The sequence below is a fragment of the Hemiscyllium ocellatum genome, chromosome 3 (assembly GCF_020745735.1).
Source record: "Hemiscyllium ocellatum isolate sHemOce1 chromosome 3, sHemOce1.pat.X.cur, whole genome shotgun sequence".
Taxonomy (NCBI): Eukaryota; Metazoa; Chordata; class Chondrichthyes; order Orectolobiformes; family Hemiscylliidae; genus Hemiscyllium; species Hemiscyllium ocellatum.
The window spans coordinates 637,415-708,438 of NC_083403.1; the positions used below are offsets into that span (position 1 = coordinate 637,415).

Genomic DNA, 71,024 nt, shown 5'->3' on the forward strand with positions numbered 1-71,024 from the left:
TCACAACAAGCTTATAGTATGATAAGGGGAACTGGCTAAAATAACAGACAGGCTGTAACAGACAAGGACAAGGACAGCAGGGTAGTCAGATCAGGAAAATTAGAGAAAAACAAGTCAGGTAAATCGGCTTATGATAGGATGGGAAAAGGGAGGCGTGATTCCGCAACTTGCAAACTGAATAAGAATGCTTACATGCTTTGTATTGGCGCGCTTTCGCTAGCCTGATTGCTTGAGCAAAACGCCCGTTCTTGCAAGGCCGTAAAGAATAAAATGCTCTTGTTTCCAAGACTTTGTCTCAGGCTGAATTGTGAGTGAGTTTTGTTTCTCAGAGTTGCCGAAGGGCCTGTTGTTGCGCTGCTCTGTTCGACGTTCTAAAAATCTCAGCTGTTACCAATGTGAAAAATCCCTGCCTCCCCACAAGGCAAATGATTGGAGCAGGTTCGAATTCTGACCGAAAAATCTCACTGCCAGGAAATCTCGGCTCACCTTTACGAACAGAAACTCTTACAGACTAACAAATGTGAACTCCCATCCTCCAACCCACCTCGTGCAAATGAACAGCACGACGGGGGATGTGAAGATCAATTTACAGCAAATCAGCCTTTATTGGTTCGGCTCCCGCTCCAAACATTCCAATTCAGTCTGCTTCCTTAGAATTGCAAATCAAGATTCAAGAGTGCTAATTGCAGCGCTAACAGCAAGCTAATGGTTTGATAGCGGCCGGGCAATCAAAAAGCAAGGTCTAAAATGCAAAATAAAGCAAAACACCCAGTAAGCAAAACCTCAGCTTCTGTGGAGAGAAAGCAGAATTAACGCTTCGAGTCCAGTGACCCTTCTCCCGAAGGTTGCAGCGAGTTCTGTTTTCGTCCACACATTACAACCTGCAGCACCACGCGTGGAGTCAGTGATCAACTGCACCTTCACCCTATCGGTAGCCACTGAGCACCTACATCGATGCATGCATCAGGACGAGACGGAACCTGAACCAAACGGGCGGAGGCTCCGAAGCTCTCTCCCACCCTCTCACCTTCAATGCGCACTTGGATCCATCCGGCTGCTCCGCATCAGGAAGCATCAGCAGCGCGGCCTCAATCAACAGATGGGAATCAGAAAGCTTCCCCACACAGTCACACAGTACAGAAGAGGCCCTCTGGCCCTCCGAGTCCGCACTGACAAAGCTACTCTAAGTCTGTTCTAGTCCCACTTTCCAGCACTTGGTCCGTAGCCAGGAAAAGTTATGACATTTCCAGTGCTCATCCAAGTAGTTTTTCAAGGTTTTGAGGTTCCCCGCCTCGCTACCCTCCCAAGCAGTGCATTCCAGACCGCCGCCACCCTCTGGGAAACAACTGCTTTCTGTCATGACCGCAAGACCACGGAAGGTCTGACGGCCCGGGCCGTAAGACGTACGAGCAGAATCAGGCCATTCGGCCGTGGCTCACAGGTTTGTCAACCCCGATTCTCCTGCCCTCTCCCCATGACCCTTGATCCCCTTATAATCAAGAGCCTCTCTCTCTCTCTCTCTGTGAAGCGCTTCTGTGAAGCACTACTATTATAGGACAAGCCAAACAGAGAACAGCCAGGGAATTCCTAGAGGCATGGCACTCATCCACAGATTCAATCAATGAGCACATCGACCTGGACCCAATATACCGGCCACTGCAGCGGACGCTGTGTGGGCGGCACGGTGGAACAGTGGTTAGGACTGCTGCCTCACAGCGCCAGAGACCCGGGTTCAATTCCCAACTCAGGCGACAGACTGTGTGGAGTTTGCACATTCTCCCCGTGTCTGCGTGGGTTTCCTCCGGGTACTCCGGTTTCCTCCCACAGTCCAAAGATGTGCGGGTCAGGTGAATTGGCCATGCTAAATTGCCCGTAGTGTTGCGCTTCGGCGGGTCGGTGTGGACTTGTTGGGCCGAAGGGCCTGTTTCCACATGGTAAGTAATCTAATCTAAACAAACAACTGGAACTGATAACCGGAAGCGGCAGGGTCAAATCACTATAAACGCGGGAGGAAACATCACAGAAGCGCTTCACAGGAGGCTCCCAAGCACTGACGATGTCACCTAGACAGGGGACGAAACGTCTGCAACACAAATTCCCAGCTCGGCGAACAGAACCACAACAACGAGCACCCGAGCTATAAATCTTCTCCCAAACTTTGAACCTCTCCACCTCTGTCTTAAATGCAACCTCATCTCGGCCTGAAGGGGCGACCCTTCATCCTGAGGCTGTACTTCCAGGTCCTCGTCTCGCCTACTAGTGGGACCATCTTCTTCACAACCACTCTGACCAGGCCCCCCCCAGTAGCTTGTAAGGTTCAGTCAGATCCCGCCTTACCTTTCGAAACACCATCGGGTACAGACCCAGAGACCTCATGTGACAAACCCAGGGGGAAACCTTCTCTAGACTCCCTCCCAACACCAGCGCATCCCTTCCTTCGGTACACGGCACAAAACTGCTCCCAATATTCCACCTGTGGTCAGACCAGCGCCTGACGCAGCCTCGGCAGCACGTCCCTGCTCCTGTTTTCTCGCCCGCTTGAAATGAATGCCGACACTGCATTTGCCTTCCGAACCATCGGATGGACCTGCATGTTAATCTTGAAACAACCTGGAACTAGGACTCCCAAGACCCTCTGCGCTTCAGATTTGCAAAGCCTTTCCCTCGTTCAGAAAATCGTCTACCCGATTGTTCTCGCTACCAAAGTGCAATTACGCACACTTGGTCACTTCTTTCCCCACTCGCCCAACATGTCCACGCTCTTCTGCAGCCTGCCCATTTCCTCAAAACTACCTGTCCCTCTAGCTATCTTTGTGCCATCTGCAAACTCAGCAAAAGTGCCCTCCGTGGCCCCCATTATCGTGGACACCCCAATAAGGTCCCTGTCACAGCCCCGTCTACAAGGTATTTGCGGAATTTCACCACAGTTATACACGTGGCCGGAGACTTTGGCACTGTCGCACCGATAACACAGGGCCCAGCGAGCCTGTGCCGATTCCTACTCCTTGTTTGGGCGTGCTACTTGTTGCCCAGACGCGGTTTCAGTCCCGCCGTTCCGCCTCCCGTTCACGTGTCTAACAAGGTGAGCCTGAAACGTTCCTAACGTGCCTGCTTCCAGCGCTTCGACTGGCAACGCGTTCCAGGCACCCACCATCCTCTATGTGAAAAACTTTCTCCGCACTTCTCCCTTCTCACTTTCCACCTCTCACCGTGAACCTGTACCCACTGACTCGCCACCCTCTCGATGCCTCTCAGTACGCTGTCGACCTCTATCGGGTCGCCCCTCAGCTTCCGTCTTTGCAGTGACAACAATCCCAAGTTTATTCAACCTCTCCTCACAACAGAAGCACTCCAGGGCAGGCAACGTCCTGGTAAACCTTCTCTGCACCCTCTCCAAAGCATCCACGTCCTTCTGGCAGTGTGCCGAACAGCACTGCGCGTGGTATCCCGAATGTAGCCTAACTGGAGTTTTGTACAGCTGTTTATACAGATCATTTATTTACACGTCACAAACAACAAAGGCCCTAGCACCGAGCCCTGCGGGATACCACTAGTTACTGATCTCCTTTCCGAAAAATGCGCTTCCACCGCTACTCTCGGTCTTCTGTGACCGAGCCGGTTTTGTATCCAGCTAGCCGGCTCACCTCAGATCCCACGAGACGCTACCATTTGCAGCAGCCTGCCTTAAGATGTGAAACGATCCAGAAGAGATTACTGACGCAAAGGTGACTACGCTTAAATGAAAGTGCTGGGATTGGCAACCGTGACGGAACTCGCAGCCAAGGAAGGTCAACACCTCACAAAGTGGTGGCTGAGAGTTCACAAAATGGTGGCCCAGGGACAAGCACCAACGCAGACACAAAACTGCCACTGCTGTGGAAACACATGTCAGGCAGCAGCAAATTGCTGGTAGAAAGAAGCTGTGTGCAGAAACTGCAGCATTAAAAAAGAATATACTAAGTGGGTGCGCTCGGGGGTGAAAGTACCAATAACCTGCAGCGAAAGTACAGGATGAAATCCTAAATGGTACAAAAAGGGCAAGAAGACAAAAGCCCTGACGCACAAACTAATGAGGTGTTGTGGTTACAGATACTGGCGATACCTGCCGACGCCCCGGTCGCTCCCTTACTGAACGGCAAACCGGTAAGGATGGAGGTGGACACCGGTTTCGTTGATACGGCTGAGTCACGTTGCGCTGCAACCTTCAGAAACTGCGCGAGGAACACACAAAGGTGAAGTGGTGCTTTCACAGTGGGAACGTTCAGTTATACGGTGAGTCTGAAGACACAGCCTGCGTGTCATCAAAGGAAATCTTACAGCTTTATGGGCAAGAATGTGGTTGGACAGAATCAAACTCAACTGGGCCGAAGGCAATCACGTGTCAAAATTCTGAGAGTGACTGATCAAGAATTCTAAAGAGGCACGCTATTGTTTTCAATGGGGTAGACAAGCAGGACGCCGGGAGCCTTTGATAAGGTTCCACGTGGTAGGCTGTTGGAGAAAATGCAGAGGCATGGAATTGAGGGTGATTTAGCAGTTTGGCTTAGAAACTGGCTTTCTGAAAGGAGGCAGCGAGTGGTGGTTGATGGAAAATATTCAGCCTGGAGTCCGGTTACTAGTGGTGTGCCACAAGGGTCTGTTTTGGGACCACTGCTGTTTGTCATTTTTATAAATGACTTAGACGCAGGCATAACATAGGTGGATGGATTAGTAAATTCGCAGACGACGCTAAAGTCGGTGCAGTAGTGGTCAGTGTGGAAGAATGTTTACAGGTTGCAGGGGGACTTGGATAAACTGCAGAATCGGGCTGAGAGGTGGCAAATGGAGTTCAATGCAGCTAAATGTGAGGTGATGCACTTTGGGAAGAATAACAGGAAGGCAGAGTACTGGGTCGATGGAAAGATTATTGGTAGTGTGGATGTGCAGAGGGATCTTGGAGTCCCATGTACATAGATCCCTGAAAGTTGCCACCCAGGTGGATAGTGCTGTTAAGAAGGCTGTTGGGTTTCATTCGTAGAGGAATTGAGTTCCGGAGCCGCAATATCATGCTGCAACAGTTCACCTGCTGGTGTGTGCTAGGCGGTTTCCTTTCCCTTTGCTCAACGACCTATTTGCTGAACTAGCCGGAGGTCAGCTTTTCAGTAAAATTGAGCCCGGTAAACCCTACCTCCAGATGAGTGTAGATCCTGAGTTGAAATGAATGAGACACAATCTTATTGAAACATATTGGATTCTTACGTGGCTCGACAGGGTAAATGCTGAGAGGACATTTTCCCTCATGGGAGTGTCTAGAACTGAACAGAAATAAAGAGGCACCAATTTAAGAGTGAGATCAGGAGAAACGTCTTCTCTCAGAGGGTTGTGAGTCTTTGGAATTTGTTGTCACAGACAGCTGGCACACGCTGCTTGTGTGAGACTGACTTAGAATGCTGCCAGTTCTGGCTGAGGCAGCAAAGTAGTGCAAAAGAAGGCAAGGGGCTGTTGTGCCAGTCCCTGCGTACACAGCCCAGGTGCCGGATAATCTGCAGTGCTCCTACCTGCCTTATTATCTTTCCAGGCCAGTTCCGGTCAGCAAACATTGGCTTGTTTGTTCTACGTTTTCTCACGTGCTGTTGTCGAGTTAGTGCTGTCTCTTTGCTTTTCCCAGTGAGAATTAACTCTCTGAGTAACCTGCCTCTGACTCAGTCAGTCGTGATAGCACACACGATTCTGTCGCGGCTCAGTGAATCGGAAAGTGGCTGAAACTCACAGTCCTTTGCCTCGTTTTTCCGGTCAGTCACATACGTACCTATCGATTCCGCCTGCCCTTGCACTCTGATGAAAAGCATGTGCCTTAAATACGTCCCGATTATTTTTGTCCTAGCTCACAGTGTTCTCGAAATCTCTCTTGCAAGTCATCAAAATCAAAACGACTGAACCCCTAGATAGCTTCATCCCCAGCAGCATGCAGCAACGTAGCACAGTTGACCTTCTCTTGTTTTTCTGAAACGTCGCTCGCGAGTAGGAAAAGCTGGTGGGCAGCTACGGTTGCTGCAACTCCCAACTTCTGACACCATGTGGTGTGATCGGGGCCCGGCGTTGGCGGGACGGTGCAGCACGCAGCAGGGGTGAGGGGATGACATTGAGAGCAAGTGTCAAGATGCGCAAGAGACAGAGACGGCGAGAGAAGGATAGGGAGCGGCAGCTGAACAGCTACCTTAGAACAGACGAGTTTGAATCGACTCACGCCTGGCTGGATGTGAGGTGTGAGAAATGAAGCACCGAAAGCCTGCGCTATAAACATGAAGCTGTTTTTAGATTTATAGATGAGGGGTGCACCGTTCCCGGAGGTACTGCAATACCAGGTCGATGCGTGGAGTGGACGGAGCAAGCCCCTATTCCATCTCCCTGCTCCAAAAATCAATTTAATATATGGTCCCCAGATAAGGGACGTATCAGATATTAAACTGATAAGAACAGATACTACACTTGATCTTAGCCAAAAGGCCGAGAAGCGATAACTACAATACCGCGGACTGCCTCAAGTCCCATTTGTCCTCCATGTTTTCAGTCAGCTTGATTCTGTTCAAAGACTTGTAGATCACTGCTGACAGTTTCCCTGTCGCCGTAGTCCTCCCAGGATTTCTAACTAGAGCAGCAGATCCGTTTACAGCAGTTGCTTTTTTTCCCCTGTCAGTGAAGCACTGCCTCATGGTCATGTAGAGATTGTCAGTATCTCACCAATCAGGTGGGTCAGGGCTAAGCTGACGTGACTTGAGGAGGTGGTAACCAACTGCAGAACTGCACGCATTGAATGAGACATTCAGCCTGTCATGTCTGCATCAGCTCTCTGCACGAGCAACTTCCCCAGTCCCACTCGCCCTCTCTTCAGATAAGTATCCGACCCTGCGACCAAAGTCACCATTGAATCTGCCTCCAGCACCCTCTCTCTCAGGCAGTGCACTGCATATTCTAACCACTCGCTGAAGACGCTTGGGCCTAGGACACTAGCTCGATGAAATGTGACAGGTAGAGAAGAGAGCAGTAGATTCAGCCGAGCCCTCCATGTCTTTGATGTGTGTGTGTGTGTGGATGTGCCTGCAGTTAGAACATAGAACAGTACAGCACAGTACAGGCCCTTCGGCCCACCATGTTGTGCCGAGCAGTTTTCTTAATCTAAGATCAACCTAACCTACACAGCTCTCAATTTACTGCCGTCCAGCGTGTGCTCGTCCAGCAGTCGCTTAAATGTCCCTGACAGCTTGTGGGAGATTAGAAATGTAGTTTCTGCAGGTGGTGGTGGTGGTGGTTAGAGATGTTGCTTTTGCAGATGGGTGAGGGGGTGTTGTGGGGGGAGGGGAAGGGGAACATTACACAAACAGTCGCGGGATTCTTGCAGCATACTTAAGGCTAAGATTTTAACCAATATAGAGGTTTTTGTTTAAGAAATAGTTTTAAACTAAGAAATAACTTTAAAGTGTTGTGGCTGACCACAAAAGAAGCAGTAGGGACATCTCACAACAAGCTTATAGTATGATAAGGGGAACTGGCTAAAATAACAGACAGGCTGTAACAGACAAGGACAAGGACAGCAGGGTAGTCAGATCAGGAAAATTAGAGAAAAACAAGTCAGGTAAATCGGCTTATGATAGGATGGGAAAAGGGAGGCGTGATTCCGCAACTTGCAAACTGAATAAGAATGCTTACATGCTTTGTATTGGCGCGCTTTCGCTAGCCTGATTGCTTGAGCAAAACGCCCGTTCTTGCAAGGCCGTAAAGAATAAAATGCTCTTGTTTCCAAGACTTTGTCTCAGGCTGAATTGTGAGTGAGTTTTGTTTCTCAGAGTTGCCGAAGGGCCTGTTGTTGCGCTGCTCTGTTCGACGTTCTAAAAATCTCAGCTGTTACCAATGTGAAAAATCCCTGCCTCCCCACAAGGCAAATGATTGGAGCAGGTTCGAATTCTGACCGAAAAATCTCACTGCCAGGAAATCTCGGCTCACCTTTACGAACAGAAACTCTTACAGACTAACAAATGTGAACTCCCATCCTCCAACCCACCTCGTGCAAATGAACAGCACGACGGGGGATGTGAAGATCAATTTACAGCAAATCAGCCTTTATTGGTTCGGCTCCCGCTCCAAACATTCCAATTCAGTCTGCTTCCTTAGAATTGCAAATCAAGATTCAAGAGTGCTAATTGCAGCGCTAACAGCAAGCTAATGGTTTGATAGCGGCCGGGCAATCAAAAAGCAAGGTCTAAAATGCAAAATAAAGCAAAACACCCAGTAAGCAAAACCTCAGCTTCTGTGGAGAGAAAGCAGAATTAACGCTTCGAGTCCAGTGACCCTTCTCCCGAAGGTTGCAGCGAGTTCTGTTTTCGTCCACACATTACAACCTGCAGCACCACGCGTGGAGTCAGTGATCAACTGCACCTTCACCCTATCGGTAGCCACTGAGCACCTACATCGATGCATGCATCAGGACGAGACGGAACCTGAACCAAACGGGCGGAGGCTCCGAAGCTCTCTCCCACCCTCTCACCTTCAATGCGCACTTGGATCCATCCGGCTGCTCCGCATCAGGAAGCATCAGCAGCGCGGCCTCAATCAACAGATGGGAATCAGAAAGCTTCCCCACACAGTCACACAGTACAGAAGAGGCCCTCTGGCCCTCCGAGTCCGCACTGACAAAGCTACTCTAAGTCTGTTCTAGTCCCACTTTCCAGCACTTGGTCCGTAGCCAGGAAAAGTTATGACATTTCCAGTGCTCATCCAAGTAGTTTTTCAAGGTTTTGAGGTTCCCCGCCTCGCTACCCTCCCAAGCAGTGCATTCCAGACCGCCGCCACCCTCTGGGAAACAACTGCTTTCTGTCATGACCGCAAGACCACGGAAGGTCTGACGGCCCGGGCCGTAAGACGTACGAGCAGAATCAGGCCGTTCGGCCGTGGCTCACAGGTTTGTCAACCCCGATTCTCCTGCCCTCTCCCCACGACCCTTGATCCCCTTATAATCAAGAGCCTCTCTCTCTCTCTGTGAAGCGCTTCTGTGAAGCACTACTATTATAGGACAAGCCAAACAGAGAACAGCCAGGGAATTCCTAGAGGCATGGCACTCATCCACAGATTCAATCAATGAGCACATCGACCTGGACCCAATATACCGGCCACTGCAGCGGGCGCTGTGTGGGCGGCACGGTGGAACAGTGGTTAGGACTGCTGCCTCACAGCGCCAGAGACCCGGGTTCAATTCCCAACTCAGGCGACAGACTGTGTGGAGTTTGCACATTCTCCCCGTGTCTGCGTGGGTTTCCTCCGGGTACTCCGGTTTCCTCCCACAGTCCAAAGATGTGCGGGTCAGGTGAATTGGCCATGCTAAATTGCCCGTAGTGTTGCGCTTCGGCGGGTCGGTGTGGACTTGTTGGGCCGAAGGGCCTGTTTCCACATGGTAAGTAATCTAATCTAAACAAACAACTGGAACTGATAACCGGAAGCGGCAGGGTCAAATCACTATAAACGCGGGAGGAAACATCACAGAAGCGCTTCACAGGAGGCTCCCAAGCACTGACGATGTCACCTAGACAGGGGACGAAACGTCTGCAACACAAATTCCCAGCTCGGCGAACAGAACCACAACAACGAGCACCCGAGCTATAAATCTTCTCCCAAACTTTGAACCTCTCCACCTCTGTCTTAAATGCAACCTCATCTCGGCCTGAAGGGGCGACCCTTCATCCTGAGGCTGTACTTCCAGGTCCTCGTCTCGCCTACTAGTGGGACCATCTTCTTCACAACCACTCTGACCAGGCCCCCCCCAGTAGCTTGTAAGGTTCAGTCAGATCCCGCCTTACCTTTCGAAACACCATCGGGTACAGACCCAGAGACCTCATGTGACAAACCCAGGGGGAAACCTTCTCTAGACTCCCTCCCAACACCAGCGCATCCCTTCCTTCGGTACACGGCACAAAACTGCTCCCAATATTCCACCTGTGGTCAGACCAGCGCCTGACGCAGCCTCGGCAGCACGTCCCTGCTCCTGTTTTCTCGCCCGCTTGACATGAATGCCGACACTGCATTTGCCTTCCGAACCATCGGATGGACCTGCATGTTAATCTTGAAACAACCTGGAACTAGGACTCCCAAGAGCCTCTGCGCTTCAGATTTGCAAAGCCTTTCCCTCGTTCAGAAAATCGTCTACCCGATTGTTCTCGCTACCAAAGTGCAATTACGCACACTTGGTCACTTCTTTCCCCACTCGCCCAACATGTCCACGCTCTTCTGCAGCCTGCCCATTTCCTCAAAACTACCTGTCCCTCTAGCTATCTTTGTGCCAACTGCAAACTCAGCAAAAGTGCCCTCCGTGGCCCCCATTATCGTGGACACCCCAATAAGGTCCCTGTCACAGCCCCGTCTACAAGGTATTTGCGGAATTTCACCACAGTTATACACGTGGCCGGAGACTTTGGCACTGTCGCACCGATAACACAGGGCCCAGCGAGCCTGTGCCGATTCCTACTCCTTGTTTGGGCGTGCTACTTGTTGCCCAGACACGGTTTCAGTCCCGCCGTTCCGCCTCCCGTTCACGTGTCTAACAAGGTGAGCCTGAAACGTTCCTAACGTGCCTGCTTCCAGCGCTTCGACTGGCAACGAGTTTCAGGCACCCACCATCCTCTATGTGAAAACCTTTCTCCGCACTTCTCCCTTCTCACTTTCCACCTCTCACCGTGAACCTGTACCCACTGACTCGCCACCCTCTCGATGCCTCTCAGTACGCTGTCGACCTCTATCGGGTCGCCCCTCAGCTTCCGTCTTTGCAGTGACAACAATCCCAAGTTTATTCAACCTCTCCTCACAACAGAAGCACTCCAGGGCAGGCAACGTCCTGGTAAACCTTCTCTGCACCCTCTCCAAAGCATCCACGTCCTTCTGGCAGTGTGCCGAACAGCACTGCGCGCGGTATCCCGAATGTAGCCTAACTGGAGTTTTGTACAGCTGTTTATACAGATCATTTATTTACACGTCACAAACAACAAAGGCCCTAGCACCGAGCCCTGCGGGATACCACTAGTTACTGATCTCCTTTCCGAAAAATGCGCTTCCACCGCTACTCTCGGTCTTCTGTGACCGAGCCGGTTTTGTATCCAGCTAGCCGGCTCACCTCAGATCCCACGAGACGCTACCTTTTGCAGCAGCCTGCCTTAAGATGTGAAACGATCCAGAAGAGATTACTGACGCAAAGGTGACTACGCTTAAATGAAAGTGCTGGGATTGGCAACCGTGACGGAACTCGCAGCCAAGGAAGGTCAACACCTCACAAAGTGGTGGCTGAGAGTTCACAAAATGGTGGCCCAGGGACAAGCACCAACGCAGACACAAAACTGCCACTGCTGTGGAAACACATGTCAGGCAGCAGCAAATTGCTGGTAGAAAGAAGCTGTGTGCAGAAACTGCAGCATTAAAAAAGAATATACTCAGTGGGTGCGCTCGGGGGTGAAAGTACCAATAACCTGCAGCGAAAGTACAGGATGAAATCCTAAATGGTACAAAAAGGGCAAGAAGACAAAAGCCCTGACGCACAAACCAATGAGGTGTTGTGGTTACAGATACTGGCGATACCTGCCGACGCCCCGGTCGCTCCCTTACTGAACGGCAAACCGGTAAGGATGGAGGTGGACACCGGTTTCGTTGATACGGCTGAGTCACGTTGCGCTGCAACCTTCAGAAACTGCGCGAGGAACACACAAAGGTGAAGTGGTGCTTTCACAGTGGGAACGTTCAGTTATACGGTGAGTCTGAAGACACAGCCTGCGTGTCATCAAAGGAAATCTTACAGCTTTATGGGCAAGAATGTGGTTGGACAGAATCAAACTCAACTGGGCCGAAGGCAATCACGTGTCAAAATTCTGAGAGTGACTGATCAAGAATTCTAAAGAGGCACGCTATTGTTTTCAATGGGGTAGACAAGCAGGACGCCGGGAGCCTTTGATAAGGTTCCACGTGGTAGGCTGTTGGAGAAAATGCAGAGGCATGGAATTGAGGGTGATTTAGCAGTTTGGCTTAGAAACTGGCTTTCTGAAAGGAGGCAGCGAGTGGTGGTTGATGGAAAATATTCAGCCTGGAGTCCGGTTACTAGTGGTGTGCCACAAGGGTCTGTTTTGGGACCACTGCTGTTTGTCATTTTTATAAATGACTTAGACGCAGGCATAACATAGGTGGATGGATTAGTAAATTCGCAGACGACGCTAAAGTCGGTGCAGTAGTGGTCAGTGTGGAAGAATGTTTACAGGTTGCAGGGGGACTTGGATAAACTGCAGAATCGGGCTGAGAGGTGGCAAATGGAGTTCAATGCAGCTAAATGTGAGGTGATGCACTTTGGGAAGAATAACAGGAAGGCAGAGTACTGGGTCGATGGAAAGATTATTGGTAGTGTGGATGTGCAGAGGGATCTTGGAGTCCCATGTACATAGATCCCTGAAAGTTGCCACCCAGGTGGATAGTGCTGTTAAGAAGGCTGTTGGGTTTCATTCGTAGAGGAATTGAGTTCCGGAGCCGCAATATCATGCTGCAACAGTTCACCTGCTGGTGTGTGCTAGGCGGTTTCCTTTCCCTTTGCTCAACGACCTATTTGCTGAACTAGCCGGAGGTCAGCTTTTCAGTAAAATTGAGCCCGGTAAACCCTACCTCCAGATGAGTGTAGATCCTGAGTTGAAATGAATGAGACACAATCTTATTGAAACATATTGGATTCTTACGTGGCTCGACAGGGTAAATGCTGAGAGGACATTTTCCCTCATGGGAGTGTCTAGAACTGAACAGAAATAAAGAGGCACCAATTTAAGAGTGAGATCAGGAGAAACGTCTTCTCTCAGAGGGTTGTGAGTCTTTGGAATTTGTTGTCACAGACAGCTGGCACACGCTGCTTGTGTGAGACTGACTTAGAATGCTGCCAGTTCTGGCTGAGGCAGCAAAGTAGTGCAAAAGAAGGCAAGGGGCTGTTGTGCCAGTCCCTGCGTACACAGCCCAGGTGCCGGATAATCTGCAGTGCTCCTACCTGCCTTATTATCTTTCCAGGCCAGTTCCGGTCAGCAAACATTGGCTTGTTTGTTCTACGTTTTCTCACGTGCTGTTGTCGAGTTAGTGCTGTCTCTTTGCTTTTCCCAGTGAGAATTAACTCTCTGAGTAACCTGCCTCTGACTCAGTCAGTCGTGATAGCACACACGATTCTGTCGCGGCTCAGTGAATCGGAAAGTGGCTGAAACTCACAGTCCTTTGCCTCGTTTTTCCGGTCAGTCACATACGTACCTATCGATTCCGCCTGCCCTTGCACTCTGATGAAAAGCATGTGCCTTAAATACGTCCCGATTATTTTTGTCCTAGCTCACAGTGTTCTCGAAATCTCTCTTGCAAGTCATCAAAATCAAAACGACTGAACCCCTAGATAGCTTCATCCCCAGCAGCATGCAGCAACGTAGCACAGTTGACCTTCTCTTGTTTTTCTGAAACGTCGCTCGCGAGTAGGAAAAGCTGGTGGGCAGCTACGGTTGCTGCAACTCCCAACTTCTGACACCATGTGGTGTGATCGGGGCCCGGCGTTGGCGGGACGGTGCAGCACGCAGCAGGGGTGAGGGGATGACATTGAGAGCAAGTGTCAAGATGCGCAAGAGACAGAGACGGCGAGAGAAGGATAGGGAGCGGCAGCTGAACAGCTACCTTAGAACAGACGAGTTTGAATCGACTCACGCCTGGCTGGATGTGAGGTGTGAGAAATGAAGCACCGAAAGCCTGCGCTATAAACATGAAGCTGTTTTTAGATTTATAGATGAGGGGTGCACCGTTCCCGGAGGTACTGCAATACCAGGTCGATGCGTGGAGTGGACGGAGCAAGCCCCTATTCCATCTCCCTGCTCCAAAAATCAATTTAATATATGGTCCCCAGATAAGGGACGTATCAGATATTAAACTGATAAGAACAGATACTACACTTGATCTTAGCCAAAAGGCCGAGAAGCGATAACTACAATACCGCGGACTGCCTCAAGTCCCATTTGTCCTCCATGTTTTCAGTCAGCTTGATTCTGTTCAAAGACTTGTAGATCACTGCTGACAGTTTCCCTGTCGCCGTAGTCCTCCCAGGATTTCTAACTAGAGCAGCAGATCCGTTTACAGCAGTTGCTTTTTTTCCCCTGTCAGTGAAGCACTGCCTCATGGTCATGTAGAGATTGTCAGTATCTCACCAATCAGGTGGGTCAGGGCTAAGCTGACGTGACTTGAGGAGGTGGTAACCAACTGCAGAACTGCACGCATTGAATGAGACATTCAGCCTGTCATGTCTGCATCAGCTCTCTGCACGAGCAACTTCCCCAGTCCCACTCGCCCTCTCTTCAGATAAGTATCCGACCCTGCGACCAAAGTCACCATTGAATCTGCCTCCAGCACCCTCTCTCTCAGGCAGTGCACTGCATATTCTAACCACTCGCTGAAGACGCTTGGGCCTAGGACACTAGCTCGATGAAATGTGACAGGTAGAGAAGAGAGCAGTAGATTCAGCCGAGCCCTCCATGTCTTTGATGTGTGTGTGTGTGTGGATGTGCCTGCAGTTAGAACATAGAACAGTACAGCACAGTACAGGCCCTTCGGCCCACCATGTTGTGCCGAGCAGTTTTCTTAATCTAAGATCAACCTAACCTACACAGCTCTCAATTTACTGCCGTCCAGCGTGTGCTCGTCCAGCAGTCGCTTAAATGTCCCTGACAGCTTGTGGGAGATTAGAAATGTAGTTTCTGCAGGTGGTGGTGGTGGTGGTTAGAGATGTTGCTTTTGCAGATGGGTGAGGGGGTGTTGTGGGGGGAGGGGAAGGGGAACATTACACAAACAGTCGCGGGATTCTTGCAGCATACTTAAGGCTAAGATTTTAACCAATATAGAGGTTTTTGTTTAAGAAATAGTTTTAAACTAAGAAATAACTTTAAAGTGTTGTGGCTGACCACAAAAGAAGCAGTAGGGACATCTCACAACAAGCTTATAGTATGATAAGGGGAACTGGCTAAAATAACAGACAGGCTGTAACAGACAAGGACAAGGACAGCAGGGTAGTCAGATCAGGAAAATTAGAGAAAAACAAGTCAGGTAAATCGGCTTATGATAGGATGGGAAAAGGGAGGCGTGATTCCGCAACTTGCAAACTGAATAAGAATGCTTACATGCTTTGTATTGGCGCGCTTTCGCTAGCCTGATTGCTTGAGCAAAACGCCCGTTCTTGCAAGGCCGTAAAGAATAAAATGCTCTTGTTTCCAAGACTTTGTCTCAGGCTGAATTGTGAGTGAGTTTTGTTTCTCAGAGTTGCCGAAGGGCCTGTTGTTGCGCTGCTCTGTTCGACGTTCTAAAAATCTCAGCTGTTACCAATGTGAAAAATCCCTGCCTCCCCACAAGGCAAATGATTGGAGCAGGTTCGAATTCTGACCGAAAAATCTCACTGCCAGGAAATCTCGGCTCACCTTTACGAACAGAAACTCTTACAGACTAACAAATGTGAACTCCCATCCTCCAACCCACCTCGTGCAAATGAACAGCACGACGGGGGATGTGAAGATCAATTTACAGCAAATCAGCCTTTATTGGTTCGGCTCCCGCTCCAAACATTCCAATTCAGTCTGCTTCCTTAGAATTGCAAATCAAGATTCAAGAGTGCTAATTGCAGCGCTAACAGCAAGCTAATGGTTTGATAGCGGCCGGGCAATCAAAAAGCAAGGTCTAAAATGCAAAATAAAGCAAAACACCCAGTAAGCAAAACCTCAGCTTCTGTGGAGAGAAAGCAGAATTAACGCTTCGAGTCCAGTGACCCTTCTCCCGAAGGTTGCAGCGAGTTCTGTTTTCGTCCACACATTACAACCTGCAGCACCACGCGTGGAGTCAGTGATCAACTGCACCTTCACCCTATCGGTAGCCACTGAGCACCTACATCGATGCATGCATCAGGACGAGACGGAACCTGAACCAAACGGGCGGAGGCTCCGAAGCTCTCTCCCACCCTCTCACCTTCAATGCGCACTTGGATCCATCCGGCTGCTCCGCATCAGGAAGCATCAGCAGCGCGGCCTCAATCAACAGATGGGAATCAGAAAGCTTCCCCACACAGTCACACAGTACAGAAGAGGCCCTCTGGCCCTCCGAGTCCGCACTGACAAAGCTACTCTAAGTCTGTTCTAGTCCCACTTTCCAGCACTTGGTCCGTAGCCAGGAAAAGTTATGACATTTCCAGTGCTCATCCAAGTAGTTTTTCAAGGTTTTGAGGTTCCCCGCCTCGCTACCCTCCCAAGCAGTGCATTCCAGACCGCCGCCACCCTCTGGGAAACAACTGCTTTCTGTCATGACCGCAAGACCACGGAAGGTCTGACGGCCCGGGCCGTAAGACGTACGAGCAGAATCAGGCCGTTCGGCCGTGGCTCACAGGTTTGTCAACCCCGATTCTCCTGCCCTCTCCCCACGACCCTTGATCCCCTTATAATCAAGAGCCTCTCTCTCTCTCTGTGAAGCGCTTCTGTGAAGCACTACTATTATAGGACAAGCCAAACAGAGAACAGCCAGGGAATTCCTAGAGGCATGGCACTCATCCACAGATTCAATCAATGAGCACATCGACCTGGACCCAATATACCGGCCACTGCAGCGGGCGCTGTGTGGGCGGCACGGTGGAACAGTGGTTAGGACTGCTGCCTCACAGCGCCAGAGACCCGGGTTCAATTCCCAACTCAGGCGACAGACTGTGTGGAGTTTGCACATTCTCCCCGTGTCTGCGTGGGTTTCCTCCGGGTACTCCGGTTTCCTCCCACAGTCCAAAGATGTGCGGGTCAGGTGAATTGGCCATGCTAAATTGCCCGTAGTGTTGCGCTTCGGCGGGTCGGTGTGGACTTGTTGGGCCGAAGGGCCTGTTTCCACATGGTAAGTAATCTAATCTAAACAAACAACTGGAACTGATAACCGGAAGCGGCAGGGTCAAATCACTATAAACGCGGGAGGAAACATCACAGAAGCGCTTCACAGGAGGCTCCCAAGCACTGACGATGTCACCTAGACAGGGGACGAAACGTCTGCAACACAAATTCCCAGCTCGGCGAACAGAACCACAACAACGAGCACCCGAGCTATAAATCTTCTCCCAAACTTTGAACCTCTCCACCTCTGTCTTAAATGCAACCTCATCTCGGCCTGAAGGGGCGACCCTTCATCCTGAGGCTGTACTTCCAGGTCCTCGTCTCGCCTACTAGTGGGACCATCTTCACAACCACTCTGACCAGGCCCCCCCCAGTAGCTTGTAAGGTTCAGTCAGATCCCGCCTTACCTTTCGAAACACCATCGGGTACAGACCCAGAGACCTCATGTGACAAACCCAGGGGGAAACCTTCTCTAGACTCCCTCCCAACACCAGCGCATCCCTTCCTTCGGTACACGGCACAAAACTGCTCCCAATATTCCACCTGTGGTCAGACCAGCGCCTGACGCAGCCTCGGCAGCACGTCCCTGCTCCTGTTTTCTCGCCCGCTTGAAATGAATGCCGACACTGCATTTGCCTTCCGAACCATCGGATGGACCTGCATGTTAATCTTGAAACAACCTGGAACTAGGACTCCCAAGAGCCTCTGCGCTTCAGATTTGCAAAGCCTTTCCCTCGTTCAGAAAATCGTCTACCCGATTGTTCTCGCTACCAAAGTGCAATTACGCACACTTGGTCACTTCTTTCCCCACTCGCCCAACATGTCCACGCTCTTCTGCAGCCTGCCCATTTCCTCAAAACTACCTGTCCCTCTAGCTATCTTTGTGCCAACTGCAAACTCAGCAAAAGTGCCCTCCGTGGCCCCCATTATCGTGGACACCCCAATAAGGTCCCTGTCACAGCCCCGTCTACAAGGTATTTGCGGAATTTCACCACAGTTATACACGTGGCCGGAGACTTTGGCACTGTCGCACCGATAACACAGGGCCCAGCGAGCCTGTGCCGATTCCTACTCCTTGTTTGGGCGTGCTACTTGTTGCCCAGACACGGTTTCAGTCCCGCCGTTCCGCCTCCCGTTCACGTGTCTAACAAGGTGAGCCTGAAACGTTCCTAACGTGCCTGCTTCCAGCGCTTCGACTGGCAACGAGTTTCAGGCACCCACCATCCTCTATGTGAAAACCTTTCTCCGCACTTCTCCCTTCTCACTTTCCACCTCTCACCGTGAACCTGTACCCACTGACTCGCCACCCTCTCGATGCCTCTCAGTACGCTGTCGACCTCTATCGGGTCGCCCCTCAGCTTCCGTCTTTGCAGTGACAACAATCCCAAGTTTATTCAACCTCTCCTCACAACAGAAGCACTCCAGGGCAGGCAACGTCCTGGTAAACCTTCTCTGCACCCTCTCCAAAGCATCCACGTCCTTCTGGCAGTGTGCCGAACAGCACTGCGCGCGGTATCCCGAATGTAGCCTAACTGGAGTTTTGTACAGCTGTTTATACAGATCATTTATTTACACGTCACAAACAACAAAGGCCCTAGCACCGAGCCCTGCGGGATACCACTAGTTACTGATCTCCTTTCCGAAAAATGCGCTTCCACCGCTACTCTCGGTCTTCTGTGACCGAGCCGGTTTTGTATCCAGCTAGCCGGCTCACCTCAGATCCCACGAGACGCTACCTTTTGCAGCAGCCTGCCTTAAGATGTGAAACGATCCAGAAGAGATTACTGACGCAAAGGTGACTACGCTTAAATGAAAGTGCTGGGATTGGCAACCGTGACGGAACTCGCAGCCAAGGAAGGTCAACACCTCACAAAGTGGTGGCTGAGAGTTCACAAAATGGTGGCCCAGGGACAAGCACCAACGCAGACACAAAACTGCCACTGCTGTGGAAACACATGTCAGGCAGCAGCAAATTGCTGGTAGAAAGAAGCTGTGTGCAGAAACTGCAGCATTAAAAAAGAATATACTCAGTGGGTGCGCTCGGGGGTGAAAGTACCAATAACCTGCAGCGAAAGTACAGGATGAAATCCTAAATGGTACAAAAAGGGCAAGAAGACAAAAGCCCTGACGCACAAACCAATGAGGTGTTGTGGTTACAGATACTGGCGATACCTGCCGACGCCCCGGTCGCTCCCTTACTGAACGGCAAACCGGTAAGGATGGAGGTGGACACCGGTTTCGTTGATACGGCTGAGTCACGTTGCGCTGCAACCTTCAGAAACTGCGCGAGGAACACACAAAGGTGAAGTGGTGCTTTCACAGTGGGAACGTTCAGTTATACGGTGAGTCTGAAGACACAGCCTGCGTGTCATCAAAGGAAATCTTACAGCTTTATGGGCAAGAATGTGGTTGGACAGAATCAAACTCAACTGGGCCGAAGGCAATCACGTGTCAAAATTCTGAGAGTGACTGATCAAGAATTCTAAAGAGGCACGCTATTGTTTTCAATGGGGTAGACAAGCAGGACGCCGGGAGCCTTTGATAAGGTTCCACGTGGTAGGCTGTTGGAGAAAATGCAGAGGCATGGAATTGAGGGTGATTTAGCAGTTTGGCTTAGAAACTGGCTTTCTGAAAGGAGGCAGCGAGTGGTGGTTGATGGAAAATATTCAGCCTGGAGTCCGGTTACTAGTGGTGTGCCACAAGGGTCTGTTTTGGGACCACTGCTGTTTGTCATTTTTATAAATGACTTAGACGCAGGCATAACATAGGTGGATGGATTAGTAAATTCGCAGACGACGCTAAAGTCGGTGCAGTAGTGGTCAGTGTGGAAGAATGTTTACAGGTTGCAGGGGGACTTGGATAAACTGCAGAATCGGGCTGAGAGGTGGCAAATGGAGTTCAATGCAGCTAAATGTGAGGTGATGCACTTTGGGAAGAATAACAGGAAGGCAGAGTACTGGGTCGATGGAAAGATTATTGGTAGTGTGGATGTGCAGAGGGATCTTGGAGTCCCATGTACATAGATCCCTGAAAGTTGCCACCCAGGTGGATAGTGCTGTTAAGAAGGCTGTTGGGTTTCATTCGTAGAGGAATTGAGTTCCGGAGCCGCAATATCATGCTGCAACAGTTCACCTGCTGGTGTGTGCTAGGCGGTTTCCTTTCCCTTTGCTCAACGACCTATTTGCTGAACTAGCCGGAGGTCAGCTTTTCAGTAAAATTGAGCCCGGTAAACCCTACCTCCAGATGAGTGTAGATCCTGAGTTGAAATGAATGAGACACAATCTTATTGAAACATATTGGATTCTTACGTGGCTCGACAGGGTAAATGCTGAGAGGACATTTTCCCTCATGGGAGTGTCTAGAACTGAACAGAAATAAAGAGGCACCAATTTAAGAGTGAGATCAGGAGAAACGTCTTCTCTCAGAGGGTTGTGAGTCTTTGGAATTTGTTGTCACAGACAGCTGGCACACGCTGCTTGTGTGAGACTGACTTAGAATGCTGCCAGTTCTGGCTGAGGCAGCAAAGTAGTGCAAAAGAAGGCAAGGGGCTGTTGTGCCAGTCCCTGCGTACACAGCCCAGGTGCCGGATAATCTGCAGTGCTCCTACCTGCCTTATTATCTTTCCAGGCCAGTTCCGGTCAGCAAACATTGGCTTGTTTGTTCTACGTTTTCTCACGTGCTGTTGTCGAGTTAGTGCTGTCTCTTTGCTTTTCCCAGTGAGAATTAACTCTCTGAGTAACCTGCCTCTGACTCAGTCAGTCGTGATAGCACACACGATTCTGTCGCGGCTCAGTGAATCGGAAAGTGGCTGAAACTCACAGTCCTTTGCCTCGTTTTTCCGGTCAGTCACATACGTACCTATCGATTCCGCCTGCCCTTGCACTCTGATGAAAAGCATGTGCCTTAAATACGTCCCGATTATTTTTGTCCTAGCTCACAGTGTTCTCGAAATCTCTCTTGCAAGTCATCAAAATCAAAACGACTGAACCCCTAGATAGCTTCATCCCCAGCAGCATGCAGCAACGTAGCACAGTTGACCTTCTCTTGTTTTTCTGAAACGTCGCTCGCGAGTAGGAAAAGCTGGTGGGCAGCTACGGTTGCTGCAACTCCCAACTTCTGACACCATGTGGTGTGATCGGGGCCCGGCGTTGGCGGGACGGTGCAGCACGCAGCAGGGGTGAGGGGATGACATTGAGAGCAAGTGTCAAGATGCGCAAGAGACAGAGACGGCGAGAGAAGGATAGGGAGCGGCAGCTGAACAGCTACCTTAGAACAGACGAGTTTGAATCGACTCACGCCTGGCTGGATGTGAGGTGTGAGAAATGAAGCACCGAAAGCCTGCGCTATAAACATGAAGCTGTTTTTAGATTTATAGATGAGGGGTGCACCGTTCCCGGAGGTACTGCAATACCAGGTCGATGCGTGGAGTGGACGGAGCAAGCCCCTATTCCATCTCCCTGCTCCAAAAATCAATTTAATATATGGTCCCCAGATAAGGGACGTATCAGATATTAAACTGATAAGAACAGATTTTTTTTTTTATTTCAAAATATACTTTATTCGTAAATATTCATAAATAATTTGATACACTGTACATTGGGTAATGCCATACATATGTTCACATTAACATACACAGTTTAGAATTTTCCTTTTTATATGCAAGTCTGTGCATTTCTCACTCCTATGCCCTTATATTGGGCTGAGGCGTCAGCAGAGCCCAAATGACTGCATGGGCCCCCTGATCTTCTTTAGACAGGCAGATGTTAAACGGTGGTCTTTCCCCACCGCGCCTTGGCGGCAGCTGCCCCAAGCTTCAGCGCGTCCCTCAACACGTAGTCTTGGACCTTGGAATGTGCCAGTCTGCAACACTCAGTCGGGGTCAACTCCTTCAGCTGGAAGATCAACAGGTTTCGGACCACCCAGAGAGCGTCCTTCACCGAGTTGATGATCCTCCAGGCGCAGTTGATATTCGTCTCGGTGTGCGTCCCGGGGAACAGGCCGTAGAGCACGGAGTCCCGTGTCACGGCGCTGCTCGGGACGAACCTCGACAAATACCACTGCATTCCTCTCCAGACTTCCTCTGCATAGGCACATTCCAGAAGGAGGTGTGTGACAGTCTCGTCCCCCCCGCAGCCACTTCGAGGGCAGCGTGCGGTGCGGCAGAGAGTCCGGGCGTGCATAAACGATCTCACGGGTAGAGCCCTTCTCACCACCAGCCAAGCCATGTCTTGGTGCTTGTTAGAAAGTTCTGGCGATGAGGCATTCTGCCAAATTGCTTTGACAGTCTGCTCAGGGAACCACTCAACAGGATCCGCCCTCTCCTTTTCCCGAAGGGTCTCAAGGACACTACGTGCTGACCACTTCCTGATGGACTTGTGGTCAAAGGTGTTTTTCTTCAGAAATTTCTCCACGAAGGACAGGTGGTACGGAACGGTCCAACTACTCGGAGCGTTCCGCGGCAGCGAGGCCAGGCCCATCCTTCGCAACACCGGGGACAGGTAGAACCTCAGTACGTAGTGACACTTGGTGTTTGCGTACCGGGGATCCACGCACAGCTTGATGCAGCCACACACAAAGGTGGCCATCAGGGCGAGGGTGGCATTGGGAGTGTTTTTTCCCCCATTGCACCGCTCTTTGTACATGGTGTCTCTTCGGACCCGGTCCATCTTTGATCTCCACATGAAGTGGAAGATGGCCCGGGTGACTGCGGCAGCACAGGTTCTGGGGATAGGCCAGGCCTGTGCCACATACAACAATACTGAGAGTACCTCGCACCTGATGACCAGGTTTTTCCCCGCGATGGAGAGCGACCGTTGCTCCCATCTGCCTAGTTTCTGTCTCATCTTCCTGATCCGCTCCTCCCAGGTCTTGGCGCACGCCCCAGCACCCCCGAACCAAATACCCAGCACCTTCAGGTGGCCAGTCCTGACGGTGAAGGGGATATAGGATTGGTCGGTCCAGTTCCCGAAGAGCATGGCCTCGCTCTTCCCTCGGTTTACCTTGGCCCCCGAGGCCCGCTCGAACTGGTCGCAGATGCACAGGAGTCTGTGCACGGACAGCGGATCCGAGCAGAAAACGGCGACGTCATCCATGTACAGGGAGGCCTTAACCTGTAGGCCCCCGCTGCCAGGAATTGTCACCCCTCTCAGGCTCGCATCCTTCCTGATGGATTCGGCAAATGGCTCTATGCAACATACAAACAAGGCAGGAGAGAGTGGGCAGCCCTGCCTGACTCCAGATCTTACAGGGAAGCTATCTGATTCCCACCCATTGATTGAGACTGCACTGACAATGTTGGTGTAGAGCAGTCTGATCCAATTGCAGATTCCCTCCCCAAAGCCCATTTTGGAGAGGACATCCCTCATATATGTATGCGATATCCTGTCAAAGGCTTTCTCCTGGTCCAGGCTGATGAGGCAGGTGTCCACCCCCCTGTCCTGCACGTAGGCGATCGTATCCCTGAGGAGTGCGAGGCTCTCAGAGATCTTCCTGCCCGGTACAGCACAGGTTTGGTCGGGGTGGATCACCGTTCCCAGAGCAGACCTGACCCGGTTTGCGATGACCTTTGACAAGATTTTGTAGTCTGTGTTTAGCAGTGAGATCGGTCTCCAATTTCTAATTTCATCCCTCTCCCCCTTCCGCTTATAGATGAGGGTGATGATGCCTTTCCTCATGGATTCACTCATGGTACCTGCCCGAAGCATACTGACATACACCTCCAGCAGGTCCCGGCCAATCAAGTCCCAAAGAGCGGAATAGATCTCGACCGGTAAGCCGTCGCTTCCGGGAGTTTTATTCTTTTCGAAGGACTCGAGGGCCCTGGTCAGCTCATCCAGAGATAGCGGCTGGTCCAGCCTCTCTCGCGTTCCGTCCTCTAGGACCTCCGTGATAGAGGACAGGAACGACTGTGAGGCCGTGCTGTCGGTTGGCTTCGCGTCATACAGGCTGGCATAGAAGGATTTACTGATCCTCATGACGTCAGCCTGAGATGACGTTACCGAGCCATCTTCTTCCTTCAGGCTGCTGAGCACGGAGCTCTCTTTGTGCACCTTCTGGAAGAAGAAACGTGAGCACGTCTCGTCCTGCTCTACCGAGCGGACCCTGGACCGGAAGATTATCTTGGAGGCCTCCGAGGCAAAGAGCGAGGCTTGCTGGCCCTTCACCTCCTTGAGGTCCTCCGTGACATCGACCCCCAACGTCTGCAGCAGGAGCAGGTTCTGCATACTTTCCTGGAGCTGGGACAGTTTTCCCCGCCTCTCTCTCGCCTCCTGAACACCTTTGAGGATGAAGAATCTCTTGATGTTCCCTTTTACTGTTTCCCACCAGTCTGCTGGAGACTCAAAGAGACACTTCGCGGTTCTCCAACCTGCGTAATCCCTCTTGAGCTCCTCGATGTTTCCCGGGGTCAACAGCTTAGTGTTCAGTTTCCACGTTCCCTTGCCCGTCCGCTGCTCGTCCTGTAGGTGACAGTCGGCCAGTAGGAGGCAGTGGTCAGAGAAGAACACCGGCTTGACGTCGGTGGTTCTGACCGAGAACGTTCGGGACACAAACAGGTAATCTATCCTTGAGCGGATAGACCCGTCTGCCCGTGACCATGTGTATCTACGCTGCGCTCCATCTGCAGGGGTGCTGAAGACGTCGTGCAGCTTGGCATCTTTGACCGTTTCCATCAGGGCTCTGGACGTAGCGTCCAGTTTACTGTCCCCCCCGCCGGATCGTCCATCTGCATCAATGATGCAGTTGAAGTCTCCGGCCAGAATGACCGGCCTGGACGTAGCCAGCAGCAGTGGAAGCTGTTGCAGGACGGCCAACCGTTCACTCTTATCCGCTGGGGCGTACACGTTGATTAGTCTTACGGGAGCGTTTCTGTATTTAACATCCACGACGAGGAGGCGCCCGCCCACCACCTCCTTAACCTCGGAGATAGTGAAGTTACCTCCCCGCAAAAGGATCCCTAGGCCTGAGGAGCGGTTATCGTTGCCCCCCGACCACACTGACGGCCCATGGGCCCACAAGCTCGACCACCTCCTGTAACTGCTGAGGTGGGGTATCCCGCACTCCTGCAGAAACAGGACGTCGGCTTTGACGCTGGCCAGGGAGGCCAGTGTTGAAACGCATCGCGTAGCCGATTTGATGCTACGCACGTTGATGCTAGCAATTTTCAACCCCATTTTAACAGTTTACAGGTTTACCGGTGTCCGTTTGCTGCTGGTCCTGCCCTTCTGGGGTAGCTGCGTGCATCCCTGTGGTGGCGGCAAACTGTTGGACCTTCGCAGGGCTGAGGTAACTGTCCAGCTCCGCGCTGGGGCCATTACCCCACTCTGTTGTCTTCGTGTCGGGCCCGTGGTCCGCACTGACCAGTTCTCCGTCTGACAGCAGGGCTGTCATAGGACCGCTGCTCCCAGATACCTGGAGCTGTGGGCCGGTGAGTACCTCCTGGTTCTCACCGGGTAGGGGGAGGCCATTACCCGTCCCCTCAGAGGGATCGTCCTTTCCTTCCTGGGCGGTGCTGCCCTCCTTTCTCCTCACAACGCTCTGCCTCTTCCTCTGATGACGACCCTTCTTGCGCCCATCCTCACCATCGGAAGAGCTGCATGCGTCTTCGCCTTGTAGGTGTCGCTTTCCCCTTCGCTGGGTGGCTTTGGGGCCCCCAAGAGGTTTCCTCTTCCTGTTTTTTACTGTGATCCAGTCCTCTGCATCCTTTGATTCCTCCTCTTCCATTTCCTCTGACTGCATTGACGGAGCTTGGATCGGCTGCTGCACCTCCCCGCTGTCTGCCGTCTGCTCCGCTACTGCCTGCTCTTCCTTCTGGGTGCCTCCAGGCACCGTTTCCACGCTATTTTCATTTGCCTTCCTCGCCTTTGTTGGTCCGCGGCTCGTATTCGTGTTGCTACCTCCGGCCATCTGTGCGTAGGTAGCGGCTCCTCGTCTTGGGCAGGCCTTGTACATGTGGCCCGCCTCTCCGCACAGGTTACAGTTCTTGGCCTCCTTACAATCCTTGGTCAGGTGGCCTTCCTGCTTGCAATTTCGGCATACGGTCACCTTGCAGTCGGCCGCCATGTGGCCTGACCTCCCGCAGGTTCGGCACACCTTCGGCTGCCCTGCGTACGTCAGGTAGCCTCTGCTCCCTCCAATTGCGAAGCTGGAGGGTGGGTGGAGGATGTTCCCGCTGCCATCGACCCTCAGGGTTACCTTGACCTGTCTTTTACTTGTCCAGATCCCGAAAGGATCAACGACATCAGTGCTTTCTCCTTCAACCTGGACATACCTCTTCAAGAAGGTGAGAACATCTGCCGCTGGGACGTAGGGGTTGTACATTTGGATTGTAACAACCCGACTTCTCTGCGCAGGAAGCACACACAACGGGACCGCCGACAAGATGGAGAACAGAGGTTCCCCTTCCTTCTCCTTGAAGACCTTCAGGAGCTGCTCACAATGCTTCACGCTCCTGAAGGTCACGTCGAAGTAGCCTGCCCCAGGGAAATCCTGCAGGCAGTACACATCCGCTGCTGCAAACCCACAGCACTCCAGCAAGACCTTCTTCACAAACACCGTCCGATCAACCGGTGTGTGCTCCTCCACCTTCTTCACAGTCACCCTGACTGTGTTGCGAATGCCCTGGCCAGGGCTGCGAACGGCTGCTGAGGCCATGGCTCCAAGATTGGCTGGTCCCTGAATTGGCGTTAGGCCGAAGCCAGCATGAAGATCCACCAATAGCAGGTCAGCACAACCAAACGATCCTCCAACGTCCAATCACGATCCAGCGATGGTCTCTCCACTAGCTCTGATGACTCGCAACTCGACACCTGTCCTGATAAGAACAGACACTTGATCTTAGCCAAAAGGCCGAGAAGCGATAACTACAATACCGCGGACTGCCTCAAGTCCCATTTGTCCTCCATGTTTTCAGTCAGCTTGATTCTGTTCAAAGACTTGTAGATCACTGCTGACAGTTTCCCTGTCGCCGTAGTCCTCCCAGGATTTCTAACTAGAGCAGCAGATCCGTTTACAGCAGTTGCTTTTTTTCCCCTGTCAGTGAAGCACTGCCTCATGGTCATGTAGAGATTGTCAGTATCTCACCAATCAGGTGGGTCAGGGCTAAGCTGACGTGACTTGAGGAGGTGGTAACCAACTGCAGAACTGCACGCATTGAATGAGACATTCAGCCTGTCATGTCTGCATCAGCTCTCTGCACGAGCAACTTCCCCAGTCCCACTCGCCCTCTCTTCAGATAAGTATCCGACCCTGCGACCAAAGTCACCATTGAATCTGCCTCCAGCACCCTCTCTCTCAGGCAGTGCACTGCATATTCTAACCACTCGCTGAAGACGCTTGGGCCTAGGACACTAGCTCGATGAAATGTGACAGGTAGAGAAGAGAGCAGTAGATTCAGCCGAGCCCTCCATGTCTTTGATGTGTGTGTGTGTGTGGATGTGCCTGCAGTTAGAACATAGAACAGTACAGCACAGTACAGGCCCTTCGGCCCACCATGTTGTGCCGAGCAGTTTTCTTAATCTAAGATCAACCTAACCTACACAGCTCTCAATTTACTGCCGTCCAGCGTGTGCTCGTCCAGCAGTCGCTTAAATGTCCCTGACAGCTTGTGGGAGATTAGAAATGTAGTTTCTGCAGGTGGTGGTGGTGGTGGTTAGAGATGTTGCTTTTGCAGATGGGTGAGGGGGTGTTGTGGGGGGAGGGGAAGGGGAACATTACACAAACAGTCGCGGGATTCTTGCAGCATACTTAAGGCTAAGATTTTAACCAATATAGAGGTTTTTGTTTAAGAAATAGTTTTAAACTAAGAAATAACTTTAAAGTGTTGTGGCTGACCACAAAAGAAGCAGTAGGGACATCTCACAACAAGCTTATAGTATGATAAGGGGAACTGGCTAAAATAACAGACAGGCTGTAACAGACAAGGACAAGGACAGCAGGGTAGTCAGATCAGGAAAATTAGAGAAAAACAAGTCAGGTAAATCGGCTTATGATAGGATGGGAAAAGGGAGGCGTGATTCCGCAACTTGCAAACTGAATAAGAATGCTTACATGCTTTGTATTGGCGCGCTTTCGCTAGCCTGATTGCTTGAGCAAAACGCCCGTTCTTGCAAGGCCGTAAAGAATAAAATGCTCTTGTTTCCAAGACTTTGTCTCAGGCTGAATTGTGAGTGAGTTTTGTTTCTCAGAGTTGCCGAAGGGCCTGTTGTTGCGCTGCTCTGTTCGACGTTCTAAAAATCTCAGCTGTTACCAATGTGAAAAATCCCTGCCTCCCCACAAGGCAAATGATTGGAGCAGGTTCGAATTCTGACCGAAAAATCTCACTGCCAGGAAATCTCGGCTCACCTTTACGAACAGAAACTCTTACAGACTAACAAATGTGAACTCCCATCCTCCAACCCACCTCGTGCAAATGAACAGCACGACGGGGGATGTGAAGATCAATTTACAGCAAATCAGCCTTTATTGGTTCGGCTCCCGCTCCAAACATTCCAATTCAGTCTGCTTCCTTAGAATTGCAAATCAAGATTCAAGAGTGCTAATTGCAGCGCTAACAGCAAGCTAATGGTTTGATAGCGGCCGGGCAATCAAAAAGCAAGGTCTAAAATGCAAAATAAAGCAAAACACCCAGTAAGCAAAACCTCAGCTTCTGTGGAGAGAAAGCAGAATTAACGCTTCGAGTCCAGTGACCCTTCTCCCGAAGGTTGCAGCGAGTTCTGTTTTCGTCCACACATTACAACCTGCAGCACCACGCGTGGAGTCAGTGATCAACTGCACCTTCACCCTATCGGTAGCCACTGAGCACCTACATCGATGCATGCATCAGGACGAGACGGAACCTGAACCAAACGGGCGGAGGCTCCGAAGCTCTCTCCCACCCTCTCACCTTCAATGCGCACTTGGATCCATCCGGCTGCTCCGCATCAGGAAGCATCAGCAGCGCGGCCTCAATCAACAGATGGGAATCAGAAAGCTTCCCCACACAGTCACACAGTACAGAAGAGGCCCTCTGGCCCTCCGAGTCCGCACTGACAAAGCTACTCTAAGTCTGTTCTAGTCCCACTTTCCAGCACTTGGTCCGTAGCCAGGAAAAGTTATGACATTTCCAGTGCTCATCCAAGTAGTTTTTCAAGGTTTTGAGGTTCCCCGCCTCGCTACCCTCCCAAGCAGTGCATTCCAGACCGCCGCCACCCTCTGGGAAACAACTGCTTTCTGTCATGACCGCAAGACCACGGAAGGTCTGACGGCCCGGGCCGTAAGACGTACGAGCAGAATCAGGCCGTTCGGCCGTGGCTCACAGGTTTGTCAACCCCGATTCTCCTGCCCTCTCCCCACGACCCTTGATCCCCTTATAATCAAGAGCCTCTCTCTCTCTCTGTGAAGCGCTTCTGTGAAGCACTACTATTATAGGACAAGCCAAACAGAGAACAGCCAGGGAATTCCTAGAGGCATGGCACTCATCCACAGATTCAATCAATGAGCACATCGACCTGGACCCAATATACCGGCCACTGCAGCGGGCGCTGTGTGGGCGGCACGGTGGAACAGTGGTTAGGACTGCTGCCTCACAGCGCCAGAGACCCGGGTTCAATTCCCAACTCAGGCGACAGACTGTGTGGAGTTTGCACATTCTCCCCGTGTCTGCGTGGGTTTCCTCCGGGTACTCCGGTTTCCTCCCACAGTCCAAAGATGTGCGGGTCAGGTGAATTGGCCATGCTAAATTGCCCGTAGTGTTGCGCTTCGGCGGGTCGGTGTGGACTTGTTGGGCCGAAGGGCCTGTTTCCACATGGTAAGTAATCTAATCTAAACAAACAACTGGAACTGATAACCGGAAGCGGCAGGGTCAAATCACTATAAACGCGGGAGGAAACATCACAGAAGCGCTTCACAGGAGGCTCCCAAGCACTGACGATGTCACCTAGACAGGGGACGAAACGTCTGCAACACAAATTCCCAGCTCGGCGAACAGAACCACAACAACGAGCACCCGAGCTATAAATCTTCTCCCAAACTTTGAACCTCTCCACCTCTGTCTTAAATGCAACCTCATCTCGGCCTGAAGGGGCGACCCTTCATCCTGAGGCTGTACTTCCAGGTCCTCGTCTCGCCTACTAGTGGGACCATCTTCTTCACAACCACTCTGACCAGGCCCCCCCCAGTAGCTTGTAAGGTTCAGTCAGATCCCGCCTTACCTTTCGAAACACCATCGGGTACAGACCCAGAGACCTCATGTGACAAACCCAGGGGGAAACCTTCTCTAGACTCCCTCCCAACACCAGCGCATCCCTTCCTTCGGTACACGGCACAAAACTGCTCCCAATATTCCACCTGTGGTCAGACCAGCGCCTGACGCAGCCTCGGCAGCACGTCCCTGCTCCTGTTTTCTCGCCCGCTTGAAATGAATGCCGACACTGCATTTGCCTTCCGAACCATCGGATGGACCTGCATGTTAATCTTGAAACAACCTGGAACTAGGACTCCCAAGAGCCTCTGCGCTTCAGATTTGCAAAGCCTTTCCCTCGTTCAGAAAATCGTCTACCCGATTGTTCTCGCTACCAAAGTGCAATTACGCACACTTGGTCACTTCTTTCCCCACTCGCCCAACATGTCCACGCTCTTCTGCAGCCTGCCCATTTCCTCAAAACTACCTGTCCCTCTAGCTATCTTTGTGCCAACTGCAAACTCAGCAAAAGTGCCCTCCGTGGCCCCCATTATCGTGGACACCCCAATAAGGTCCCTGTCACAGCCCCGTCTACAAGGTATTTGCGGAATTTCACCACAGTTATACACGTGGCCGGAGACTTTGGCACTGTCGCACCGATAACACAGGGCCCAGCGAGCCTGTGCCGATTCCTACTCCTTGTTTGGGCGTGCTACTTGTTGCCCAGACGCGGTTTCAGTCCCGCCGTTCCGCCTCCCGTTCACGTGTCTAACAAGGTGAGCCTGAAACGTTCCTAACGTGCCTGCTTCCAGCGCTTCGACTGGCAACGAGTTTCAGGCACCCACCATCCTCTATGTGAAAACCTTTCTCCGCACTTCTCCCTTCTCACTTTCCACCTCTCACCGTGAACCTGTACCCACTGACTCGCCACCCTCTCGATGCCTCTCAGTACGCTGTCGACCTCTATCGGGTCGCCCCTCAGCTTCCGTCTTTGCAGTGACAACAATCCCAAGTTTATTCAACCTCTCCTCACAACAGAAGCACTCCAGGGCAGGCAACGTCCTGGTAAACCTTCTCTGCACCCTCTCCAAAGCATCCACGTCCTTCTGGCAGTGTGCCGAACAGCACTGCGCGCGGTATCCCGAATGTAGCCTAACTGGAGTTTTGTACAGCTGTTTATACAGATCATTTATTTACACGTCACAAACAACAAAGGCCCTAGCACCGAGCCCTGCGGGATACCACTAGTTACTGATCTCCTTTCCGAAAAATGCGCTTCCACCGCTACTCTCGGTCTTCTGTGACCGAGCCGGTTTTGTATCCAGCTAGCCGGCTCACCTCAGATCCCACGAGACGCTACCTTTTGCAGCAGCCTGCCTTAAGATGTGAAACGATCCAGAAGAGATTACTGACGCAAAGGTGACTACGCTTAAATGAAAGTGCTGGGATTGGCAACCGTGACGGAACTCGCAGCCAAGGAAGGTCAACACCTCACAAAGTGGTGGCTGAGAGTTCACAAAATGGTGGCCCAGGGACAAGCACCAACGCAGACACAAAACTGCCACTGCTGTGGAAACACATGTCAGGCAGCAGCAAATTGCTGGTAGAAAGAAGCTGTGTGCAGAAACTGCAGCATTAAAAAAGAATATACTCAGTGGGTGCGCTCGGGGGTGAAAGTACCAATAACCTGCAGCGAAAGTACAGGATGAAATCCTAAATGGTACAAAAAGGGCAAGAAGACAAAAGCCCTGACGCACAAACCAATGAGGTGTTGTGGTTACAGATACTGGCGATACCTGCCGACGCCCCGGTCGCTCCCTTACTGAACGGCAAACCGGTAAGGATGGAGGTGGACACCGGTTTCGTTGATACGGCTGAGTCACGTTGCGCTGCAACCTTCAGAAACTGCGCGAGGAACACACAAAGGTGAAGTGGTGCTTTCACAGTGGGAACGTTCAGTTATACGGTGAGTCTGAAGACACAGCCTGCGTGTCATCAAAGGAAATCTTACAGCTTTATGGGCAAGAATGTGGTTGGACAGAATCAAACTCAACTGGGCCGAAGGCAATCACGTGTCAAAATTCTGAGAGTGACTGATCAAGAATTCTAAAGAGGCACGCTATTGTTTTCAATGGGGTAGACAAGCAGGACGCCGGGAGCCTTTGATAAGGTTCCACGTGGTAGGCTGTTGGAGAAAATGCAGAGGCATGGAATTGAGGGTGATTTAGCAGTTTGGCTTAGAAACTGGCTTTCTGAAAGGAGGCAGCGAGTGGTGGTTGATGGAAAATATTCAGCCTGGAGTCCGGTTACTAGTGGTGTGCCACAAGGGTCTGTTTTGGGACCACTGCTGTTTGTCATTTTTATAAATGACTTAGACGCAGGCATAACATAGGTGGATGGATTAGTAAATTCGCAGACGACGCTAAAGTCGGTGCAGTAGTGGTCAGTGTGGAAGAATGTTTACAGGTTGCAGGGGGACTTGGATAAACTGCAGAATCGGGCTGAGAGGTGGCAAATGGAGTTCAATGCAGCTAAATGTGAGGTGATGCACTTTGGGAAGAATAACAGGAAGGCAGAGTACTGGGTCGATGGAAAGATTATTGGTAGTGTGGATGTGCAGAGGGATCTTGGAGTCCCATGTACATAGATCCCTGAAAGTTGCCACCCAGGTGGATAGTGCTGTTAAGAAGGCTGTTGGGTTTCATTCGTAGAGGAATTGAGTTCCGGAGCCGCAATATCATGCTGCAACAGTTCACCTGCTGGTGTGTGCTAGGCGGTTTCCTTTCCCTTTGCTCAACGACCTATTTGCTGAACTAGCCGGAGGTCAGCTTTTCAGTAAAATTGAGCCCGGTAAACCCTACCTCCAGATGAGTGTAGATCCTGAGTTGAAATGAATGAGACACAATCTTATTGAAACATATTGGATTCTTACGTGGCTCGACAGGGTAAATGCTGAGAGGACATTTTCCCTCATGGGAGTGTCTAGAACTGAACAGAAATAAAGAGGCACCAATTTAAGAGTGAGATCAGGAGAAACGTCTTCTCTCAGAGGGTTGTGAGTCTTTGGAATTTGTTGTCACAGACAGCTGGCACACGCTGCTTGTGTGAGACTGACTTAGAATGCTGCCAGTTCTGGCTGAGGCAGCAAAGTAGTGCAAAAGAAGGCAAGGGGCTGTTGTGCCAGTCCCTGCGTACACAGCCCAGGTGCCGGATAATCTGCAGTGCTCCTACCTGCCTTATTATCTTTCCAGGCCAGTTCCGGTCAGCAAACATTGGCTTGTTTGTTCTACGTTTTCTCACGTGCTGTTGTCGAGTTAGTGCTGTCTCTTTGCTTTTCCCAGTGAGAATTAACTCTCTGAGTAACCTGCCTCTGACTCAGTCAGTCGTGATAGCACACACGATTCTGTCGCGGCTCAGTGAATCGGAAAGTGGCTGAAACTCACAGTCCTTTGCCTCGTTTTTCCGGTCAGTCACATACGTACCTATCGATTCCGCCTGCCCTTGCACTCTGATGAAAAGCATGTGCCTTAAATACGTCCCGATTATTTTTGTCCTAGCTCACAGTGTTCTCGAAATCTCTCTTGCAAGTCATCAAAATCAAAACGACTGAACCCCTAGATAGCTTCATCCCCAGCAGCATGCAGCAACGTAGCACAGTTGACCTTCTCTTGTTTTTCTGAAACGTCGCTCGCGAGTAGGAAAAGCTGGTGGGCAGCTACGGTTGCTGCAACTCCCAACTTCTGACACCATGTGGTGTGATCGGGGCCCGGCGTTGGCGGGACGGTGCAGCACGCAGCAGGGGTGAGGGGATGACATTGAGAGCAAGTGTCAAGATGCGCAAGAGACAGAGACGGCGAGAGAAGGATAGGGAGCGGCAGCTGAACAGCTACCTTAGAACAGACGAGTTTGAATCGACTCACGCCTGGCTGGATGTGAGGTGTGAGAAATGAAGCACCGAAAGCCTGCGCTATAAACATGAAGCTGTTTTTAGATTTATAGATGAGGGGTGCACCGTTCCCGGAGGTACTGCAATACCAGGTCGATGCGTGGAGTGGACGGAGCAAGCCCCTATTCCATCTCCCTGCTCCAAAAATCAATTTAATATATGGTCCCCAGATAAGGGACGTATCAGATATTAAACTGATAAGAACAGATACTACACTTGATCTTAGCCAAAAGGCCGAGAAGCGATAACTACAATACCGCGGACTGCCTCAAGTCCCATTTGTCCTCCATGTTTTCAGTCAGCTTGATTCTGTTCAAAGACTTGTAGATCACTGCTGACAGTTTCCCTGTCGCCGTAGTCCTCCCAGGATTTCTAACTAGAGCAGCAGATCCGTTTACAGCAGTTGCTTTTTTTCCCCTGTCAGTGAAGCACTGCCTCATGGTCATGTAGAGATTGTCAGTATCTCACCAATCAGGTGGGTCAGGGCTAAGCTGACGTGACTTGAGGAGGTGGTAACCAACTGCAGAACTGCACGCATTGAATGAGACATTCAGCCTGTCATGTCTGCATCAGCTCTCTGCACGAGCAACTTCCCCAGTCCCACTCGCCCTCTCTTCAGATAAGTATCCGACCCTGCGACCAAAGTCACCATTGAATCTGCCTCCAGCACCCTCTCTCTCAGGCAGTGCACTGCATATTCTAACCACTCGCTGAAGACGCTTGGGCCTAGGACACTAGCTCGATGAAATGTGACAGGTAGAGAAGAGAGCAGTAGATTCAGCCGAGCCCTCCATGTCTTTGATGTGTGTGTGTGTGTGGATGTGCCTGCAGTTAGAACATAGAACAGTACAGCACAGTACAGGCCCTTCGGCCCACCATGTTGTGCCGAGCAGTTTTCTTAATCTAAGATCAACCTAACCTACACAGCTCTCAATTTACTGCCGTCCAGCGTGTGCTCGTCCAGCAGTCGCTTAAATGTCCCTGACAGCTTGTGGGAGATTAGAAATGTAGTTTCTGCAGGTGGTGGTGGTGGTGGTTAGAGATGTTGCTTTTGCAGATGGGTGAGGGGGTGTTGTGGGGGGAGGGGAAGGGGAACATTACACAAACAGTCGCGGGATTCTTGCAGCATACTTAAGGCTAAGATTTTAACCAATATAGAGGTTTTTGTTTAAGAAATAGTTTTAAACTAAGAAATAACTTTAAAGTGTTGTGGCTGACCACAAAAGAAGCAGTAGGGACATCTCACAACAAGCTTATAGTATGATAAGGGGAACTGGCTAAAATAACAGACAGGCTGTAACAGACAAGGACAAGGACAGCAGGGTAGTCAGATCAGGAAAATTAGAGAAAAACAAGTCAGGTAAATCGGCTTATGATAGGATGGGAAAAGGGAGGCGTGATTCCGCAACTTGCAAACTGAATAAGAATGCTTACATGCTTTGTATTGGCGCGCTTTCGCTAGCCTGATTGCTTGAGCAAAACGCCCGTTCTTGCAAGGCCGTAAAGAATAAAATGCTCTTGTTTCCAAGACTTTGTCTCAGGCTGAATTGTGAGTGAGTTTTGTTTCTCAGAGTTGCCGAAGGGCCTGTTGTTGCGCTGCTCTGTTCGACGTTCTAAAAATCTCAGCTGTTACCAATGTGAAAAATCCCTGCCTCCCCACAAGGCAAATGATTGGAGCAGGTTCGAATTCTGACCGAAAAATCTCACTGCCAGGAAATCTCGGCTCACCTTTACGAACAGAAACTCTTACAGACTAACAAATGTGAACTCCCATCCTCCAACCCACCTCGTGCAAATGAACAGCACGACGGGGGATGTGAAGATCAATTTACAGCAAATCAGCCTTTATTGGTTCGGCTCCCGCTCCAAACATTCCAATTCAGTCTGCTTCCTTAGAATTGCAAATCAAGATTCAAGAGTGCTAATTGCAGCGCTAACAGCAAGCTAATGGTTTGATAGCGGCCGGGCAATCAAAAAGCAAGGTCTAAAATGCAAAATAAAGCAAAACACCCAGTAAGCAAAACCTCAGCTTCTGTGGAGAGAAAGCAGAATTAACGCTTCGAGTCCAGTGACCCTTCTCCCGAAGGTTGCAGCGAGTTCTGTTTTCGTCCACACATTACAACCTGCAGCACCACGCGTGGAGTCAGTGATCAACTGCACCTTCACCCTATCGGTAGCCACTGAGCACCTACATCGATGCATGCATCAGGACGAGACGGAACCTGAACCAAACGGGCGGAGGCTCCGAAGCTCTCTCCCACCCTCTCACCTTCAATGCGCACTTGGATCCATCCGGCTGCTCCGCATCAGGAAGCATCAGCAGCGCGGCCTCAATCAACAGATGGGAATCAGAAAGCTTCCCCACACAGTCACACAGTACAGAAGAGGCCCTCTGGCCCTCCGAGTCCGCACTGACAAAGCTACTCTAAGTCTGTTCTAGTCCCACTTTCCAGCACTTGGTCCGTAGCCAGGAAAAGTTATGACATTTCCAGTGCTCATCCAAGTAGTTTTTCAAGGTTTTGAGGTTCCCCGCCTCGCTACCCTCCCAAGCAGTGCATTCCAGACCGCCGCCACCCTCTGGGAAACAACTGCTTTCTGTCATGACCGCAAGACCACGGAAGGTCTGACGGCCCGGGCCGTAAGACGTACGAGCAGAATCAGGCCGTTCGGCCGTGGCTCACAGGTTTGTCAACCCCGATTCTCCTGCCCTCTCCCCACGACCCTTGATCCCCTTATAATCAAGAGCCTCTCTCTCTCTCTGTGAAGCGCTTCTGTGAAGCACTACTATTATAGGACAAGCCAAACAGAGAACAGCCAGGGAATTCCTAGAGGCATGGCACTCATCCACAGATTCAATCAATGAGCACATCGACCTGGACCCAATATACCGGCCACTGCAGCGGGCGCTGTGTGGGCGGCACGGTGGAACAGTGGTTAGGACTGCTGCCTCACAGCGCCAGAGACCCGGGTTCAATTCCCAACTCAGGCGACAGACTGTGTGGAGTTTGCACATTCTCCCCGTGTCTGCGTGGGTTTCCTCCGGGTACTCCGGTTTCCTCCCACAGTCCAAAGATGTGCGGGTCAGGTGAATTGGCCATGCTAAATTGCCCGTAGTGTTGCGCTTCGGCGGGTCGGTGTGGACTTGTTGGGCCGAAGGGCCTGTTTCCACATGGTAAGTAATCTAATCTAAACAAACAACTGGAACTGATAACCGGAAGCGGCAGGGTCAAATCACTATAAACGCGGGAGGAAACATCACAGAAGCGCTTCACAGGAGGCTCCCAAGCACTGACGATGTCACCTAGACAGGGGACGAAACGTCTGCAACACAAATTCCCAGCTCGGCGAACAGAACCACAACAACGAGCACCCGAGCTATAAATCTTCTCCCAAACTTTGAACCTCTCCACCTCTGTCTTAAATGCAACCTCATCTCGGCCTGAAGGGGCGACCCTTCATCCTGAGGCTGTACTTCCAGGTCCTCGTCTCGCCTACTAGTGGGACCATCTTCTTCACAACCACTCTGACCAGGCCCCCCCCAGTAGCTTGTAAGGTTCAGTCAGATCCCGCCTTACCTTTCGAAACACCATCGGGTACAGACCCAGAGACCTCATGTGACAAACCCAGGGGGAAACCTTCTCTAGACTCCCTCCCAACACCAGCGCATCCCTTCCTTCGGTACACGGCACAAAACTGCTCCCAATATTCCACCTGTGGTCAGACCAGCGCCTGACGCAGCCTCGGCAGCACGTCCCTGCTCCTGTTTTCTCGCCCGCTTGAAATGAATGCCGACACTGCATTTGCCTTCCGAACCATCGGATGGACCTGCATGTTAATCTTGAAACAACCTGGAACTAGGACTCCCAAGAGCCTCTGCGCTTCAGATTTGCAAAGCCTTTCCCTCGTTCAGAAAATCGTCTACCCGATTGTTCTCGCTACCAAAGTGCAATTACGCACACTTGGTCACTTCTTTCCCCACTCGCCCAACATGTCCACGCTCTTCTGCAGCCTGCCCATTTCCTCAAAACTACCTGTCCCTCTAGCTATCTTTGTGCCAACTGCAAACTCAGCAAAAGTGCCCTCCGTGGCCCCCATTATCGTGGACACCCCAATAAGGTCCCTGTCACAGCCCCGTCTACAAGGTATTTGCGGAATTTCACCACAGTTATACACGTGGCCGGAGACTTTGGCACTGTCGCACCGATAACACAGGGCCCAGCGAGCCTGTGCCGATTCCTACTCCTTGTTTGGGCGTGCTACTTGTTGCCCAGACGCGGTTTCAGTCCCGCCGTTCCGCCTCCCGTTCACGTGTCTAACAAGGTGAGCCTGAAACGTTCCTAACGTGCCTGCTTCCAGCGCTTCGACTGGCAACGAGTTTCAGGCACCCACCATCCTCTATGTGAAAACCTTTCTCCGCACTTCTCCCTTCTCACTTTCCACCTCTCACCGTGAACCTGTACCCACTGACTCGCCACCCTCTCGATGCCTCTCAGTACGCTGTCGACCTCTATCGGGTCGCCCCTCAGCTTCCGTCTTTGCAGTGACAACAATCCCAAGTTTATTCAACCTCTCCTCACAACAGAAGCACTCCAGGGCAGGCAACGTCCTGGTAAACCTTCTCTGCACCCTCTCCAAAGCATCCACGTCCTTCTGGCAGTGTGCCGAACAGCACTGCGCGCGGTATCCCGAATGTAGCCTAACTGGAGTTTTGTACAGCTGTTTATACAGATCATTTATTTACACGTCACAAACAACAAAGGCCCTAGCACCGAGCCCTGCGGGATACCACTAGTTACTGATCTCCTTTCCGAAAAATGCGCTTCCACCGCTACTCTCGGTCTTCTGTGACCGAGCCGGTTTTGTATCCAGCTAGCCGGCTCACCTCAGATCCCACGAGACGCTACCTTTTGCAGCAGCCTGCCTTAAGATGTGAAACGATCCAGAAGAGATTACTGACGCAAAGGTGACTACGCTTAAATGAAAGTGCTGGGATTGGCAACCGTGACGGAACTCGCAGCCAAGGAAGGTCAACACCTCACAAAGTGGTGGCTGAGAGTTCACAAAATGGTGGCCCAGGGACAAGCACCAACGCAGACACAAAACTGCCACTGCTGTGGAAACACATGTCAGGCAGCAGCAAATTGCTGGTAGAAAGAAGCTGTGTGCAGAAACTGCAGCATTAAAAAAGAATATACTCAGTGGGTGCGCTCGGGGGTGAAAGTACCAATAACCTGCAGCGAAAGTACAGGATGAAATCCTAAATGGTACAAAAAGGGCAAGAAGACAAAAGCCCTGACGCACAAACCAATGAGGTGTTGTGGTTACAGATACTGGCGATACCTGCCGACGCCCCGGTCGCTCCCTTACTGAACGGCAAACCGGTAAGGATGGAGGTGGACACCGGTTTCGTTGATACGGCTGAGTCACGTTGCGCTGCAACCTTCAGAAACTGCGCGAGGAACACACAAAGGTGAAGTGGTGCTTTCACAGTGGGAACGTTCAGTTATACGGTGAGTCTGAAGACACAGCCTGCGTGTCATCAAAGGAAATCTTACAGCTTTATGGGCAAGAATGTGGTTGGACAGAATCAAACTCAACTGGGCCGAAGGCAATCACGTGTCAAAATTCTGAGAGTGACTGATCAAGAATTCTAAAGAGGCACGCTATTGTTTTCAATGGGGTAGACAAGCAGGACGCCGGGAGCCTTTGATAAGGTTCCACGTGGTAGGCTGTTGGAGAAAATGCAGAGGCATGGAATTGAGGGTGATTTAGCAGTTTGGCTTAGAAACTGGCTTTCTGAAAGGAGGCAGCGAGTGGTGGTTGATGGAAAATATTCAGCCTGGAGTCCGGTTACTAGTGGTGTGCCACAAGGGTCTGTTTTGGGACCACTGCTGTTTGTCATTTTTATAAATGACTTAGACGCAGGCATAACATAGGTGGATGGATTAGTAAATTCGCAGACGACGCTAAAGTCGGTGCAGTAGTGGTCAGTGTGGAAGAATGTTTACAGGTTGCAGGGGGACTTGGATAAACTGCAGAATCGGGCTGAGAGGTGGCAAATGGAGTTCAATGCAGCTAAATGTGAGGTGATGCACTTTGGGAAGAATAACAGGAAGGCAGAGTACTGGGTCGATGGAAAGATTATTGGTAGTGTGGATGTGCAGAGGGATCTTGGAGTCCCATGTACATAGATCCCTGAAAGTTGCCACCCAGGTGGATAGTGCTGTTAAGAAGGCTGTTGGGTTTCATTCGTAGAGGAATTGAGTTCCGGAGCCGCAATATCATGCTGCAACAGTTCACCTGCTGGTGTGTGCTAGGCGGTTTCCTTTCCCTTTGCTCAACGACCTATTTGCTGAACTAGCCGGAGGTCAGCTTTTCAGTAAAATTGAGCCCGGTAAACCCTACCTCCAGATGAGTGTAGATCCTGAGTTGAAATGAATGAGACACAATCTTATTGAAACATATTGGATTCTTACGTGGCTCGACAGGGTAAATGCTGAGAGGACATTTTCCCTCATGGGAGTGTCTAGAACTGAACAGAAATAAAGAGGCACCAATTTAAGAGTGAGATCAGGAGAAACGTCTTCTCTCAGAGGGTTGTGAGTCTTTGGAATTTGTTGTCACAGACAGCTGGCACACGCTGCTTGTGTGAGACTGACTTAGAATGCTGCCAGTTCTGGCTGAGGCAGCAAAGTAGTGCAAAAGAAGGCAAGGGGCTGTTGTGCCAGTCCCTGCGTACACAGCCCAGGTGCCGGATAATCTGCAGTGCTCCTACCTGCCTTATTATCTTTCCAGGCCAGTTCCGGTCAGCAAACATTGGCTTGTTTGTTCTACGTTTTCTCACGTGCTGTTGTCGAGTTAGTGCTGTCTCTTTGCTTTTCCCAGTGAGAATTAACTCTCTGAGTAACCTGCCTCTGACTCAGTCAGTCGTGATAGCACACACGATTCTGTCGCGGCTCAGTGAATCGGAAAGTGGCTGAAACTCACAGTCCTTTGCCTCGTTTTTCCGGTCAGTCACATACGTACCTATCGATTCCGCCTGCCCTTGCACTCTGATGAAAAGCATGTGCCTTAAATACGTCCCGATTATTTTTGTCCTAGCTCACAGTGTTCTCGAAATCTCTCTTGCAAGTCATCAAAATCAAAACGACTGAACCCCTAGATAGCTTCATCCCCAGCAGCATGCAGCAACGTAGCACAGTTGACCTTCTCTTGTTTTTCTGAAACGTCGCTCGCGAGTAGGAAAAGCTGGTGGGCAGCTACGGTTGCTGCAACTCCCAACTTCTGACACCATGTGGTGTGATCGGGGCCCGGCGTTGGCGGGACGGTGCAGCACGCAGCAGGGGTGAGGGGATGACATTGAGAGCAAGTGTCAAGATGCGCAAGAGACAGAGACGGCGAGAGAAGGATAGGGAGCGGCAGCTGAACAGCTACCTTAGAACAGACGAGTTTGAATCGACTCACGCCTGGCTGGATGTGAGGTGTGAGAAATGAAGCACCGAAAGCCTGCGCTATAAACATGAAGCTGTTTTTAGATTTATAGATGAGGGGTGCACCGTTCCCGGAGGTACTGCAATACCAGGTCGATGCGTGGAGTGGACGGAGCAAGCCCCTATTCCATCTCCCTGCTCCAAAAATCAATTTAATATATGGTCCCCAGATAAGGGACGTATCAGATATTAAACTGATAAGAACAGATACTACACTTGATCTTAGCCAAAAGGCCGAGAAGCGATAACTACAATACCGCGGACTGCCTCAAGTCCCATTTGTCCTCCATGTTTTCAGTCAGCTTGATTCTGTTCAAAGACTTGTAGATCACTGCTGACAGTTTCCCTGTCGCCGTAGTCCTCCCAGGATTTCTAACTAGAGCAGCAGATCCGTTTACAGCAGTTGCTTTTTTTCCCCTGTCAGTGAAGCACTGCCTCATGGTCATGTAGAGATTGTCAGTATCTCACCAATCAGGTGGGTCAGGGCTAAGCTGACGTGACTTGAGGAGGTGGTAACCAACTGCAGAACTGCACGCATTGAATGAGACATTCAGCCTGTCATGTCTGCATCAGCTCTCTGCACGAGCAACTTCCCCAGTCCCACTCGCCCTCTCTTCAGATAAGTATCCGACCCTGCGACCAAAGTCACCATTGAATCTGCCTCCAGCACCCTCTCTCTCAGGCAGTGCACTGCATATTCTAACCACTCGCTGAAGACGCTTGGGCCTAGGACACTAGCTCGATGAAATGTGACAGGTAGAGAAGAGAGCAGTAGATTCAGCCGAGCCCTCCATGTCTTTGATGTGTGTGTGTGTGTGGATGTGCCTGCAGTTAGAACATAGAACAGTACAGCACAGTACAGGCCCTTCGGCCCACCATGTTGTGCCGAGCAGTTTTCTTAATCTAAGATCAACCTAACCTACACAGCTCTCAATTTACTGCCGTCCAGCGTGTGCTCGTCCAGCAGTCGCTTAAATGTCCCTGACAGCTTGTGGGAGATTAGAAATGTAGTTTCTGCAGGTGGTGGTGGTGGTGGTTAGAGATGTTGCTTTTGCAGATGGGTGAGGGGGTGTTGTGGGGGGAGGGGAAGGGGAACATTACACAAACAGTCGCGGGATTCTTGCAGCATACTTAAGGCTAAGATTTTAACCAATATAGAGGTTTTTGTTTAAGAAATAGTTTTAAACTAAGAAATAACTTTAAAGTGTTGTGGCTGACCACAAAAGAAGCAGTAGGGACATCTCACAACAAGCTTATAGTATGATAAGGGGAACTGGCTAAAATAACAGACAGGCTGTAACAGACAAGGACAAGGACAGCAGGGTAGTCAGATCAGGAAAATTAGAGAAAAACAAGTCAGGTAAATCGGCTTATGATAGGATGGGAAAAGGGAGGCGTGATTCCGCAACTTGCAAACTGAATAAGAATGCTTACATGCTTTGTATTGGCGCGCTTTCGCTAGCCTGATTGCTTGAGCAAAACGCCCGTTCTTGCAAGGCCGTAAAGAATAAAATGCTCTTGTTTCCAAGACTTTGTCTCAGGCTGAATTGTGAGTGAGTTTTGTTTCTCAGAGTTGCCGAAGGGCCTGTTGTTGCGCTGCTCTGTTCGACGTTCTAAAAATCTCAGCTGTTACCAATGTGAAAAATCCCTGCCTCCCCACAAGGCAAATGATTGGAGCAGGTTCGAATTCTGACCGAAAAATCTCACTGCCAGGAAATCTCGGCTCACCTTTACGAACAGAAACTCTTACAGACTAACAAATGTGAACTCCCATCCTCCAACCCACCTCGTGCAAATGAACAGCACGACGGGGGATGTGAAGATCAATTTACAGCAAATCAGCCTTTATTGGTTCGGCTCCCGCTCCAAACATTCCAATTCAGTCTGCTTCCTTAGAATTGCAAATCAAGATTCAAGAGTGCTAATTGCAGCGCTAACAGCAAGCTAATGGTTTGATAGCGGCCGGGCAATCAAAAAGCAAGGTCTAAAATGCAAAATAAAGCAAAACACCCAGTAAGCAAAACCTCAGCTTCTGTGGAGAGAAAGCAGAATTAACGCTTCGAGTCCAGTGACCCTTCTCCCGAAGGTTGCAGCGAGTTCTGTTTTCGTCCACACATTACAACCTGCAGCACCACGCGTGGAGTCAGTGATCAACTGCACCTTCACCCTATCGGTAGCCACTGAGCACCTACATCGATGCATGCATCAGGACGAGACGGAACCTGAACCAAACGGGCGGAGGCTCCGAAGCTCTCTCCCACCCTCTCACCTTCAATGCGCACTTGGATCCATCCGGCTGCTCCGCATCAGGAAGCATCAGCAGCGCGGCCTCAATCAACAGATGGGAATCAGAAAGCTTCCCCACACAGTCACACAGTACAGAAGAGGCCCTCTGGCCCTCCGAGTCCGCACTGACAAAGCTACTCTAAGTCTGTTCTAGTCCCACTTTCCAGCACTTGGTCCGTAGCCAGGAAAAGTTATGACATTTCCAGTGCTCATCCAAGTAGTTTTTCAAGGTTTTGAGGTTCCCCGCCTCGCTACCCTCCCAAGCAGTGCATTCCAGACCGCCGCCACCCTCTGGGAAACAACTGCTTTCTGTCATGACCGCAAGACCACGGAAGGTCTGACGGCCCGGGCCGTAAGACGTACGAGCAGAATCAGGCCGTTCGGCCGTGGCTCACAGGTTTGTCAACCCCGATTCTCCTGCCCTCTCCCCACGACCCTTGATCCCCTTATAATCAAGAGCCTCTCTCTCTCTCTGTGAAGCGCTTCTGTGAAGCACTACTATTATAGGACAAGCCAAACAGAGAACAGCCAGGGAATTCCTAGAGGCATGGCACTCATCCACAGATTCAATCAATGAGCACATCGACCTGGACCCAATATACCGGCCACTGCAGCGGGCGCTGTGTGGGCGGCACGGTGGAACAGTGGTTAGGACTGCTGCCTCACAGCGCCAGAGACCCGGGTTCAATTCCCAACTCAGGCGACAGACTGTGTGGAGTTTGCACATTCTCCCCGTGTCTGCGTGGGTTTCCTCCGGGTACTCCGGTTTCCTCCCACAGTCCAAAGATGTGCGGGTCAGGTGAATTGGCCATGCTAAATTGCCCGTAGTGTTGCGCTTCGGCGGGTCGGTGTGGACTTGTTGGGCCGAAGGGCCTGTTTCCACATGGTAAGTAATCTAATCTAAACAAACAACTGGAACTGATAACCGGAAGCGGCAGGGTCAAATCACTATAAACGCGGGAGGAAACATCACAGAAGCGCTTCACAGGAGGCTCCCAAGCACTGACGATGTCACCTAGACAGGGGACGAAACGTCTGCAACACAAATTCCCAGCTCGGCGAACAGAACCACAACAACGAGCACCCGAGCTATAAATCTTCTCCCAAACTTTGAACCTCTCCACCTCTGTCTTAAATGCAACCTCATCTCGGCCTGAAGGGGCGACCCTTCATCCTGAGGCTGTACTTCCAGGTCCTCGTCTCGCCTACTAGTGGGACCATCTTCTTCACAACCACTCTGACCAGGCCCCCCCCAGTAGCTTGTAAGGTTCAGTCAGATCCCGCCTTACCTTTCGAAACACCATCGGGTACAGACCCAGAGACCTCATGTGACAAACCCAGGGGGAAACCTTCTCTAGACTCCCTCCCAACACCAGCGCATCCCTTCCTTCGGTACACGGCACAAAACTGCTCCCAATATTCCACCTGTGGTCAGACCAGCGCCTGACGCAGCCTCGGCAGCACGTCCCTGCTCCTGTTTTCTCGCCCGCTTGAAATGAATGCCGACACTGCATTTGCCTTCCGAACCATCGGATGGACCTGCATGTTAATCTTGAAACAACCTGGAACTAGGACTCCCAAGAGCCTCTGCGCTTCAGATTTGCAAAGCCTTTCCCTCGTTCAGAAAATCGTCTACCCGATTGTTCTCGCTACCAAAGTGCAATTACGCACACTTGGTCACTTCTTTCCCCACTCGCCCAACATGTCCACGCTCTTCTGCAGCCTGCCCATTTCCTCAAAACTACCTGTCCCTCTAGCTATCTTTGTGCCAACTGCAAACTCAGCAAAAGTGCCCTCCGTGGCCCCCATTATCGTGGACACCCCAATAAGGTCCCTGTCACAGCCCCGTCTACAAGGTATTTGCGGAATTTCACCACAGTTATACACGTGGCCGGAGACTTTGGCACTGTCGCACCGATAACACAGGGCCCAGCGAGCCTGTGCCGATTCCTACTCCTTGTTTGGGCGTGCTACTTGTTGCCCAGACGCGGTTTCAGTCCCGCCGTTCCGCCTCCCGTTCACGTGTCTAACAAGGTGAGCCTGAAACGTTCCTAACGTGCCTGCTTCCAGCGCTTCGACTGGCAACGAGTTTCAGGCACCCACCATCCTCTATGTGAAAACCTTTCTCCGCACTTCTCCCTTCTCACTTTCCACCTCTCACCGTGAACCTGTACCCACTGACTCGCCACCCTCTCGATGCCTCTCAGTACGCTGTCGACCTCTATCGGGTCGCCCCTCAGCTTCCGTCTTTGCAGTGACAACAATCCCAAGTTTATTCAACCTCTCCTCACAACAGAAGCACTCCAGGGCAGGCAACGTCCTGGTAAACCTTCTCTGCACCCTCTCCAAAGCATCCACGTCCTTCTGGCAGTGTGCCGAACAGCACTGCGCGCGGTATCCCGAATGTAGCCTAACTGGAGTTTTGTACAGCTGTTTATACAGATCATTTATTTACACGTCACAAACAACAAAGGCCCTAGCACCGAGCCCTGCGGGATACCACTAGTTACTGATCTCCTTTCCGAAAAATGCGCTTCCACCGCTACTCTCGGTCTTCTGTGACCGAGCCGGTTTTGTATCCAGCTAGCCGGCTCACCTCAGATCCCACGAGACGCTACCTTTTGCAGCAGCCTGCCTTAAGATGTGAAACGATCCAGAAGAGATTACTGACGCAAAGGTGACTACGCTTAAATGAAAGTGCTGGGATTGGCAACCGTGACGGAACTCGCAGCCAAGGAAGGTCAACACCTCACAAAGTGGTGGCTGAGAGTTCACAAAATGGTGGCCCAGGGACAAGCACCAACGCAGACACAAAACTGCCACTGCTGTGGAAACACATGTCAGGCAGCAGCAAATTGCTGGTAGAAAGAAGCTGTGTGCAGAAACTGCAGCATTAAAAAAGAATATACTCAGTGGGTGCGCTCGGGGGTGAAAGTACCAATAACCTGCAGCGAAAGTACAGGATGAAATCCTAAATGGTACAAAAAGGGCAAGAAGACAAAAGCCCTGACGCACAAACCAATGAGGTGTTGTGGTTACAGATACTGGCGATACCTGCCGACGCCCCGGTCGCTCCCTTACTGAACGGCAAACCGGTAAGGATGGAGGTGGACACCGGTTTCGTTGATACGGCTGAGTCACGTTGCGCTGCAACCTTCAGAAACTGCGCGAGGAACACACAAAGGTGAAGTGGTGCTTTCACAGTGGGAACGTTCAGTTATACGGTGAGTCTGAAGACACAGCCTGCGTGTCATCAAAGGAAATCTTACAGCTTTATGGGCAAGAATGTGGTTGGACAGAATCAAACTCAACTGGGCCGAAGGCAATCACGTGTCAAAATTCTGAGAGTGACTGATCAAGAATTCTAAAGAGGCACGCTATTGTTTTCAATGGGGTAGACAAGCAGGACGCCGGGAGCCTTTGATAAGGTTCCACGTGGTAGGCTGTTGGAGAAAATGCAGAGGCATGGAATTGAGGGTGATTTAGCAGTTTGGCTTAGAAACTGGCTTTCTGAAAGGAGGCAGCGAGTGGTGGTTGATGGAAAATATTCAGCCTGGAGTCCGGTTACTAGTGGTGTGCCACAAGGGTCTGTTTTGGGACCACTGCTGTTTGTCATTTTTATAAATGACTTAGACGCAGGCATAACATAGGTGGATGGATTAGTAAATTCGCAGACGACGCTAAAGTCGGTGCAGTAGTGGTCAGTGTGGAAGAATGTTTACAGGTTGCAGGGGGACTTGGATAAACTGCAGAATCGGGCTGAGAGGTGGCAAATGGAGTTCAATGCAGCTAAATGTGAGGTGATGCACTTTGGGAAGAATAACAGGAAGGCAGAGTACTGGGTCGATGGAAAGATTATTGGTAGTGTGGATGTGCAGAGGGATCTTGGAGTCCCATGTACATAGATCCCTGAAAGTTGCCACCCAGGTGGATAGTGCTGTTAAGAAGGCTGTTGGGTTTCATTCGTAGAGGAATTGAGTTCCGGAGCCGCAATATCATGCTGCAACAGTTCACCTGCTGGTGTGTGCTAGGCGGTTTCCTTTCCCTTTGCTCAACGACCTATTTGCTGAACTAGCCGGAGGTCAGCTTTTCAGTAAAATTGAGCCCGGTAAACCCTACCTCCAGATGAGTGTAGATCCTGAGTTGAAATGAATGAGACACAATCTTATTGAAACATATTGGATTCTTACGTGGCTCGACAGGGTAAATGCTGAGAGGACATTTTCCCTCATGGGAGTGTCTAGAACTGAACAGAAATAAAGAGGCACCAATTTAAGAGTGAGATCAGGAGAAACGTCTTCTCTCAGAGGGTTGTGAGTCTTTGGAATTTGTTGTCACAGACAGCTGGCACACGCTGCTTGTGTGAGACTGACTTAGAATGCTGCCAGTTCTGGCTGAGGCAGCAAAGTAGTGCAAAAGAAGGCAAGGGGCTGTTGTGCCAGTCCCTGCGTACACAGCCCAGGTGCCGGATAATCTGCAGTGCTCCTACCTGCCTTATTATCTTTCCAGGCCAGTTCCGGTCAGCAAACATTGGCTTGTTTGTTCTACGTTTTCTCACGTGCTGTTGTCGAGTTAGTGCTGTCTCTTTGCTTTTCCCAGTGAGAATTAACTCTCTGAGTAACCTGCCTCTGACTCAGTCAGTCGTGATAGCACACACGATTCTGTCGCGGCTCAGTGAATCGGAAAGTGGCTGAAACTCACAGTCCTTTGCCTCGTTTTTCCGGTCAGTCACATACGTACCTATCGATTCCGCCTGCCCTTGCACTCTGATGAAAAGCATGTGCCTTAAATACGTCCCGATTATTTTTGTCCTAGCTCACAGTGTTCTCGAAATCTCTCTTGCAAGTCATCAAAATCAAAACGACTGAACCCCTAGATAGCTTCATCCCCAGCAGCATGCAGCAACGTAGCACAGTTGACCTTCTCTTGTTTTTCTGAAACGTCGCTCGCGAGTAGGAAAAGCTGGTGGGCAGCTACGGTTGCTGCAACTCCCAACTTCTGACACCATGTGGTGTGATCGGGGCCCGGCGTTGGCGGGACGGTGCAGCACGCAGCAGGGGTGAGGGGATGACATTGAGAGCAAGTGTCAAGATGCGCAAGAGACAGAGACGGCGAGAGAAGGATAGGGAGCGGCAGCTGAACAGCTACCTTAGAACAGACGAGTTTGAATCGACTCACGCCTGGCTGGATGTGAGGTGTGAGAAATGAAGCACCGAAAGCCTGCGCTATAAACATGAAGCTGTTTTTAGATTTATAGATGAGGGGTGCACCGTTCCCGGAGGTACTGCAATACCAGGTCGATGCGTGGAGTGGACGGAGCAAGCCCCTATTCCATCTCCCTGCTCCAAAAATCAATTTAATATATGGTCCCCAGATAAGGGACGTATCAGATATTAAACTGATAAGAACAGATACTACACTTGATCTTAGCCAAAAGGCCGAGAAGCGATAACTACAATACCGCGGACTGCCTCAAGTCCCATTTGTCCTCCATGTTTTCAGTCAGCTTGATTCTGTTCAAAGACTTGTAGATCACTGCTGACAGTTTCCCTGTCGCCGTAGTCCTCCCAGGATTTCTAACTAGAGCAGCAGATCCGTTTACAGCAGTTGCTTTTTTTCCCCTGTCAGTGAAGCACTGCCTCATGGTCATGTAGAGATTGTCAGTATCTCACCAATCAGGTGGGTCAGGGCTAAGCTGACGTGACTTGAGGAGGTGGTAACCAACTGCAGAACTGCACGCATTGAATGAGACATTCAGCCTGTCATGTCTGCATCAGCTCTCTGCACGAGCAACTTCCCCAGTCCCACTCGCCCTCTCTTCAGATAAGTATCCGACCCTGCGACCAAAGTCACCATTGAATCTGCCTCCAGCACCCTCTCTCTCAGGCAGTGCACTGCATATTCTAACCACTCGCTGAAGACGCTTGGGCCTAGGACACTAGCTCGATGAAATGTGACAGGTAGAGAAGAGAGCAGTAGATTCAGCCGAGCCCTCCATGTCTTTGATGTGTGTGTGTGTGTGGATGTGCCTGCAGTTAGAACATAGAACAGTACAGCACAGTACAGGCCCTTCGGCCCACCATGTTGTGCCGAGCAGTTTTCTTAATCTAAGATCAACCTAACCTACACAGCTCTCAATTTACTGCCGTCCAGCGTGTGCTCGTCCAGCAGTCGCTTAAATGTCCCTGACAGCTTGTGGGAGATTAGAAATGTAGTTTCTGCAGGTGGTGGTGGTGGTGGTTAGAGATGTTGCTTTTGCAGATGGGTGAGGGGGTGTTGTGGGGGGAGGGGAAGGGGAACATTACACAAACAGTCGCGGGATTCTTGCAGCATACTTAAGGCTAAGATTTTAACCAATATAGAGGTTTTTGTTTAAGAAATAGTTTTAAACTAAGAAATAACTTTAAAGTGTTGTGGCTGACCACAAAAGAAGCAGTAGGGACATCTCACAACAAGCTTATAGTATGATAAGGGGAACTGGCTAAAATAACAGACAGGCTGTAACAGACAAGGACAAGGACAGCAGGGTAGTCAGATCAGGAAAATTAGAGAAAAACAAGTCAGGTAAATCGGCTTATGATAGGATGGGAAAAGGGAGGCGTGATTCCGCAACTTGCAAACTGAATAAGAATGCTTACATGCTTTGTATTGGCGCGCTTTCGCTAGCCTGATTGCTTGAGCAAAACGCCCGTTCTTGCAAGGCCGTAAAGAATAAAATGCTCTTGTTTCCAAGACTTTGTCTCAGGCTGAATTGTGAGTGAGTTTTGTTTCTCAGAGTTGCCGAAGGGCCTGTTGTTGCGCTGCTCTGTTCGACGTTCTAAAAATCTCAGCTGTTACCAATGTGAAAAATCCCTGCCTCCCCACAAGGCAAATGATTGGAGCAGGTTCGAATTCTGACCGAAAAATCTCACTGCCAGGAAATCTCGGCTCACCTTTACGAACAGAAACTCTTACAGACTAACAAATGTGAACTCCCATCCTCCAACCCACCTCGTGCAAATGAACAGCACGACGGGGGATGTGAAGATCAATTTACAGCAAATCAGCCTTTATTGGTTCGGCTCCCGCTCCAAACATTCCAATTCAGTCTGCTTCCTTAGAATTGCAAATCAAGATTCAAGAGTGCTAATTGCAGCGCTAACAGCAAGCTAATGGTTTGATAGCGGCCGGGCAATCAAAAAGCAAGGTCTAAAATGCAAAATAAAGCAAAACACCCAGTAAGCAAAACCTCAGCTTCTGTGGAGAGAAAGCAGAATTAACGCTTCGAGTCCAGTGACCCTTCTCCCGAAGGTTGCAGCGAGTTCTGTTTTCGTCCACACATTACAACCTGCAGCACCACGCGTGGAGTCAGTGATCAACTGCACCTTCACCCTATCGGTAGCCACTGAGCACCTACATCGATGCATGCATCAGGACGAGACGGAACCTGAACCAAACGGGCGGAGGCTCCGAAGCTCTCTCCCACCCTCTCACCTTCAATGCGCACTTGGATCCATCCGGCTGCTCCGCATCAGGAAGCATCAGCAGCGCGGCCTCAATCAACAGATGGGAATCAGAAAGCTTCCCCACACAGTCACACAGTACAGAAGAGGCCCTCTGGCCCTCCGAGTCCGCACTGACAAAGCTACTCTAAGTCTGTTCTAGTCCCACTTTCCAGCACTTGGTCCGTAGCCAGGAAAAGTTATGACATTTCCAGTGCTCATCCAAGTAGTTTTTCAAGGTTTTGAGGTTCCCCGCCTCGCTACCCTCCCAAGCAGTGCATTCCAGACCGCCGCCACCCTCTGGGAAACAACTGCTTTCTGTCATGACCGCAAGACCACGGAAGGTCTGACGGCCCGGGCCGTAAGACGTACGAGCAGAATCAGGCCGTTCGGCCGTGGCTCACAGGTTTGTCAACCCCGATTCTCCTGCCCTCTCCCCACGACCCTTGATCCCCTTATAATCAAGAGCCTCTCTCTCTCTCTGTGAAGCGCTTCTGTGAAGCACTACTATTATAGGACAAGCCAAACAGAGAACAGCCAGGGAATTCCTAGAGGCATGGCACTCATCCACAGATTCAATCAATGAGCACATCGACCTGGACCCAATATACCGGCCACTGCAGCGGGCGCTGTGTGGGCGGCACGGTGGAACAGTGGTTAGGACTGCTGCCTCACAGCGCCAGAGACCCGGGTTCAATTCCCAACTCAGGCGACAGACTGTGTGGAGTTTGCACATTCTCCCCGTGTCTGCGTGGGTTTCCTCCGGGTACTCCGGTTTCCTCCCACAGTCCAAAGATGTGCGGGTCAGGTGAATTGGCCATGCTAAATTGCCCGTAGTGTTGCGCTTCGGCGGGTCGGTGTGGACTTGTTGGGCCGAAGGGCCTGTTTCCACATGGTAAGTAATCTAATCTAAACAAACAACTGGAACTGATAACCGGAAGCGGCAGGGTCAAATCACTATAAACGCGGGAGGAAACATCACAGAAGCGCTTCACAGGAGGCTCCCAAGCACTGACGATGTCACCTAGACAGGGGACGAAACGTCTGCAACACAAATTCCCAGCTCGGCGAACAGAACCACAACAACGAGCACCCGAGCTATAAATCTTCTCCCAAACTTTGAACCTCTCCACCTCTGTCTTAAATGCAACCTCATCTCGGCCTGAAGGGGCGACCCTTCATCCTGAGGCTGTACTTCCAGGTCCTCGTCTCGCCTACTAGTGGGACCATCTTCTTCACAACCACTCTGACCAGGCCCCCCCCAGTAGCTTGTAAGGTTCAGTCAGATCCCGCCTTACCTTTCGAAACACCATCGGGTACAGACCCAGAGACCTCATGTGACAAACCCAGGGGGAAACCTTCTCTAGACTCCCTCCCAACACCAGCGCATCCCTTCCTTCGGTACACGGCACAAAACTGCTCCCAATATTCCACCTGTGGTCAGACCAGCGCCTGACGCAGCCTCGGCAGCACGTCCCTGCTCCTGTTTTCTCGCCCGCTTGAAATGAATGCCGACACTGCATTTGCCTTCCGAACCATCGGATGGACCTGCATGTTAATCTTGAAACAACCTGGAACTAGGACTCCCAAGAGCCTCTGCGCTTCAGATTTGCAAAGCCTTTCCCTCGTTCAGAAAATCGTCTACCCGATTGTTCTCGCTACCAAAGTGCAATTACGCACACTTGGTCACTTCTTTCCCCACTCGCCCAACATGTCCACGCTCTTCTGCAGCCTGCCCATTTCCTCAAAACTACCTGTCCCTCTAGCTATCTTTGTGCCAACTGCAAACTCAGCAAAAGTGCCCTCCGTGGCCCCCATTATCGTGGACACCCCAATAAGGTCCCTGTCACAGCCCCGTCTACAAGGTATTTGCGGAATTTCACCACAGTTATACACGTGGCCGGAGACTTTGGCACTGTCGCACCGATAACACAGGGCCCAGCGAGCCTGTGCCGATTCCTACTCCTTGTTTGGGCGTGCTACTTGTTGCCCAGACGCGGTTTCAGTCCCGCCGTTCCGCCTCCCGTTCACGTGTCTAACAAGGTGAGCCTGAAACGTTCCTAACGTGCCTGCTTCCAGCGCTTCGACTGGCAACGAGTTTCAGGCACCCACCATCCTCTATGTGAAAACCTTTCTCCGCACTTCTCCCTTCTCACTTTCCACCTCTCACCGTGAACCTGTACCCACTGACTCGCCACCCTCTCGATGCCTCTCAGTACGCTGTCGACCTCTATCGGGTCGCCCCTCAGCTTCCGTCTTTGCAGTGACAACAATCCCAAGTTTATTCAACCTCTCCTCACAACAGAAGCACTCCAGGGCAGGCAACGTCCTGGTAAACCTTCTCTGCACCCTCTCCAAAGCATCCACGTCCTTCTGGCAGTGTGCCGAACAGCACTGCGCGCGGTATCCCGAATGTAGCCTAACTGGAGTTTTGTACAGCTGTTTATACAGATCATTTATTTACACGTCACAAACAACAAAGGCCCTAGCACCGAGCCCTGCGGGATACCACTAGTTACTGATCTCCTTTCCGAAAAATGCGCTTCCACCGCTACTCTCGGTCTTCTGTGACCGAGCCGGTTTTGTATCCAGCTAGCCGGCTCACCTCAGATCCCACGAGACGCTACCTTTTGCAGCAGCCTGCCTTAAGATGTGAAACGATCCAGAAGAGATTACTGACGCAAAGGTGACTACGCTTAAATGAAAGTGCTGGGATTGGCAACCGTGACGGAACTCGCAGCCAAGGAAGGTCAACACCTCACAAAGTGGTGGCTGAGAGTTCACAAAATGGTGGCCCAGGGACAAGCACCAACGCAGACACAAAACTGCCACTGCTGTGGAAACACATGTCAGGCAGCAGCAAATTGCTGGTAGAAAGAAGCTGTGTGCAGAAACTGCAGCATTAAAAAAGAATATACTCAGTGGGTGCGCTCGGGGGTGAAAGTACCAATAACCTGCAGCGAAAGTACAGGATGAAATCCTAAATGGTACAAAAAGGGCAAGAAGACAAAAGCCCTGACGCACAAACCAATGAGGTGTTGTGGTTACAGATACTGGCGATACCTGCCGACGCCCCGGTCGCTCCCTTACTGAACGGCAAACCGGTAAGGATGGAGGTGGACACCGGTTTCGTTGATACGGCTGAGTCACGTTGCGCTGCAACCTTCAGAAACTGCGCGAGGAACACACAAAGGTGAAGTGGTGCTTTCACAGTGGGAACGTTCAGTTATACGGTGAGTCTGAAGACACAGCCTGCGTGTCATCAAAGGAAATCTTACAGCTTTATGGGCAAGAATGTGGTTGGACAGAATCAAACTCAACTGGGCCGAAGGCAATCACGTGTCAAAATTCTGAGAGTGACTGATCAAGAATTCTAAAGAGGCACGCTATTGTTTTCAATGGGGTAGACAAGCAGGACGCCGGGAGCCTTTGATAAGGTTCCACGTGGTAGGCTGTTGGAGAAAATGCAGAGGCATGGAATTGAGGGTGATTTAGCAGTTTGGCTTAGAAACTGGCTTTCTGAAAGGAGGCAGCGAGTGGTGGTTGATGGAAAATATTCAGCCTGGAGTCCGGTTACTAGTGGTGTGCCACAAGGGTCTGTTTTGGGACCACTGCTGTTTGTCATTTTTATAAATGACTTAGACGCAGGCATAACATAGGTGGATGGATTAGTAAATTCGCAGACGACGCTAAAGTCGGTGCAGTAGTGGTCAGTGTGGAAGAATGTTTACAGGTTGCAGGGGGACTTGGATAAACTGCAGAATCGGGCTGAGAGGTGGCAAATGGAGTTCAATGCAGCTAAATGTGAGGTGATGCACTTTGGGAAGAATAACAGGAAGGCAGAGTACTGGGTCGATGGAAAGATTATTGGTAGTGTGGATGTGCAGAGGGATCTTGGAGTCCCATGTACATAGATCCCTGAAAGTTGCCACCCAGGTGGATAGTGCTGTTAAGAAGGCTGTTGGGTTTCATTCGTAGAGGAATTGAGTTCCGGAGCCGCAATATCATGCTGCAACAGTTCACCTGCTGGTGTGTGCTAGGCGGTTTCCTTTCCCTTTGCTCAACGACCTATTTGCTGAACTAGCCGGAGGTCAGCTTTTCAGTAAAATTGAGCCCGGTAAACCCTACCTCCAGATGAGTGTAGATCCTGAGTTGAAATGAATGAGACACAATCTTATTGAAACATATTGGATTCTTACGTGGCTCGACAGGGTAAATGCTGAGAGGACATTTTCCCTCATGGGAGTGTCTAGAACTGAACAGAAATAAAGAGGCACCAATTTAAGAGTGAGATCAGGAGAAACGTCTTCTCTCAGAGGGTTGTGAGTCTTTGGAATTTGTTGTCACAGACAGCTGGCACACGCTGCTTGTGTGAGACTGACTTAGAATGCTGCCAGTTCTGGCTGAGGCAGCAAAGTAGTGCAAAAGAAGGCAAGGGGCTGTTGTGCCAGTCCCTGCGTACACAGCCCAGGTGCCGGATAATCTGCAGTGCTCCTACCTGCCTTATTATCTTTCCAGGCCAGTTCCGGTCAGCAAACATTGGCTTGTTTGTTCTACGTTTTCTCACGTGCTGTTGTCGAGTTAGTGCTGTCTCTTTGCTTTTCCCAGTGAGAATTAACTCTCTGAGTAACCTGCCTCTGACTCAGTCAGTCGTGATAGCACACACGATTCTGTCGCGGCTCAGTGAATCGGAAAGTGGCTGAAACTCACAGTCCTTTGCCTCGTTTTTCCGGTCAGTCACATACGTACCTATCGATTCCGCCTGCCCTTGCACTCTGATGAAAAGCATGTGCCTTAAATACGTCCCGATTATTTTTGTCCTAGCTCACAGTGTTCTCGAAATCTCTCTTGCAAGTCATCAAAATCAAAACGACTGAACCCCTAGATAGCTTCATCCCCAGCAGCATGCAGCAACGTAGCACAGTTGACCTTCTCTTGTTTTTCTGAAACGTCGCTCGCGAGTAGGAAAAGCTGGTGGGCAGCTACGGTTGCTGCAACTCCCAACTTCTGACACCATGTGGTGTGATCGGGGCCCGGCGTTGGCGGGACGGTGCAGCACGCAGCAGGGGTGAGGGGATGACATTGAGAGCAAGTGTCAAGATGCGCAAGAGACAGAGACGGCGAGAGAAGGATAGGGAGCGGCAGCTGAACAGCTACCTTAGAACAGACGAGTTTGAATCGACTCACGCCTGGCTGGATGTGAGGTGTGAGAAATGAAGCACCGAAAGCCTGCGCTATAAACATGAAGCTGTTTTTAGATTTATAGATGAGGGGTGCACCGTTCCCGGAGGTACTGCAATACCAGGTCGATGCGTGGAGTGGACGGAGCAAGCCCCTATTCCATCTCCCTGCTCCAAAAATCAATTTAATATATGGTCCCCAGATAAGGGACGTATCAGATATTAAACTGATAAGAACAGATACTACACTTGATCTTAGCCAAAAGGCCGAGAAGCGATAACTACAATACCGCGGACTGCCTCAAGTCCCATTTGTCCTCCATGTTTTCAGTCAGCTTGATTCTGTTCAAAGACTTGTAGATCACTGCTGACAGTTTCCCTGTCGCCGTAGTCCTCCCAGGATTTCTAACTAGAGCAGCAGATCCGTTTACAGCAGTTGCTTTTTTTCCCCTGTCAGTGAAGCACTGCCTCATGGTCATGTAGAGATTGTCAGTATCTCACCAATCAGGTGGGTCAGGGCTAAGCTGACGTGACTTGAGGAGGTGGTAACCAACTGCAGAACTGCACGCATTGAATGAGACATTCAGCCTGTCATGTCTGCATCAGCTCTCTGCACGAGCAACTTCCCCAGTCCCACTCGCCCTCTCTTCAGATAAGTATCCGACCCTGCGACCAAAGTCACCATTGAATCTGCCTCCAGCACCCTCTCTCTCAGGCAGTGCACTGCATATTCTAACCACTCGCTGAAGACGCTTGGGCCTAGGACACTAGCTCGATGAAATGTGACAGGTAGAGAAGAGAGCAGTAGATTCAGCCGAGCCCTCCATGTCTTTGATGTGTGTGTGTGTGTGGATGTGCCTGCAGTTAGAACATAGAACAGTACAGCACAGTACAGGCCCTTCGGCCCACCATGTTGTGCCGAGCAGTTTTCTTAATCTAAGATCAACCTAACCTACACAGCTCTCAATTTACTGCCGTCCAGCGTGTGCTCGTCCAGCAGTCGCTTAAATGTCCCTGACAGCTTGTGGGAGATTAGAAATGTAGTTTCTGCAGGTGGTGGTGGTGGTGGTTAGAGATGTTGCTTTTGCAGATGGGTGAGGGGGTGTTGTGGGGGGAGGGGAAGGGGAACATTACACAAACAGTCGCGGGATTCTTGCAGCATACTTAAGGCTAAGATTTTAACCAATATAGAGGTTTTTGTTTAAGAAATAGTTTTAAACTAAGAAATAACTTTAAAGTGTTGTGGCTGACCACAAAAGAAGCAGTAGGGACATCTCACAACAAGCTTATAGTATGATAAGGGGAACTGGCTAAAATAACAGACAGGCTGTAACAGACAAGGACAAGGACAGCAGGGTAGTCAGATCAGGAAAATTAGAGAAAAACAAGTCAGGTAAATCGGCTTATGATAGGATGGGAAAAGGGAGGCGTGATTCCGCAACTTGCAAACTGAATAAGAATGCTTACATGCTTTGTATTGGCGCGCTTTCGCTAGCCTGATTGCTTGAGCAAAACGCCCGTTCTTGCAAGGCCGTAAAGAATAAAATGCTCTTGTTTCCAAGACTTTGTCTCAGGCTGAATTGTGAGTGAGTTTTGTTTCTCAGAGTTGCCGAAGGGCCTGTTGTTGCGCTGCTCTGTTCGACGTTCTAAAAATCTCAGCTGTTACCAATGTGAAAAATCCCTGCCTCCCCACAAGGCAAATGATTGGAGCAGGTTCGAATTCTGACCGAAAAATCTCACTGCCAGGAAATCTCGGCTCACCTTTACGAACAGAAACTCTTACAGACTAACAAATGTGAACTCCCATCCTCCAACCCACCTCGTGCAAATGAACAGCACGACGGGGGATGTGAAGATCAATTTACAGCAAATCAGCCTTTATTGGTTCGGCTCCCGCTCCAAACATTCCAATTCAGTCTGCTTCCTTAGAATTGCAAATCAAGATTCAAGAGTGCTAATTGCAGCGCTAACAGCAAGCTAATGGTTTGATAGCGGCCGGGCAATCAAAAAGCAAGGTCTAAAATGCAAAATAAAGCAAAACACCCAGTAAGCAAAACCTCAGCTTCTGTGGAGAGAAAGCAGAATTAACGCTTCGAGTCCAGTGACCCTTCTCCCGAAGGTTGCAGCGAGTTCTGTTTTCGTCCACACATTACAACCTGCAGCACCACGCGTGGAGTCAGTGATCAACTGCACCTTCACCCTATCGGTAGCCACTGAGCACCTACATCGATGCATGCATCAGGACGAGACGGAACCTGAACCAAACGGGCGGAGGCTCCGAAGCTCTCTCCCACCCTCTCACCTTCAATGCGCACTTGGATCCATCCGGCTGCTCCGCATCAGGAAGCATCAGCAGCGCGGCCTCAATCAACAGATGGGAATCAGAAAGCTTCCCCACACAGTCACACAGTACAGAAGAGGCCCTCTGGCCCTCCGAGTCCGCACTGACAAAGCTACTCTAAGTCTGTTCTAGTCCCACTTTCCAGCACTTGGTCCGTAGCCAGGAAAAGTTATGACATTTCCAGTGCTCATCCAAGTAGTTTTTCAAGGTTTTGAGGTTCCCCGCCTCGCTACCCTCCCAAGCAGTGCATTCCAGACCGCCGCCACCCTCTGGGAAACAACTGCTTTCTGTCATGACCGCAAGACCACGGAAGGTCTGACGGCCCGGGCCGTAAGACGTACGAGCAGAATCAGGCCGTTCGGCCGTGGCTCACAGGTTTGTCAACCCCGATTCTCCTGCCCTCTCCCCACGACCCTTGATCCCCTTATAATCAAGAGCCTCTCTCTCTCTCTGTGAAGCGCTTCTGTGAAGCACTACTATTATAGGACAAGCCAAACAGAGAACAGCCAGGGAATTCCTAGAGGCATGGCACTCATCCACAGATTCAATCAATGAGCACATCGACCTGGACCCAATATACCGGCCACTGCAGCGGGCGCTGTGTGGGCGGCACGGTGGAACAGTGGTTAGGACTGCTGCCTCACAGCGCCAGAGACCCGGGTTCAATTCCCAACTCAGGCGACAGACTGTGTGGAGTTTGCACATTCTCCCCGTGTCTGCGTGGGTTTCCTCCGGGTACTCCGGTTTCCTCCCACAGTCCAAAGATGTGCGGGTCAGGTGAATTGGCCATGCTAAATTGCCCGTAGTGTTGCGCTTCGGCGGGTCGGTGTGGACTTGTTGGGCCGAAGGGCCTGTTTCCACATGGTAAGTAATCTAATCTAAACAAACAACTGGAACTGATAACCGGAAGCGGCAGGGTCAAATCACTATAAACGCGGGAGGAAACATCACAGAAGCGCTTCACAGGAGGCTCCCAAGCACTGACGATGTCACCTAGACAGGGGACGAAACGTCTGCAACACAAATTCCCAGCTCGGCGAACAGAACCACAACAACGAGCACCCGAGCTATAAATCTTCTCCCAAACTTTGAACCTCTCCACCTCTGTCTTAAATGCAACCTCATCTCGGCCTGAAGGGGCGACCCTTCATCCTGAGGCTGTACTTCCAGGTCCTCGTCTCGCCTACTAGTGGGACCATCTTCTTCACAACCACTCTGACCAGGCCCCCCCCAGTAGCTTGTAAGGTTCAGTCAGATCCCGCCTTACCTTTCGAAACACCATCGGGTACAGACCCAGAGACCTCATGTGACAAACCCAGGGGGAAACCTTCTCTAGACTCCCTCCCAACACCAGCGCATCCCTTCCTTCGGTACACGGCACAAAACTGCTCCCAATATTCCACCTGTGGTCAGACCAGCGCCTGACGCAGCCTCGGCAGCACGTCCCTGCTCCTGTTTTCTCGCCCGCTTGAAATGAATGCCGACACTGCATTTGCCTTCCGAACCATCGGATGGACCTGCATGTTAATCTTGAAACAACCTGGAACTAGGACTCCCAAGAGCCTCTGCGCTTCAGATTTGCAAAGCCTTTCCCTCGTTCAGAAAATCGTCTACCCGATTGTTCTCGCTACCAAAGTGCAATTACGCACACTTGGTCACTTCTTTCCCCACTCGCCCAACATGTCCACGCTCTTCTGCAGCCTGCCCATTTCCTCAAAACTACCTGTCCCTCTAGCTATCTTTGTGCCAACTGCAAACTCAGCAAAAGTGCCCTCCGTGGCCCCCATTATCGTGGACACCCCAATAAGGTCCCTGTCACAGCCCCGTCTACAAGGTATTTGCGGAATTTCACCACAGTTATACACGTGGCCGGAGACTTTGGCACTGTCGCACCGATAACACAGGGCCCAGCGAGCCTGTGCCGATTCCTACTCCTTGTTTGGGCGTGCTACTTGTTGCCCAGACGCGGTTTCAGTCCCGCCGTTCCGCCTCCCGTTCACGTGTCTAACAAGGTGAGCCTGAAACGTTCCTAACGTGCCTGCTTCCAGCGCTTCGACTGGCAACGAGTTTCAGGCACCCACCATCCTCTATGTGAAAACCTTTCTCCGCACTTCTCCCTTCTCACTTTCCACCTCTCACCGTGAACCTGTACCCACTGACTCGCCACCCTCTCGATGCCTCTCAGTACGCTGTCGACCTCTATCGGGTCGCCCCTCAGCTTCCGTCTTTGCAGTGACAACAATCCCAAGTTTATTCAACCTCTCCTCACAACAGAAGCACTCCAGGGCAGGCAACGTCCTGGTAAACCTTCTCTGCACCCTCTCCAAAGCATCCACGTCCTTCTGGCAGTGTGCCGAACAGCACTGCGCGCGGTATCCCGAATGTAGCCTAACTGGAGTTTTGTACAGCTGTTTATACAGATCATTTATTTACACGTCACAAACAACAAAGGCCCTAGCACCGAGCCCTGCGGGATACCACTAGTTACTGATCTCCTTTCCGAAAAATGCGCTTCCACCGCTACTCTCGGTCTTCTGTGACCGAGCCGGTTTTGTATCCAGCTAGCCGGCTCACCTCAGATCCCACGAGACGCTACCTTTTGCAGCAGCCTGCCTTAAGATGTGAAACGATCCAGAAGAGATTACTGACGCAAAGGTGACTACGCTTAAATGAAAGTGCTGGGATTGGCAACCGTGACGGAACTCGCAGCCAAGGAAGGTCAACACCTCACAAAGTGGTGGCTGAGAGTTCACAAAATGGTGGCCCAGGGACAAGCACCAACGCAGACACAAAACTGCCACTGCTGTGGAAACACATGTCAGGCAGCAGCAAATTGCTGGTAGAAAGAAGCTGTGTGCAGAAACTGCAGCATTAAAAAAGAATATACTCAGTGGGTGCGCTCGGGGGTGAAAGTACCAATAACCTGCAGCGAAAGTACAGGATGAAATCCTAAATGGTACAAAAAGGGCAAGAAGACAAAAGCCCTGACGCACAAACCAATGAGGTGTTGTGGTTACAGATACTGGCGATACCTGCCGACGCCCCGGTCGCTCCCTTACTGAACGGCAAACCGGTAAGGATGGAGGTGGACACCGGTTTCGTTGATACGGCTGAGTCACGTTGCGCTGCAACCTTCAGAAACTGCGCGAGGAACACACAAAGGTGAAGTGGTGCTTTCACAGTGGGAACGTTCAGTTATACGGTGAGTCTGAAGACACAGCCTGCGTGTCATCAAAGGAAATCTTACAGCTTTATGGGCAAGAATGTGGTTGGACAGAATCAAACTCAACTGGGCCGAAGGCAATCACGTGTCAAAATTCTGAGAGTGACTGATCAAGAATTCTAAAGAGGCACGCTATTGTTTTCAATGGGGTAGACAAGCAGGACGCCGGGAGCCTTTGATAAGGTTCCACGTGGTAGGCTGTTGGAGAAAATGCAGAGGCATGGAATTGAGGGTGATTTAGCAGTTTGGCTTAGAAACTGGCTTTCTGAAAGGAGGCAGCGAGTGGTGGTTGATGGAAAATATTCAGCCTGGAGTCCGGTTACTAGTGGTGTGCCACAAGGGTCTGTTTTGGGACCACTGCTGTTTGTCATTTTTATAAATGACTTAGACGCAGGCATAACATAGGTGGATGGATTAGTAAATTCGCAGACGACGCTAAAGTCGGTGCAGTAGTGGTCAGTGTGGAAGAATGTTTACAGGTTGCAGGGGGACTTGGATAAACTGCAGAATCGGGCTGAGAGGTGGCAAATGGAGTTCAATGCAGCTAAATGTGAGGTGATGCACTTTGGGAAGAATAACAGGAAGGCAGAGTACTGGGTCGATGGAAAGATTATTGGTAGTGTGGATGTGCAGAGGGATCTTGGAGTCCCATGTACATAGATCCCTGAAAGTTGCCACCCAGGTGGATAGTGCTGTTAAGAAGGCTGTTGGGTTTCATTCGTAGAGGAATTGAGTTCCGGAGCCGCAATATCATGCTGCAACAGTTCACCTGCTGGTGTGTGCTAGGCGGTTTCCTTTCCCTTTGCTCAACGACCTATTTGCTGAACTAGCCGGAGGTCAGCTTTTCAGTAAAATTGAGCCCGGTAAACCCTACCTCCAGATGAGTGTAGATCCTGAGTTGAAATGAATGAGACACAATCTTATTGAAACATATTGGATTCTTACGTGGCTCGACAGGGTAAATGCTGAGAGGACATTTTCCCTCATGGGAGTGTCTAGAACTGAACAGAAATAAAGAGGCACCAATTTAAGAGTGAGATCAGGAGAAACGTCTTCTCTCAGAGGGTTGTGAGTCTTTGGAATTTGTTGTCACAGACAGCTGGCACACGCTGCTTGTGTGAGACTGACTTAGAATGCTGCCAGTTCTGGCTGAGGCAGCAAAGTAGTGCAAAAGAAGGCAAGGGGCTGTTGTGCCAGTCCCTGCGTACACAGCCCAGGTGCCGGATAATCTGCAGTGCTCCTACCTGCCTTATTATCTTTCCAGGCCAGTTCCGGTCAGCAAACATTGGCTTGTTTGTTCTACGTTTTCTCACGTGCTGTTGTCGAGTTAGTGCTGTCTCTTTGCTTTTCCCAGTGAGAATTAACTCTCTGAGTAACCTGCCTCTGACTCAGTCAGTCGTGATAGCACACACGATTCTGTCGCGGCTCAGTGAATCGGAAAGTGGCTGAAACTCACAGTCCTTTGCCTCGTTTTTCCGGTCAGTCACATACGTACCTATCGATTCCGCCTGCCCTTGCACTCTGATGAAAAGCATGTGCCTTAAATACGTCCCGATTATTTTTGTCCTAGCTCACAGTGTTCTCGAAATCTCTCTTGCAAGTCATCAAAATCAAAACGACTGAACCCCTAGATAGCTTCATCCCCAGCAGCATGCAGCAACGTAGCACAGTTGACCTTCTCTTGTTTTTCTGAAACGTCGCTCGCGAGTAGGAAAAGCTGGTGGGCAGCTACGGTTGCTGCAACTCCCAACTTCTGACACCATGTGGTGTGATCGGGGCCCGGCGTTGGCGGGACGGTGCAGCACGCAGCAGGGGTGAGGGGATGACATTGAGAGCAAGTGTCAAGATGCGCAAGAGACAGAGACGGCGAGAGAAGGATAGGGAGCGGCAGCTGAACAGCTACCTTAGAACAGACGAGTTTGAATCGACTCACGCCTGGCTGGATGTGAGGTGTGAGAAATGAAGCACCGAAAGCCTGCGCTATAAACATGAAGCTGTTTTTAGATTTATAGATGAGGGGTGCACCGTTCCCGGAGGTACTGCAATACCAGGTCGATGCGTGGAGTGGACGGAGCAAGCCCCTATTCCATCTCCCTGCTCCAAAAATCAATTTAATATATGGTCCCCAGATAAGGGACGTATCAGATATTAAACTGATAAGAACAGATTTTTTTTTTTTATTTCAAAATATACTTTATTCGTAAATATTCATAAATAATTTGATACACTGTACATTGGGTAATGCCATACATATGTTCACATTAACATACACAGTTTAGAATTTTCCTTTTTATATGCAAGTCTGTGCATTTCTCACTCCTATGCCCTTATATTGGGCTGAGGCGTCAGCAGAGCCCAAATGACTGCATGGGCCCCCTGATCTTCTTTAGACAGGCAGATGTTAAACGGTGGTCTTTCCCCACCGCGCCTTGGCGGCAGCTGCCCCAAGCTTCAGCGCGTCCCTCAACACGTAGTCTTGGACCTTGGAATGTGCCAGTCTGCAACACTCAGTCGGGGTCAACTCCTTCAGCTGGAAGATCAACAGGTTTCGGACCACCCAGAGAGCGTCCTTCACCGAGTTGATGATCCTCCAGGCGCAGTTGATATTCGTCTCGGTGTGCGTCCCGGGGAACAGGCCGTAGAGCACGGAGTCCCGTGTCACGGCGCTGCTCGGGACGAACCTCGACAAATACCACTGCATTCCTCTCCAGACTTCCTCTGCATAGGCACATTCCAGAAGGAGGTGTGTGACAGTCTCGTCCCCCCCGCAGCCACTTCGAGGGCAGCGTGCGGTGCGGCAGAGAGTCCGGGCGTGCATAAACGATCTCACGGGTAGAGCCCTTCTCACCACCAGCCAAGCCATGTCTTGGTGCTTGTTAGAAAGTTCTGGCGATGAGGCATTCTGCCAAATTGCTTTGACAGTCTGCTCAGGGAACCACTCAACAGGATCCGCCCTCTCCTTTTCCCGAAGGGTCTCAAGGACACTACGTGCTGACCACTTCCTGATGGACTTGTGGTCAAAGGTGTTTTTCTTCAGAAATTTCTCCACGAAGGACAGGTGGTACGGAACGGTCCAACTACTCGGAGCGTTCCGCGGCAGCGAGGCCAGGCCCATCCTTCGCAACACCGGGGACAGGTAGAACCTCAGTACGTAGTGACACTTGGTGTTGCGTACCGGGGATCCACGCACAGCTTGATGCAGCCACACACAAAGGTGGCCATCAGGGCGAGGGTGGCATTGGGAGTGTTTTTTCCCCCATTGCACCGGTCTTTGTACATGGTGTCTCTTCGGACCCGGTCCATCTTTGATCTCCACATGAAGTGGAAGATGGCCCGGGTGACTGCGGCAGCACAGGTTCTGGGATAGGCCAGGCCTGTGCCACATACAACAATACTGAGAGTACCTCGCACCTGATGACCAGGTTTTTCCCCGCGATGGAGAGCGACCGTTGCTCCCATCTGCCTAGTTTCTGTCTCATCTTCCTGATCCGCTCCTCCCAGGTCTTGGCGCACGCCCCAGCACCCCCGAACCAAATACCCAGCACCTTCAGGTGGCCAGTCCTGACGGTGAAGGGGATATAGGATTGGTCGGTCCAGTTCCCGAAGAGCATGGCCTCGCTCTTCCCTCGGTTTACCTTGGCCCCCGAGGCCCGCTCGAACTGGTCGCAGATGCACAGGAGTCTGTGCACGGACAGCGGATCCGAGCAGAAAACGGCGACGTCATCCATGTACAGGGAGGCCTTAACCTGTAGGCCCCCGCTGCCAGGAATAGTCACCCCTCTCAGGCTCGCATCCTTCCTGATGGATTCGGCAAATGGCTCTATGCAACATACAAACAAGGCAGGAGAGAGTGGGCAGCCCTGCCTGACTCCAGATCTTACAGGGAAGCTATCTGATTCCCACCCATTGATTGAGACTGCACTGACAATGTTGGTGTAGAGCAGTCTGATCCAATTGCAGATTCCCTCCCCAAAGCCCATTTTGGAGAGGACATCCCTCATATATGTATGCGATATCCTGTCAAAGGCTTTCTCCTGGTCCAGGCTGATGAGGCAGGTGTCCACCCCCCTGTCCTGCACGTAGGCGATCGTATCCCTGAGGAGTGCGAGGCTCTCAGAGATCTTCCTGCCCGGTACAGCACAGGTTTGGTCGGGGTGGATCACCGTTCCCAGAGCAGACCTGACCCGGTTTGCGATGACCTTTGACAAGATTTTGTAGTCTGTGTTTAGCAGTGAGATCGGTCTCCAATTTCTAATTTCATCCCTCTCCCCCTTCCGCTTATAGATGAGGGTGATGATGCCTTTCCTCATGGATTCACTCATGGTACCTGCCCGAAGCATACTGACATACACCTCCAGCAGGTCCCGGCCAATCAAGTCCCAAAGAGCGGAATAGATCTCGACCGGTAAGCCGTCGCTTCCGGGAGTTTTATTCTTTTCGAAGGACTCGAGGGCCCTGGTCAGCTCATCCAGAGATAGCGGCTGGTCCAGCCTCTCTCGCGTTCCGTCCTCTAGGACCTCCGTGATAGAGGACAGGAACGACTGTGAGGCCGTGCTGTCGGTTGGCTTCGCGTCATACAGGCTGGCATAGAAGGATTTACTGATCCTCATGACGTCAGCCTGAGATGACGTTACCGAGCCATCTTCTTCCTTCAGGCTGCTGAGCACGGAGCTCTCTTTGTGCACCTTCTGGAAGAAGAAACGTGAGCACGTCTCGTCCTGCTCTACCGAGCGGACCCTGGACCGGAAGATTATCTTGGAGGCCTCCGAGGCAAAGAGCGAGGCTTGCTGGCCCTTCACCTCCTTGAGGTCCTCCGTGACATCGACCCCCAACGTCTGCAGCAGGAGCAGGTTCTGCATACTTTCCTGGAGCTGGGACAGTTTTCCCCGCCTCTCTCTCGCCTCCTGAACACCTTTGAGGATGAAGAATCTCTTGATGTTCCCTTTTACTGTTTCCCACCAGTCTGCTGGAGACTCAAAGAGACACTTCGCGGTTCTCCAACCTGCGTAATCCCTCTTGAGCTCCTCGATGTTTCCCGGGGTCAACAGCTTAGTGTTCAGTTTCCACGTTCCCTTGCCCGTCCGCTGCTCGTCCTGTAGGTGACAGTCGGCCAGTAGGAGGCAGTGGTCAGAGAAGAACACCGGCTTGACGTCGGTGGTTCTGACCGAGAACGTTCGGGACACAAACAGGTAATCTATCCTTGAGCGGATAGACCCGTCTGCCCGTGACCATGTGTATCTACGCTGCGCTCCATCTGCAGGGGTGCTGAAGACGTCGTGCAGCTTGGCATCTTTGACCGTTTCCATCAGGGCTCTGGACGTAGCGTCCAGTTTACTGTCCCCCCCGCCGGATCGTCCATCTGCATCAATGATGCAGTTGAAGTCTCCGGCCAGAATGACCGGCCTGGACGTAGCCAGCAGCAGTGGAAGCTGTTGCAGGACGGCCAACCGTTCACTCTTATCCGCTGGGGCGTACACGTTGATTAGTCTTACGGGAGCGTTTCTGTATTTAACATCCACGACGAGGAGGCGCCCGCCCACCACCTCCTTAACCTCGGAGATAGTGAAGTTACCTCCCCGCAAAAGGATCCCTAGGCCTGAGGAGCGGTTATCGTTGCCCCCCGACCACACTGACGGCCCATGGGCCCACAAGCTCGACCACCTCCTGTAACTGCTGAGGTGGGGTATCCCGCACTCCTGCAGAAACAGGACGTCGGCTTTGACGCTGGCCAGGGAGGCCAGTGTTGAAACGCATCGCGTAGCCGATTTGATGCTACGCACGTTGATGCTAGCAATTTTCAACCCCATTTTAACAGTTTACAGGTTTACCGGTGTCCGTTTGCTGCTGGTCCTGCCCTTCTGGGGTAGCTGCGTGCATCCCTGTGGTGGCGGCAAACTGTTGGACCTTCGCAGGGCTGAGGTAACTGTCCAGCTCCGCGCTGGAGCCATTACCCCACTCTGTTGTCTTCGTGTCGGGCCCGTGGTCCGCACTGACCAGTTCTCCGTCTGACAGCAGGGCTGTCATAGGACCGCTGCTCCCAGATACCTGGAGCTGTGGGCCGGTGAGTACCTCCTGGTTCTCACCGGGTAGGGGGAGGCCATTACCCGTCCCCTCAGAGGGATCGTCCTTTCCTTCCTGGGCGGTGCTGCCCTCCTTTCTCCTCACAACGCTCTGCCTCTTCCTCTGATGACGACCCTTCTTGCGCCCATCCTCACCATCGGAAGAGCTGCATGCGTCTTCGCCTTGTAGGTGTCGCTTTCCCCTTCGCTGGGTGGCTTTGGGGCCCCCAAGAGGTTTCCTCTTCCTGTTTTTTACTGTGATCCAGTCCTCTGCATCCTTTGATTCCTCCTCTTCCATTTCCTCTGACTGCATTGACGGAGCTTGGATCGGCTGCTGCACCTCCCGCTGTCTGCCGTCTGCTCCGCTACTGCCTGCTCTTCCTTCTGGGTGCCTCCAGGCACCGTTTCCACGCTATTTTCATTTGCCTTCCTCGCCTTTGTTGGTCCGCGGCTCGTATTCGTGTTGCTACCTCCGGCCATCTGTGCGTAGGTAGCGGCTCCTCGTCTTGGGCAGGCCTTGTACATGTGGCCCGCCTCTCCGCACAGGTTACAGTTCTTGGCCTCCTTACAATCCTTGGTCAGGTGGCCTTCCTGCTTGCAATTTCGGCATACGGTCACCTTGCAGTCGGCCGCCATGTGGCCTGACCTCCCGCAGGTTCGGCACACCTTCGGCTGCCCTGCGTACGTCAGGTAGCCTCTGCTCCCTCCAATTGCGAAGCTGGAGGGTGGGTGGAGGATGTTCCCGCTGCCATCGACCCTCAGGGTTACCTTGACCTGTCTTTTACTTGTCCAGATCCCGAAAGGATCAACGACATCAGTGCTTTCTCCTTCAACCTGGACATACCTCTTCAAGAAGGTGAGAACATCTGCCGCTGGGACGTAGGGGTTGTACATTTGGATTGTAACAACCCGACTTCTCTGCGCAGGAAGCACACACAACGGGACCGCCGACAAGATGGAGAACAGAGGTTCCCCTTCCTTCTCCTTGAAGACCTTCAGGAGCTGCTCACAATGCTTCACGCTCCTGAAGGTCACGTCGAAGTAGCCTGCCCCAGGGAAATCCTGCAGGCAGTACACATCCGCTGCTGCAAACCCACAGCACTCCAGCAAGACCTTCTTCACAAACACCGTCCGATCAACCGGTGTGTGCTCCTCCACCTTCTTCACAGTCACCCTGACTGTGTTGCGAATGCCCTGGCCAGGGCTGCGAATGGCTGCTGAGGCCATGGCTCCAAGATTGGCTGGTCCCTGAATTGGCGTTAGGCCGAAGCCAGCATGAAGATCCACCAATAGCAGGTCAGCACAACCAAACGATCCTCCAACGTCCAATCACGATCCAGCGATGGTCTCTCCACTAGCTCTGATGACTCGCAACTCGACACCTGTCCTGATAAGAACAGACACTTGATCTTAGCCAAAAGGCCGAGAAGCGATAACTACAATACCGCGGACTGCCTCAAGTCCCATTTGTCCTCCATGTTTTCAGTCAGCTTGATTCTGTTCAAAGACTTGTAGATCACTGCTGACAGTTTCCCTGTCGCCGTAGTCCTCCCAGGATTTCTAACTAGAGCAGCAGATCCGTTTACAGCAGTTGCTTTTTTTCCCCTGTCAGTGAAGCACTGCCTCATGGTCATGTAGAGATTGTCAGTATCTCACCAATCAGGTGGGTCAGGGCTAAGCTGACGTGACTTGAGGAGGTGGTAACCAACTGCAGAACTGCACGCATTGAATGAGACATTCAGCCTGTCATGTCTGCATCAGCTCTCTGCACGAGCAACTTCCCCAGTCCCACTCGCCCTCTCTTCAGATAAGTATCCGACCCTGCGACCAAAGTCACCATTGAATCTGCCTCCAGCACCCTCTCTCTCAGGCAGTGCACTGCATATTCTAACCACTCGCTGAAGACGCTTGGGCCTAGGACACTAGCTCGATGAAATGTGACAGGTAGAGAAGAGAGCAGTAGATTCAGCCGAGCCCTCCATGTCTTTGATGTGTGTGTGTGTGTGTGTGGATGTGCCTGCAGTTAGAACATAGAACAGTACAGCACAGTACAGGCCCTTCGGCCCACCATGTTGTGCCGAGCAGTTTTCTTAATCTAAGATCAACCTAACCTACACAGCTCTCAATTTACTGCCGTCCAGCGTGTGCTCGTCCAGCAGTCGCTTAAATGTCCCTGACAGCTTGTGGGAGATTAGAAATGTAGTTTCTGCAGGTGGTGGTGGTGGTGGTTAGAGATGTTGCTTTTGCAGATGGGTGAGGGGGTGTTGTGGGGGGAGGGGAAGGGGAACATTACACAAACAGTCGCGGGATTCTTGCAGCATACTTAAGGCTAAGATTTTAACCAATATAGAGGTTTTTGTTTAAGAAATAGTTTTAAACTAAGAAATAACTTTAAAGTGTTGTGGCTGACCACAAAAGAAGCAGTAGGGACATCTCACAACAAGCTTATAGTATGATAAGGGGAACTGGCTAAAATAACAGACAGGCTGTAACAGACAAGGACAAGGACAGCAGGGTAGTCAGATCAGGAAAATTAGAGAAAAACAAGTCAGGTAAATCGGCTTATGATAGGATGGAAAAGGGAGGCGTGATTCCGCAACTTGCAAACTGAATAAGAATGCTTACATGCTTTGTATTGGCGCGCTTTCGCTAGCCTGATTGCTTGAGCAAAACGCCCGTTCTTGCAGGCCGTAAAGAATAAAATGCTCTTGTTTCCAAGACTTTGTCTCAGGCTGAATTGTGAGTGAGTTTTGTTTCTCAGAGTTGCCGAAGGGCCTGTTGTTGCGCTGCTCTGTTCGACGTTCTAAAAATCTCAGCTGTTACCAATGTGAAAAATCCCTGCCTCCCCACAAGGCAAATGATTGGAGCAGGTTCGAATTCTGACCGAAAAATCTCACTGCCAGGAAATCTCGGCTCACCTTTACGAACAGAAACTCTTACAGACTAACAAATGTG

At 51.1% G+C, this 71,024-nt stretch overlaps 6 non-coding genes and 2 pseudogenes across 6 annotated transcripts; all 8 read right to left on the reverse strand.

Moving 5' to 3' along the window:
• Nucleotides 1-6,307: 6,307 nt before the first annotated feature.
• On the reverse strand, nt 6,308-6,498 carry LOC132809100 (U2 spliceosomal RNA). The gene has a single exon (XR_009642191.1). It is a non-coding gene; the product is annotated as a U2 spliceosomal RNA (small nuclear RNA).
• A 7,299-nt stretch (nt 6,499-13,797) lies between these two features.
• LOC132809106 (U2 spliceosomal RNA) lies at nt 13,798-13,988 on the reverse strand. Its single transcript, XR_009642192.1, has one exon. It is a non-coding gene; the product is annotated as a U2 spliceosomal RNA (small nuclear RNA).
• A 7,296-nt stretch (nt 13,989-21,284) lies between these two features.
• On the reverse strand, nt 21,285-21,460 carry LOC132809296 (U2 spliceosomal RNA; annotated as a pseudogene).
• Nucleotides 21,461-34,064: 12,604 nt separating this feature from the next.
• LOC132809109 (U2 spliceosomal RNA) lies at nt 34,065-34,255 on the reverse strand. Its single transcript, XR_009642198.1, has one exon. It is a non-coding gene; the product is annotated as a U2 spliceosomal RNA (small nuclear RNA).
• Nucleotides 34,256-41,554: 7,299 nt separating this feature from the next.
• Nucleotides 41,555-41,745, reverse strand: LOC132809120 (U2 spliceosomal RNA). Its single transcript, XR_009642209.1, has one exon. It is a non-coding gene; the product is annotated as a U2 spliceosomal RNA (small nuclear RNA).
• A 7,299-nt stretch (nt 41,746-49,044) lies between these two features.
• LOC132809142 (U2 spliceosomal RNA) lies at nt 49,045-49,235 on the reverse strand. The gene has a single exon (XR_009642226.1). It is a non-coding gene; the product is annotated as a U2 spliceosomal RNA (small nuclear RNA).
• Nucleotides 49,236-56,534: 7,299 nt separating this feature from the next.
• LOC132809150 (U2 spliceosomal RNA) lies at nt 56,535-56,725 on the reverse strand. Its single transcript, XR_009642233.1, has one exon. It is a non-coding gene; the product is annotated as a U2 spliceosomal RNA (small nuclear RNA).
• A 7,299-nt stretch (nt 56,726-64,024) lies between these two features.
• On the reverse strand, nt 64,025-64,201 carry LOC132809320 (U2 spliceosomal RNA; annotated as a pseudogene).
• Nucleotides 64,202-71,024: the final 6,823 nt, after the last annotated feature.